The 72,089-nt window shown below is 35.7% G+C and overlaps 3 protein-coding genes and 1 non-coding gene across 4 annotated transcripts; 3 read left to right on the forward strand and 1 right to left on the reverse strand.

Annotated features, from left to right (window-relative positions):
• Positions 1-2,112: 2,112 nt before the first annotated feature.
• Positions 2,113-28,150, forward strand: LOC142616087 (uncharacterized). Its single transcript, XM_075788973.1, has 3 exons — positions 2,113-2,454; positions 25,511-27,187; positions 27,353-28,150. Exons 1-3 carry the CDS (start codon positions 2,113-2,115, stop codon positions 28,148-28,150), a joined length of 2,817 nt encoding a protein of 938 aa, XP_075645088.1.
• A 2,408-nt stretch (positions 28,151-30,558) lies between these two features.
• LOC142616088 (uncharacterized) lies at positions 30,559-31,305 on the forward strand. Its single transcript, XM_075788975.1, has one exon. It carries the CDS (start codon positions 30,559-30,561, stop codon positions 31,303-31,305), a length of 747 nt encoding a protein of 248 aa, XP_075645090.1.
• Positions 31,306-37,013: 5,708 nt separating this feature from the next.
• LOC142616089 (uncharacterized) lies at positions 37,014-37,941 on the forward strand. Its single transcript, XM_075788976.1, has 3 exons — positions 37,014-37,334; positions 37,453-37,638; positions 37,741-37,941. The coding sequence occupies exons 1-3, from the start codon at positions 37,014-37,016 to the stop codon at positions 37,939-37,941; spliced, it is 708 nt and encodes a 235-aa protein (XP_075645091.1).
• Positions 37,942-55,203: 17,262 nt separating this feature from the next.
• Positions 55,204-55,291, reverse strand: LOC142618153 (small nucleolar RNA snoR53Y). Its single transcript, XR_012841201.1, has one exon. It is a non-coding gene; the product is annotated as a small nucleolar RNA snoR53Y (small nucleolar RNA).
• Positions 55,292-72,089: the final 16,798 nt, after the last annotated feature.

Below are 72,089 nucleotides of genomic sequence, written 5' to 3' on the forward strand. Positions count from 1 at the left end.
GGATGTTCAAGCGTACATAATTGGGTATTTTTTCCTCTCTTATATGCTCATGCATGATATGCTTAAAAGAAAAAAAAATGCAAATATTAAAAGCAAAAAGAATCAAAATATTTTTAATATGGTTGCAAGCGTGTTTTTAGGAGATGTGATAGTCCCCATCTAATAGTTATGATTTTGTGTGAATGTACTTGATCCTCCTATATCATTACCTTTCATATAATGATGTTCTTATGTTCTCTTGCAAAAGTTTCACACACAACACACATACTCTTTGCTACTTTTGATACTATTATACAAGTACAACATGATTTGGTCATCATAAGGAATACATGTGGTAGTATATGCTCTCTAAACTGTCTAAAACTTTTTTGAAATAAAATTTGGTTAGATTGGTCTAGTGTGTTTTGATCTAGGAATGCTTTGTATCTGGAGTTGAGTTTGTGTTTTTTTTTATTTATTTATTTGTTTTTTTTAACATGCTCTTTGAATGCTTGCTTTGATGGTTATCATGATTGCATTCATCTTGTGTTATTTCTCCTCCTTGAAAACTCTTTTTTAGGTATCTTGATAGATAGATCAATACCGCATCGATACCTGCTCTACACCTCCTTGATACAAGCCTCTTATTTTGAGATTTCTAGGTTTCTTATCGATACCTCTCAATAGATAACCTGATCCATCGAGCCAAATTCTTTAGGGTCTTTGTTTGCTCGATATCTTCTCGATACCTTCCTCGATCTATCGAGAACTTTTGCCATTGACACCTCTTCGATACCTCTCGATCTATCGAGATTTTGTTCTCGATACCTCCTCGATCTATCGAGCTGCATTTTTCTATATGTACCTGAGGTTCAATCCACATCTTTTCTATTTCAAATATCTCGATACCTCACTCTTCTCTCTCAACCTTAATCGTTTCCTTTCAACAAAAATCATCTTCCCTCCTCATTTTCGGCCTTATCCAAGCATTAATTTGTTGGTAAGTCTCTCTAATCTCTCCTTTTCTTCATCTTTCATGCATTCATGCATTTTTTTGACCTAGGTTTTAATTTTTGGGAAAATTTGGGGTTTTTTTTTTGTTTTTGTCAAAATTTTTGGGATGGGTTATGTTATTTTGAACTCATATGATCATGCATTGCATTCTATGTTATTATAACAATGTTTCATGCATTCAAGGATTGTGTGACTATTTATACAATGTGAGTGTTGTTAGGTTGGGTTGGGTTTCAACCCATCATGCATTGCATGTTTCTTTTCTTTCCTTTCCTATACCTTCCTTCTGTTATGACTCTCTCTCTCTCTCTCTCTCTCTCTCTCTCTCTCTCGTTTAGCCTTCTTATCATGGCACCTAAAAAGTATGTTCCGTCTAAAAACCGATTCGTCGTGGTTCTTCTTCTTCTTCTTCTTCTTCTTTCCCTTTGATTCTCTTCGGTTCCATGATGAGAAGGCATAAGATGACTTCTTTGATCGGGCAATTCATTCAAAATGCCAAGTCATTCTGCCTGATTTCCTAGACACTTCTCTACCCAATGCGTTTAGCTCTCTGGGATGGGCTTCTCTATGTGAGAAACCCTCGAGGTGTCCCTACATGTCCATCCAGGAGTTTTACTTTAACATGCATGCCATCGATACCTTTGTACCTCGGTTTACTACGGTATTCTATGGTACACGTACTGTAGTTACCCCAGAACTCATTTCTGAGGTACTACATGTCTTTAGGATAGATCATCTGGATTACCCTAGTCATCGTCGTCTCTCTTCCATCTCTAGAGATGACCTAGCCTCACTCTTCTATAAGAAGGCCATGCTTGGGGGAGGTACCCTAAATTTCTCCACAACTGAGTTTGCTAAGGGTCTACGAATCCTTAATAAGGTAATGACCTTTGTACTCACTCCGCAGTCTCATTATTAGACTATCATCGAGCCTCGTGCTCATTTCTTCTTTCCCTTATGGAAGGTCTTTCTATAGACTTTCCATCACACATGGTAGAATCTATTATAGATTGCAATCCAGACATGACTACACGTGATAAGCCCATCTTTCCTTCGGCCATCACACGCATCCTCACACACATACATGTCACTATTCCTCCCTCACCTCTCTTTTATGTCATGGGTGCCATAAGTAAAGAGTCTATTCGGAGGAGTGTAGCACAGCTTGCTATAAAGCAGCCGCGTGTGGAGCCTATGGATGCAGCCCCTGCAGCTTCTTCGTCTTTACCCTCTTCCTCCTCTATCCCTTCTTCCTCATCTAGGGTAGCTGTCACCCTTGCTAACATCATGGAGCAACTTCAGCATATGCATGCTGATTTTGGTAGTTGTCATGACCATCTATCTGATGAGATGTGTCCGTTGAACACCAAAATCATTCGCATCACTCGTTGCCAATCTTGCCTTGGTGGTTTGCACCCTTACCTTCACTTGAGCATGCTGAGAAGTCCTCTTCTTTCGATGGTAGAGATAATGATGATGATGATGCTTTTGGGTTTGAGTCGGATGATGAGATGACGACCTTTTAGTGATACACCCTTTGTCACCTGTGACAAGAAGGGGGAATGGTTTTGTATAGATGAGAATAGTTTTATTGTTAGGGTGAGAGCTAGTATAGGATACACTAGATAGGGGAAGAGTGTTTAAAGTGTTTTGAGGGATGTAGTGACGTTTTGATGCCTTGATGAGTCTTGTTTAAGTGTTTCAGATAAGACAGGTTGCAATTATATCATGCTATGATCTCTCTTTCTACAAAGTTTTCAAGAGTTCGTTGTAGGGTTAGACTTATGTACTGTTGTAAATTATGGGACAGTTATGTTAGACTTCTCTCACAATTATTGTTTGAGGTTTTGTCACGAATTGCCAAAGAGGGAGATTGTTAGGGTTATATTTTATTGTAATTGGCTAATCCTTTGACAAAATGCACTTTACTAGTAATTGGGTAGATCTAAGATGGGTTTAGTACTTCAAGAAACATGTTGTTCAAGTCAAGTATTAAATACATGCAGATTAATCCAAGAAAGAAGTGAAGAAAAGTAGCTCATTAAGTCTCGACAAATAACTCGACAGATGCCTGCTATTAAGACTTAATGTGAAGCTCGATAGATAGCTTGACAATAGCTCGATCTATTAAGAATTTCAATTTCATAATTTCTAGATCTGAAATTCGGCCCAAGCTTTTTTATTTGTTTAGAGTTTCTTTTCTCACAGCTGTAGACATATATAGGGCTTATTTTATGAGCCGTCACACACGGATACAGAGACCAAAACACTTATTTTCTCTATGTGAAGCTATTGCATTTGTACGCCATAAGGTTTTGTAACTAAGTGCTTCTTGATCTTCATTGTTGATGAAGTGAAGAACTTTGCAGCCAACAACATTTGTACAAGTTGCTGGAGTTAGTCATGTACTAGGGTCCGCGCAAAAGATTAGTCACAAATTAGAGGTTTGTGCATCAAAGGAAAGAAGGCTACTGCAAGATCAAGTCCAATTGGGTATTGGAGCAAAGGTTCAACTATTTGTTGGCATTTTGGGATAGGTCAGGGTAGTTGGTAAGATTCCTTATACTTGTAAATGCTTGATTGTTGCTTTGTGAATTCTTGGGAGTGGTGACCTTAAAATCACCTGGTAAGGTTTTTGTCTTGCGAGGTTTTCCACATTTGTCAACAAATCACTGTGTCTAATTTATTTTCTGCTACACTTAGTATTTTTTGTGATTTGTTGGTGCCTTCACATTTTCCATGCAATTAATCTTAATTAATCAACTTGGATAGTTAAATAATTAACCGGGGTCAAGCTATTTTAACCCAACAATAAACACGGGATGAATGTAATATATTTTGTAGGTTTTGAAACATGATATTTTACATTCTCACTTTAGAGGGGCAAAAACATTCTTACCTTTTTGTGTTGTGTGTGCAGTACGTTAACTCTATTTATAAAGTGATTGTAAAAATCAATTCTATTTTTCAATGAATTATTTAACAAGTCATGTTTTTTATTCAAATTATTTATAAAGTTTGGTCACTTAATACACTTTTTTTATTTATGAAATTATTTACTCAACTAGAAGTCTTCACTTCTATGACTAATATAAATCATCTTAGTTAATGTATTATAGTCATTACAAATGAAAACCCCAATTTCATCAATGACTTTCAACAAGGGTTTTGAGTTTACAAAAAACTTGTGATTTAGATCTTAATTTCACATGAAAATCTTATTCTTGTGTCTAAATCACATACAATATATCTTATATTGACTATAAATCTATAAAATAATGTTCAAATATTCATGCTACAAACTTTCATTATATTATACAAAGATAATGCCATACAATTGGATTGTAGGCATTATCCAATTGTACGGAGTTATGTTTGATGGGGAAAGATAATGCTTACAATTTGATGGGGAAAGAGAAAAGATAGTATTTACATCCATGTCTAAGCATGGAATTATGGTTGATGCCAATGAATGCCTGACTCCGCTGAGTACAAAGAGAGGCTTTGCATGTTAACCATTCCTACAATACTCTTCTTTTTCGCAACCTCTACCGTAGGGGTTAGCAGGTTGCACTACAAAAAGTTAGGGCTATCTCAATTTTTTTAAACCGCCGGGATAGTCCCAAAAAGTACCGATATAGACCAAAAATGCCTATCCTAACACTTTTTTTCTCAGTGCTTTGTATTGCTGTGCAATAAATGTGGCAATAGGTCCGCCTGACCAACACTGGTGCTTTTATCTCTATTCAAAACATTGCCAAAGAAACAATAATAAAACAATCAACCTACCAGCCAACCAACGTTTGATATTTTAATTATTTAAAAAATATATATATATATATATATATATATATATATATATATATATATATATATAAACAACAACACATGTTTAACAAATCTCCCACCGCAAAACAAAAACTTCCCACTAACATAGCCAATAACTACATGTGGATAACCTACTACTTCTAGCAAAATACAACTACTACTAACCTCATAACACGTGCTTCACGCATGCGATATGTTTTTTTTTTTTTTCTTTTTTTTGTGTGTGGAGCAATTAGAGAAATAGGGATAAAGAGAAAGACAAAGGGAAAGATAGAGTAATATAATGAAATTTATTAAAAACAAATGGTATGTTCATACCTTTCTAATTAAGTTTTGTGTGATTGTCTTCCTTTGAAATTAGTTAGAATTTAGGAATAGATGTGCAGGAGTGGATTTGTTTTTTATAATATGAAGAAGATAAAGAAAGTGATAAAGAGGGAGAGACATGTAGATTCATAGAATGAAGAACAAAGAAAAAAAATGGTACTTATAACTGTAGTAGTGTTTTAGTGTTTCATAATGCGTTTTGGTAGAATTTTAAATTGGATAACTGTTTTTTATTTTTTGGATAACTACTTAGTAATGGGATAAGTTAAATTGTCTCTATTTACTACGATTATTTATACTATTATTTAAGGGGATTCCCCTATTTGGACATGATTTTTTTTTTGTTCCAAAATACCCCCAACGCTCTATAGTTTAAGTGGAGACAAAATTAAAGGATAGTCAAGCAAAAATACATATTTAATTTGCACTAAAATATTGCCTAAAAATTAGAAATACTCTCTATTAAGGTATTTGAAATTCTTCAACTACATAAACTCAAGTTTAAAAAAAAATCACTTTTTTTTTTACCGCTAATAAGTCTTAACCATTTCACATAAATAAATAAATAAAAGTCCTAACAATTAAAAAAAAAAATTATTATGATGAATGAAAATTATTAACTTACCCAGACTGTCAGATTTATTCCTTAAAACTTTTTTGAGTCATTTGATTTTGTGTGTTGTGTAGTTACTTTAGTTTTCTCTGAAAGAATCTCATATTTTTTTCTCTGTGACCAAAAATAGAAAGAATAAAAAAAAAAATTCTGAAAAAGAAGAGACACCCAACAGCCATAGAGCCATAGCCATGGAAGACCCAGTCAAGGAACAAACCCAGACTCCACTTCCTAGTATTCAACAACACCCTCTCTCTTTCACTTTATTTTTTTGTTTTTTAGGTACTAAGGTTGTGATGTTGTATGTTTGTTTGAGGATACATTGTAGGATCGGGGAAACCAAAGCTTCAACGTTACCCATTGTGCTCAGGGACTTAACTCAAGGAAGGAAAGCCACTGGCCCCTGAATTATCAAACCCTTCTTCTACTTTTGTATCTAAGCCATTGTACGATTTACTTACTATTACTCTCTTTCTTCATTTTTTGATGCTGTTTGGTATTGGATTTTTTTCTATATGACTTAGAATATATGTATGTACACACACACACACTAGCCTCAGAGCACTAGCGTGAGCGTGTGCTCAGAGGCTCTTCTATTTTTTGGGTAAAGGTTAATTTAGAGCATTTATTATAATTTGGGATTGCTATATTTTCCAATCACAAAAAAAACCTAGGGGTGTGATAAGTATTATGTGTGGTGAAATAATTTTTCATCACACCCCTCGGTCTTTTTTATGAATGAAAAATGTAGTAATTCCAAATTATAATAAATACTCTAAATTAACCCTTACCTAAAATATAGAAGAGCCTCTAAACACGTGCATGAACGCATGCTTAGAGGCTCGTAGTGGGTTATTTAATTAAAAAAAGTGAATAGTAGACTAGTCTGAGCGCATGCTCAGAGGCTTTTCTATTTTTGAGTAAAGGTTAATAATTTGTATTCATTATAATTTGAGATTGCTACATTTTCTAATCATAAAATACCTAAGAGTATGATGAAAAAAAATACCTAAGGGTGTGATTAGTGTTGTGTTTGTGGATGAAATATTTTTTTCATCACACTCCTATGTTTTTTATGATTAGAAAATGTAGCAATTCCAAATTATAGTGAATACAAATTATTAACCTTTACCTGAGAGCCTCTAAGCATACGCGTGAGTGCGTGCTTAAAGGCTAGTTACTTCTAATTTTCCCTTAATGTTTAACGTTGGAAAGAGAGGTTATCAAAAAATAAAAATAAAAACATGAGAGTAAAAAAATGCTATTAAGGAGTATATTTTTTAAACATGGATGAGGTAGAAAGTCGTTAGGAAAAAATTCTTTTTAAAAATTTAGCTAAAATTATGAGTTAAAAAGGAAAATATGTAAGAGAGAACGAGAGAGAAAAAAAGAAAAAAAGAAAAAGAAGAAGCTGAAACGTGGACTAGGCAGAAAGGTTGTTAGGGAAACTGTTTTTCTTTTTCTTTTTTTATAGCTAAAATTTAGGAATTTTTAAATTAACAATTTTACATTTCTAACCCTACTATTTAAACTTGCTAAGAAAATGAATTTAAGGGTACGCTACTAGTTTTCTGTGTGTAAGGGTAATCAAGAGATAACTAGACTTGTCTCACTAATGACATGTATCCCAATGGTGTCACGCCCCAAACCCAAAAAAGTATGAAGCCTGAAGAAAAAAAAAACTGTAGGGGATTTTTTATTATTATTATTATTATTATTTTTGTTAATGGTTTGGGGTGTTACATTTGAATATTTTGCATGGAAAAGAAATGCATCTTCAAACTCCCTTGATAATTAACTGTTATGACCCAAACCCAAAAGAATCCAAAAGCGTGAAAAAGAACCATCATGAGAAACTGTAGGAGATTTTTTCTAATGATTTGGGGTGTTACAAAGGGTGTCATCAAAAGAAAATTATTACTGGCTTCCCATGTGTAAAGAGACTCAAAAGAAAGGTTTTATAATTATTTAGTTTTAATAATTGGAAGGAGCCATTTGGTCTGAGTGTTGAGAGAAGTTTTGGTGTTTATGGGAAGCATTGGAAGGATTGATTCATACTTGATACCCACATACAACACACAAGTCTAATGTTCAATTAATATCTATTTCATTTGTGTTATTATACATGTTCAAATGTGATGTATGTATGCTCAATTGCATGATGATCAAACCCAAAATGTCGTTTGAGTATTTTATTTGTTTCTGGAAGTGATTTTTTTCCACTTTGGTCTTGAAAGTTTTCCTCAAAATGTCAAATTCTTTGGGTTGAAAAACTTTTTTTTTGGCCATTTCATGACTGCTTTCGCAAGTGGTCCTAAGTCGCAAAATTCTTAAAAAATTCCATGCAAAGAGTTTCGTGAGTCCTTTGCAAGTGGTTCGCAACTCAGACTTGACATGCAAAAATCTGCCCTGTCATTTGCACATTTCATGAGTAGGCTTGTGACTAGTTCGTGAGTCATTGACTCACGAAATGCAGAAAAAGACAGTTTTTAAAGGCACAAAATTTCAGTTCTCAAAATACTTTGTCTTTTTGCACTCCGTGACTCCCACCCTCCAAAACTCAAATTTTCTTCCAAAACTTAGCAAAATCCTTTTGGATTTCTACTCTAAGACTTCTCCAAGGTATTTCTAATCTCTTTTAATCTTTCAATTCCTTAATTTTGTCTTAGGTTTCTTAAAACCTAGGGTTGGGGTTTATTTTTGTGTTGGGTTAGGAAAACTTCATTTCTTGCAAATTTTTTCAATTTTTTGTTAGGATTAGTGCCCTTAAATCCTATTGTATGATGCTATGTATGACATTATGTATGACTTAATGTTGTGATTAATAAAGTTGTTTTATTATTATCTAAAATAATGGTAACATGAATATTCAGACATTATCATATATAGTCCATGAAATGCATAGTATGTTATTTTTGTGAAAAGTCACAGAAGATATAAATCACAAGTTCTTTGTAAACTCAGAATTTTAGTTTGTAGTCGGTGATAAAATTGGGCATTTCATCTGCGAAGACTATAACATATCAACTAAGATGATTTGTCTTCATCATGGAACTGGAGATTTCTAGTTTATATGTAGATATGTTTTAAGAGTTAAGACATATTGAACTGGACCGCTGTGAGATTTATTATTCTCCTAACGACTGTCAAATAAATAATAAACTCATAACTTATATTTACATGAACTCTTAATCCTAAGAGGATAATAGACCTGATTATGAACTGTAGGTTGTTTTGATATATCAGGAGTGAGGTCTAAAGTTATGGTCAAAACCTCAATATGTTGGGCAACCACATTTAATGTTGATGGAACATATATTCTCAAGATGGAATTCATAGTCTCTTAACGGAGATATAAAATATTCCTTGGAGATATAAAATATTCCATTGAGATAAGTTTAATGAGTTTGGTTATTCAGAGAGTTAGGCCTAACTGCTTTAGTAAGAAGTTACTAAAGTATATATTTATGAAATTAGATTTCATAAATATATGATGAATAACTTAAAGGATTAAACCAGGTAATCAAGGAATTAAAATGTAATAATATACAAAGTAGCAGTCTACATTCATGACTTTGTATTATTACGAATATTTTATGAAGGGGTTGCATGTACAATAAAGTTTTGGGATATAATTTATAAATAAGGCCTAGAGTGCAATTATATTTATATAGTGGTATTAAATATAATTAATAGTAACTTTGGACTTGTCAAGAGTTGACAGAAAAGCCTAAGGCCCATTGGAGCCAGTGTCTTATTGGTCCATTTTGGTCTCACTCCAAGCCACACACTTAAGCCCAATTGGAAAGGCTCAAAAGGCTAGCCTAATTAGATAATCAATTAGATACAAAGGGAAAAACATACAAGATTTTTTATGTGTGAAAAAGTAAGAATACTATTGTGAAATGATGTGTAAGAAGTGTTAGACACTTTGACATTTTTCCCTTTGAAAACTGATTGAGAGACCACACATCTTGGGTATTAGTGGAATTGGAGTGAAAATTGGAAGTGTTCCCAAGTGCTTATGATCTTCGGTTTTGAAATTCACCGCTCCAAGGTACACTCTATTATTCTCAAATTCTAAAACTTACATAGTACGTGTTAACATTTATGAATGAAGTAGATCTGTTATTTTTCCGTAGCGTATGTCTTGTATGCGATACAAACATGTTATTTTCCATCATTTTGTTGATTGTGCTTTGTCCCATTTTGTTTGTTGTTGATTGTGTTGGCCCCTTGTGGCATTTGAACATGTATTTAAGGCATATTTTATCATGTTCATGCATTTTTTGTCATATTGGGTTAGTTCAAGCATGCTAAGTGTTTGATAAAATGCTCCTTAGACATTTTTGCACTTATTTGGACTCTGATGAGTACCAAACTTTATGGATTCCCATGTTTACTTGATTGTAACATGTTTCTTTTATTGGTTGTGTATTTTACACACCTTGCCCCACATGTGCATTGTCATGCCTTGTTCATGCATTGCACATAGTCACCTCATACACACACCGTTGCTACCCTTACCATGCCTTGGTCCATATCTTGTTTCCTTATTCTTAGCATGTCATGTTTACCTTATGCTTTGTAGCATCTTGTTTTGTATTTTGTTTGAGCTTCATTTTATCATTCAGTTTGTACCCCTCATGCATCTTTTTCCTTATTCATATATTCTTTTTTTTCCTTCATTCTTCTTGGTCCCTTTGTCTATTCGTGTCAAAAAGGAGGAGAGTATGCTAGAGAGTATACCAGAGAGTATTGTCATTTCTATATGACTCTTGTGCACATTCTTAGGAGGAGAAATTCTATTTCTTGTGCACATTCTTAGGGGGGGAAATTCTTAGGGGAGATGCATATACCAAGGGGAGAAGACATTTAATATCAAGAAAAACATGTTTTGTTTGTTTTCTTGTTTTCTTTATAGTGCTTTGAGTAATATTTAGTATCTATGCTTTGTTGTTCTCATCGCATTGTGTTTATATGTTAGATATGCATACATTTTTTATGCCTTGTGCCTTATTGATTGCATGTTTGGATGATCATTAGCTTTGCTATGTGATCATTGTAGTCATTTCCATATGATTTTTTGGTGTTTGATCAAGTTGCTCTTATATGTTTCATATCATGTTTACTTGATCGCATTTTACTTGTTACATAATACTTGTCATTTTATTACTTAATTTACCTTGAGGGTCTAATGTGTTTTGTGCAAGCGTTTCAAGATACATGTGTATATAGTTCAAGTGCTTCACCGGTTTTAGATTTAGGTGTGAGTGATTTTTGCCTCTGTTCCCATATTCATGTTTTAAGTCTAGAGTTTGTTTAAGGATTTTGTTGCGGAATAGCCAAAGGAGGAGATTGTAAAGTTATGATTTACAACTATTTTTTATGTTGGCTTTAATTTCGTGTCAAATTTGATTGTAATTTTGTTCAATCATTTCATTGTATTTTTGTGAGATTTAATGCAAAGGCTGTGTGTGTGAGTTGGTGAAGAATTTGTGAAGATGAGGATTTTGCGACTAGCTCGCGACTGTTGACATGCAAAATAGGCCACGTGAGAAGCACATGCTGGAATTTGAAGAGTCTTTGACAGGTTGAATTTCGCAAGTCATTCGCGACTCAAGCCAAGTTACGAGTGACCTGCGAAACTCTTTGCCTGATTTCTTTTGAGTGTGCCTTTTCTCATTCCTTTACCAACACTATATAAACCCTCATTACCCATGAAATATAAGAAGCAAAAGGAGTATTCACAAGAAACTTTTGAGAGGGAAAACCCTGGCCAAACACCTGAGAGTTAGAGATTGTTTACCCACAATTCTCTACATCATTGTTCTAGAGTTTTCATTTACACCTACCTCTCCATCTACACATCCTTGAGAGGTTCTTAACCCAAACACTTATTTCACCCATTCTGAGTGTTGAGAGAAGTTTTTGTGCTTATGGAAAGCATTGGGAAGGAGCCATTGAGTGGCAGATGCAATCGAGCGGAATTGCGAGATCCAGTTATCAAATGAAGACAAGACTTTGAAAAGTCCATTGGTAGCAAGAGCTTAGAGGGCTCAAGTACATTGGATAGATTAGGCTTGGAGGGTCTTTTTGATATTCGTGTACTCCAACTTATTCACTAGTGGATCACTTTCCGCTTAGAGGACCGTGGAGAGGTTTTTCACTAAGTACTTCAATTTCCTCTTCAAAACATGTCTTGGTGTTCTGTTTGCATCTCTCAGATAAATTAGAGTAAAAGCAATTAAGTCGTAATTTAAAATCGGGGGTCGAAACAAGCATGTTTTCACACTAATTGAGTTTTCAATTAAAAAAAAAAATCATCAAGATCATTTTTGATGGGTTGGATTATTGGATGAGGAAGGGTTTGGGAGAAAGTTTCGGTTTCTAGTTTTGTTTTTTATGGATAGTTTACAAAGAGTTGGCTTTTTGGTGGGGTAAGGGAGCAATTGCCTTCCTCAATCCTCTGGCTCCGACTTTCGTTTTTTCTTGTGATTTGAGCAATTTTGGTGTTCTTGCTACATAACAACACGAGAAAGAATTATAAATAGAGAATGAAGGGATAATTAACTTGGTCTATTTAAAGTTATCAAAACAGTTATAAATTATATTTTAATCTTCAAAAATTACTAAAACAAACTAAATTTATCGAATTAAGTAAAACTATTAATTTCATATTTTGATGCGTAGTCATATACTAAAACTATCAATGGACCCAACAAGAAATGGACAAAATTATATAGGAAAGGCAAAACTATCATTGCATAGTTTATACTCAAGTTAAGGTTGAATTAGCTAAAATTACCAAATTCAAAACTTTTTCTCTCTTTGTCGATTTTCTTGGCAACCAAATATCAAGCTACGGTAAAAGATCGTAGGAGTATCTCAATCTATTTTGAACCATCTAACAATCTAAAAATTGATTGGTTGCTCAAAAAATGCAGGGACAAAAAATAGCATCGAAATCTCAAATTTCAGACTTAAAAGCATCGTGAACTATAAAATGAAAAGTTTTGGTTTTCTTTTTTCTATTTTCCCACCCGTTCTTTGCAACTAGACAGAGAGGGAAAGAATGAAATTTAGGGTTGCTAGGGTTCGAAGATCATAGATGAGAGGTTACCGTTAGTAAATTGGGGGTCACTAGGAGCGAATAGGCTATGAAACATTGTCGTCGAATCTAACCCATTGGTCCTATTCTTTGTTCAAATTCTGAAAATATTTTTTTTCTTTAAAAAACATGTAGTTCTCTTAATAATATAAGTATATTACTATAAATAAAATAAAATAAGTATATATTTTATAAATTTTGAATCACATTAATAGCAATCAGATTAGATGGTGCAAACAAATTTGCTTGTTTTAATATAAGAAGATATTCCTTTCTATTTTACATAACCACTTTTCAAAAATATCTGCACTAGATGATCTATTCTATACTCTATTTTATTAAAATGTCAATTTTTTTCTCTTTATTCACACACAACAACCATCATCCACTCTCTTCCTTCGTCCTCCGGATACGTAAGTACACAATAAAAAAACTAAATGCAAAAGAAATAGGAAGCAAGAACATGGTAGGAAAAGCAATAAAAGAATTTTATTAAGCTAGGAAAAAGCTATAAAGAGAAAAGGGTGTGGATTGTAGCTAACAAGCGACACCCACACCCCTAAACCTCAAATCCAAGGTATGGAACCAAGGAGCAGAATATTGGGTGCAAGAACACTACCTTGATGATTGTAGAGAGCATAGGAAAATATAAGGTGTTTGAAGGTGTTTGGATGTGTTTGGGAGAGAAATTCAAGAGAGAGGAGAGAGAGAATCTACCCAGAAACTACCTAAAACTTTTTTTTTTGGGTCAAAGGTTTGGGGGTATTTATACTGGAAAGGTGACCCTTCAACTGCTAGTGCACCTAGTAGGGCTGCTAGTAGAGGTGGAGCTAGGGCGGTAGAGGGGGGGGGGGAATTGACCCCCTGACTCCTCTAAAAGTTTCTCCACTCTACCTGTATCATGCCAAAAGTTCGCTTCTTTGCCCCACCTGCAATAGAAAAGAACAAAACACACTCCACGTCCACACTAAGAACTACAAACTATCACTGGAAAATAAAAAGCAACGAAACGCTCATTGACACTATTGATATCATATCTCTTTAATTTTTATTTTGACCCATTTACCTTTATACCCTTCTCACGAAGTAAAATTGTTTTATTTTGTTCTTTATACTAAATAAATTTTCAAATTAATTGCATTTTTAATACTGTCTTTTTTTTTTGCCCCCCCAGAACTTAAATTTTGAATCCGCCACTGGCCACCAGCCACCCTGCTGACATCAGTAGTTTCAACCTTTTCTTTTCCCATTTCGGATGCATATTTGAAGGTCTTCCTAGATTCGGATTGAGCTAATCTTGGTGTCCCAGGAAAGCTCTAGATGTTTAGTTTTCAGAACACTAAACAAATTGAAAATCAGACGGTCGGATAAAAAATTATGGCCTCTAGAAGCATGCTAACATGCTTTTAACAGTTTTCTGGATATCTCAACCATTTTAACTCCAATTTTGATCCATGAATAGTCTTTGAAAAGGGAATTTGATAATATTCACAATAGTGTTGGTCCTAACCCGTTTTGATAGTCAAATCAATATAAGGAATTTTGGTGCCCACGAGTGTTAACCTTGGGTCAAATTTGGTCAAAGTTGACGAAAATCACCAAATAGCTCGGGTTTGATGAAGAAACATAGAAAAATGTTATTTTGGGATGATTTTGACCGAATTTGACTCTTGGTCAACCATTGGTTGACCAGGGGCAATTTGGTCAATTTGGCCTGAAATGGCACTTCGAGTGCTCTGACGCCTGAACGAGTTCCGACACATCAATCTAGATGCTTTTTCGGCTCCATGGAGAGAAGATGATATTTTTGAAATTTTCAAGGTCTGACACGCAAATCGAGGGCAGACAAAATACGATATCTACAGTGTTCATTCTTAAATATACACACACACAATTAATAACATAATTCCCCTGCTTGGGTTTAATCATTTTGCGTACCAAAATATACTCATAAAAATTCTAAAATTACCAACCCTTTAGCTAAACTTTATTCCCACCAAAAGACAAAAAAAGGTTAAAAGAGTCATTTACCATTCTTCAAACTTACCTAAAATTTTGCTGCTGATAAAAAAAGCCACTACTGACATACGTTTCATTCTATTTGAATTCAAATACTTCAACACCCCACTTTTATAAATAAATATAAAAAAATCTATTTTTTATCTGTATATTAGGAGGATTCAAAAAGTTAGTTACATGTTAGTTATCTCTATATATTAGAAAGATTCAAACGTTAGTTACCTATTAATTATCTGATGTCTAAATTTTATAAATAACCCCCAATCTTTACAAAACACTACTTTAGACAAATAAATAACTTAGGGTATATAAGTATATTAAATTTAATAATTCAATGATATAATTTTTTTAATTGCTCCCTCCTTCTTGCTCATGTTCGGCTCCTTGCCCTTCATAATGGGCCACAACTATCTGTAATGCCAAAACTAAAGATCAAATTTTTAAATCCACTTAAAACTCATAACACAGAATTATCTCTATTTGCGAAAAAAAAATGCTCCAATTTATTTGCCAACCGACATTCCTTCTATTCTTCTTCTTCAAAATAATAATAATAATAATAATAATAAAAAAAAATAAATAAATAAAACTCTCTTAAAATTCAAAACTTTGCCAAAAAAATAATACAACAGTCAATCTACCAGCCAACCAACGTTTGATATGTTAATTACTAATTTTTTTTAAAAGAAAATTTAAAACAACAACACACGTTTGTTAAGTCTCCCACTGCAAAACAAAAACTTCAAACTAACATAGCCAAGAACTACATGTGGATAACCTCCTACTTCTAGCCAAATACAATAACTGCTAAGCTCATCATTGGTGCTCCGCACGTGCGATAAGTTTTTTTTCTGGTGTGTGTGGAGCAATTAGAGAAATAGAGATAAAGAGAAAGACAACAGGAAAGAGAAAGTAATATAATGAAATTTATTAAAAATAATTGGTATGTTCTTACCTTTCTAATTAAGTTTTGTATGATTGTCTTCCTTTGAAATTAGTTAGAATTTGGGAATAGATGTGCAGGAGTGGATTTTTTTTTATAATTTGAAGAAGAGAGTGAAAGTGATAAAGAGGGAGAGACATGTAGATTCATAGAATGAAGAACAAAGAAAAAAAAAATGGTACTTATAACTGTAGTAGTGTTTTAGTGTTTCATAATGGGTTTTGGTAGAATTTTAAATTTGGACTAGCCTCTGACCACGTGCTCACGCATGTGCTCAGAGGCTCTTCTATTTTTTGGATAAGGATTAATTTAAAACATTAATTATAATTTGGGAGTATTACATTTTCCAATCACAAAAAAAACCTAGGGGTATGATGAATATTAAAAACTGGAAAACAAAAAAGATTTCCCACATTGCTAAGTTTTACGCATTTTGTAATTGTTTTATGCGTGCTCAGAGGCTCTTCTATTTTTTGGATAAAGATTAATTATTTTATCACACATAATACTCAACTCACAAAATCTCTAAATTAAAACCCATACCTCCAAACACTCAACTCACCAATTAACCCTCTCGGCTGGAACTCAAGTTCTGCTCTCATAATTGTACAATGGTGTAAAATCCCGAAGCAGCCTCGATTAAAGGGTTACTATGAACACAAGACGTGTTGTAGATTTTTAACTTCCTTCACTTTTTATAGTAGTAGTTGTTAGAGATGTGGGTTTTTTATTTTAATAAGAATCTCAATTTCAAAATATATACATGTGTTACATTTTTTTTAACTTCCTTCAGTTATTTTAGTTGTAGTTATCTGAAACTCTTGTAAAAAAAAACATGTGTTTTTTTTTTTTTTTTGATAGGGCTGAACGTGGGTTGGGTTAGGATGTGGTATCCGAAACTCTTGTCAAAGATAACATTTTTTTTTTTTTTTGGTAAGAATCTAAATGTGGGTTGGGTTTTGACGTGGTATTTAAAAGTTTTTGGAATTTTTTTTTTTTTTTTTTTACTTTCAGTTTTTTTAGCAGCGTAGTTATCCGAAACTTTTGTTATAGAATTGAAAGTGGTTTTTTTTTTTTTTTTTTCTAAAAAAAAAAAATTGAACATGGGGTTTTTTTTAGGGAAAATTTGACCGTGGTATTTATTTTTATCCTAAACTTTTTATTTTTATGGGAGTTATCTGAAAATTTTGTTATAGAATTGAAAGTGGTTTTTTAAAAAAAAAAAAATTGAACGTGGTTTTTATTTTTTATCCGAAACTTTTTATTTTTATTTTTATGGGAGTTATCTGAAACTTTTGTTATAGAATTAAAGTGGTTTAATAAAAAAACAAAAACAAAATTGAAAGTGGTTTTTTTTTTTTTGAGAAACATTTGAACGTGGGTTTGAATGTGGTTTTTTTTTTTTCACATTTCTAACCCTATCATTTAAGTTTTACAAATTGATAAATTTGAGTGTATTTTGGACATCAAAATTGAGGACTCTTTAAAATCTAATCATGGACTCTTTAAAAAAAAAAGTGAGGAAATAGAAGATAAAGATTTTTTAGAATTTAACTCTGTCATGGACTTTTTAAAATCTAATCATCACATCATCAACTATTTAAATAAATAACTAAATAAAAAAAATTTAACGCCAAAAACATATACAATGATAGTAATAAAAAAAAAAAACTAAAAAACTTTAACGCCAAAAACATATACAATGATGGTAAAAAAAAAAGAAAAGAAAAAGAAGTGAGGAAATAGAAGGAAATCATTTATATTTTGATCATTAATAAGGGAGTATTGTAGTAACTATTTTTATTTAAATTCAAAATTTCAAATTACATTTAAAAAAAAAAAAAAAAAGTTAACGTGATACACATAAAAAAGAAAAAGAAAAAGAAAGCAGAACTCAAAGAAAGTCAATCATAAACCAAAGAAAAGAAAATAAAGAGGAATTTGTAAAAGATAGAACCTGAAAATTTGTTAGTTGAGTGCTTCTTTTGTAGCATAAGGCAGCCCTATCTTTGGATCACAATACCTACAACATGAAATGACAATTCATTAAGAAGTACAGTGGTAAAGTATATGAAGGAACCATTCATTTCAAAATTACATTTACAAGAAAAAAGAAATAAAAAGAGAGTTACTTGATACATAAAAAAAGAAAAAAAGAAAAAAGTAAAGCTCAAAGAAAGTCAATCATAAACCAAAGAAAAGAAAACAAAGAGGAACTTGTAAAAGATAGAACCTGGAAATTTGTTGAAACCTCTATCAATAAATGTCTTTAATCTGAAGAAAAAGAAAGGAGGATGTAGAACTAAACTAAATATCTTCAATCTGAAGAAGAATGAGAGATACAAAGTGAGATAGAAACTGCAAAGCTACGTGAGTTTGTGGGTTTTAAAGTGTAGGAGTTTTAATTTACTTATTTATCCTCGATAGTTGAAAACTTGTAAGTGGATATGATGAGGGTACTTTAGACATCCAAAATGTGGAATCCAAACAAGGGAAGCCCATTAAATAATAGTAAAAAAAATGAAAACTTGTAAGTAGATATGATGAGGGTACTTTAGGCATAAAAAATGTGGAATCCAAACAGGGGAAGCCCCTTAAATAGTACTAGCCTCATCACACGCGCTTCGCGTGTGCGATGAGGCTTTTTATTTTTTAAGTGGCCCTATTTTGCAGAAAAAAAAACTATATTTTTTTTTAATTATATATATATAATTTTTATTTTAAAAATCTAATTTAAAAGTGAATGAATCAATTTAAAAATTAATAAGAGAGTTGTCCTATTTTTTAGGCAATGTTTTAGTGGGAGTTAGAGTTGCATTTTTACCGAATTATCCTTTAGTTTTGTCTCTACTTTAATATAGGGACGTAGGGACATTTTTAAACTAAAAAATGTGGAATCCAAACAGGAGAAACTCCTTAAATAATAGTATAGATTTTTAGGCAATGTTTTAGTGGGAGTTAGAGTTGCATTTTTACCGAATTATCCTTTAGTTTTGTCTCTACTTTAATATAGGGACGTAGGGACATTTTTAAACTAAAAAATGTGGAATCCAAACAGGAGATGCTCCTTAAATAATAGTATAGATTATAGATTATAGATTATAGATAGATAACTGTTTTTTATTTTTTGGATAACTACTTGGTAATGGGATAAGTTAAACTGTCTCTATTTACTACGATTATTATTTATTTTTATTTCTAATTTTCCCTTGATATGTCTAACATTGGAGAGAGGGGTTATCAAGGGAAAAAAAAAAAAAAAAAAGACAACATGAGAGAGAAAAAAAAAATGCTTTTATGGAGTATATATTTTTTAAACGTGGAAGAGGCAGAAAGTTGTTAAGAAAAACTTCTTTTTAAAAATTTAGCAAAATTTATGAGTTAAAAAAGAAAATACATAAGAGAGAATGAGGGGAAAAAAAAAAAAAAACTGAAACGTGGAGTGGGCAAAAAGGTTGTTAGGGAAACTTTTTTTTTAGCTAAAATTTAAGAATATTTAAATTAGCAGTTTTACATGTGTAACGCTGCTATTTAAACTTGCTAAGTAAATAAATTTGAGGGTACACTACTAGTTTTTTGTTTGTATGGGTAATTAAGAAATAAATAGAGTTGTCTCACTAATGACATGTATCTCAATGGTGTCATGCCCCAAACCCAAAAGAGTCTGAAGCTTGAAAAAGAACCATCAAGAGAAATTGTAGGGGATTTTTATTTATTTATTATTTTTGTTAATGGTCTGTGGCGTTACATTCAAATATTTGACATGGAAAAGAAAGACATCTTTGAACTCCCTTGATAATTAACTGTGACAACCCAAACCCAAAAGAATCCAAAAGCGTGAAGGAGAACCATCACGAGAAACTGTAGGAGATTTTTTCTAATGATTTGGGAAGTTACAAAGGGTGTCATCAAAAGAAAGTTATTACTAGTTTCCCAAGTGTAAAAAAAAAAAAAAAAAAACGTTTTCTGAGCACCTCCCTTGTCCATTATTATTCAGTTAGCACCTAGCCTAGATTCTATTTAAAAAATAAGTATAATTATTAAGTTTTAAAATATAATACTCTAGGTTATTTATAAAATTTTTTCTCTCTCATCTTTTTCTTTTTTGCACGTGTTTAACTCTATCAAAAATATGCTCAAGTAGATATAATCGCAACAACAACAACAAAAATAAAAAAAGTTAGAAAGTGTAAGGAGAGGTGATGCCTAATTTTATGGGATATAGAGAAATGTAGTGAAAAAAAGGTTTTTTTTTTTATATTTTTTTTTAGTTTTCTTGAAATATATAAGTTTTATTTAGAGTCCTCGGCTTAAATGGATTGGTAGCCCCTTAAAGAATAGTATTGATAGACAACTTACATTTTCTCCACTACTGTCATTTATATTTTTACCTTTGTACCATTTTTCTTGTGAAAATAATGAGAAAAGTTTCTGAAGTAGTAAGGTTTGACTCGTTTTCAAGAAAAAGTTACTCAAGAAAATAAGTTTTTGGATATACTACAAGAAAATTCACCAAAGCAAGTTGAGAGGCCATGTTAGCCAAATTGTTTCTCTTCTCTCTACTTGCATGACGCTCACCACTTTGAAAACAACAGTTTTTGAAGAAAAAAGATTTTGGAAAAGAGGTGGTTTGGAGAGAATGATTCTCTTGGGTTTTCTTTTAAAGAAAGGAGCTTAGATCCAAAAATCTCATGGCTTTTATTGAAAAAGTTGTGAGGTGACAAAGTTTGTGCTAAAAACCTTTTTGTGAAAGCAACAATTGTTGAAGAAGATTTTGGAAGAGAGAAAAATAATTCCCATGCATTTTTCTTTAAAAGAAAGGATTTTGGATAAAAGAAATCCTATGGGTTTTGTTTAGATGACAAGAGTTTTGAGAAAAAAGATTTGTATTAAAAACATCTTTGTGAAAGCACCAATCTTGAAAAAAACAAAAGAAATGATTTAAAGATAATTAAAGTTTCCATGGATTTTTATTTTAAAGAAAGATGTTTGGAGCCTAAAATCCCATAGTTTTAATTGAGATGATAATTTTTTTATGAAAAACAAGTGATGTTTTTAAAACTCCTTTTGTAAAAGCATCAATTTTGAAGACCTTTTATAGTAAATGTTATCGAAACAGCCATAATTTAAATTTAAATTTTCAAAAATCGCTAAAAAAATAAACTAAATTTCTCAAACTTTGTAAAACTTTTAATTTCAGATTTGGATGCATAGCCATATACTAAAACTATCAATAGACCCAACAAGAAATAGACAAAATTATATAGGGAATGAAAAACTATCAATTCATAGTCAATACTCAGGTTAAGGTTGAATTAGCCAAAATTACCAAATTTAAAACCTTTTCTCCCTTTCTCGATTTTCTTGGCAAACAAACATCAAGCTATGGTAAAAGATTGTAGGAGTATCTCAATCTATTTTGAACCATCTAAAATTCAAAAAATCGATTGGTTTCTCAGAAATTGCAAGAACAGATGATATCATAGAAATCTCAAATTTCATACTCAAAAGCATCATGAACCATAAAATTGAAAATTTGTGGTTTTCTTTTTTCTATTTTCCCACCCTTTATCTGCAGCCAAACAAAGAGGGAAAGAATGAAATTTAGGGTTGCTAGGGTCTGAAGATCGTAGATGAGGGTCACTATATATGAAGCAATAGGGCTACTAAACATTGTCGTCAAATCTAACCTATTGGTCCTATTGTTTGCTCCATTTTAGAAATTCTCAAAATATTTTTTTCTTAAAAAAAAAACACATGTAGTTCTCTTAATAATATAAGTATATTCCTATAAATAAAATAATATTTATAAATTTTGAATCACATTAATAGAAATCAAATTAGGTGGTATAAAAATTTTTGTTTGTTTTAACATAAGAATATATTTCTTTTTATTTTACATAGCCACTTTTCAAAACATCCATACTAGATTATCTATTGGAGATTCTAGCCTTTTGCCCTTATTGAGCAAAATATTTGGCAATATGCCCCTGTTTTAAAACTATTTAGGTTCGTGCCCCTGTTTTGAAACCCGATTTTAATTAAATCGAGTTTCAATAAAAAAAACTCGATTACATGGAACTTGAGTTATGCCAAATGAAACTTAAAAAAAAAAAAAAAAAAAAAAAATTTGCATGGAACTCGAGTTCAAGGAGCTTGAGTTCCATAAAAAACGCCGCTATAGACTCCTTGAATGCAGCTATATGTATACTTAAAAAATAAAAATAAAAAAACTTGCAAGGAACTCGAGTTCAAGGACCTCGAGTTCCATAAAAAATGCCGCTATAGACTCCCTGAATGCAACTATATGTATGGGGTGATCAAACTTAAAAAAAAAAAAAAAAAATACACTACTTGCATGGAACTCGAGTTCAAGGAGCTCGAGTTCCATAAAAAAGGCTGCTATAGCACTAAAAAACGCCATTATAGGTATGGAACTTGAGCTCTATGAACTTGAGTTCCATGCAATCTTTTTTTTTTTTTTTTTTTTTTTTTTTTTTTTAAGTTTCATTTGGCATAACTCGATTTTAAGCCAATCAGGTTTTTGATTAAAACTTGATTTTGTTAAAATCGATTTTCAAAACAGGGGCAAGGACCTAAATAGTTTCAAAGCAGGGGCATATTGCCAAATATTTTGCTCAATAGGGGCAAAATGCCAGAATCTCCATTATCTATTGGCAAAATGCAAAAATGACCCTCTAACTTTTAGTCTTTTTCATTTTAGTCCTCTAACTTTCAGTCTTTGTCATTTCAGTCCTCTAACTTTCAATTGTTATCAATTTGGTACTCCGTTAAACCCCAGTTATGTCTTGCCGTTAATTGAGTCAAAACGACGTCGTTTTGGATTTTTTTTTTTTTAAATAAATTTCAGAATTAAAACAAAATTTAAAAAAAAAACTGATGTTAAAAAAAAAAAAAAAATTTACTCGGTCAAAATTGAGGAATCATCCCACACCCAAATCCCTAACTTAGAGTAATTGGCAAAACGATTACACTAGGACTCACCTTTTTCATTTCTCTCATTCCCAAACAAAGCTCTTTCTTCTTCTTCTTCTTCTTCTTCTTCTTCTTCTTCTTCTTCTTCTTTACTATTTCAAAACTTTTAATAATTATTTAATCAATCTGAACACCACCGAGGAGGTCGAAACGCCATCGTCGGGCTCGTTTTCAACATCTTCATCGTCATTCTATGTAGCCGGGTTAAATACTAGTGGTGGGTCAGGTTCGAATTTGGTGGTGGGTGCATCAGCTTCAGCTTCGTCTTCGGTGTGTTTGGAACTATAGAACTTGAATCGGCGACGAAACGAAATGGAAAAATAATCGAGGTGATTATTACGACGGCAATAAAAACCCTAGTGTTTTTTTGGGGATGAACGCAATCGATGGTGGATAATGAAGTTTTAGTTTTGCTTTTGGTATTGAATTCTTGCAGAAAATGCAAAAAAAGAGATGGAGAGATTTTTGGGTTTTTTTCTCTGGTCAAAATTCAATCCGAGTGCTGTCGATCGTGCTGTCAAGGAGAGAGAGAGAGAGAGAGAGAGAGAAATATAATAAAAGAAATCTTTTTAATATCAATTTTTTTAAATTCCGAAATTTATTTTTTAAAAAAGTGCCAAAACGACGTCGTTTTAGGTCAATTAATGGTAGGACATAACTGGAGTTTAACAGAGTGCCAAATTGACAACAATTGAAAGTTAGATGACTGAAATGACAAATACTGAAAGTTAGAGGGTCAGTTTTGCATTTTTGCCTTATCTATTTTATACTTAATTTTATTATAATATCAATTTTTTTCTCTTTCTTCACACACAACCATCATCCACTCTCTTCCTTTGATCTCAGGATACGTAAAAAATAATTAAACAAATAAATGCAAAATAATAGTGTCAACATATGTTTACATAATTTTGTAGCTATTGATTGATTTTAGTATTTTATACAATTATATATATGGACTAATGTAGAAGGTTTTGGTAGTTAGTAGGGAAAATGTGGATTTTTTCTTTCTTTCTATTTTACAAAAACTAATGTACGTAAATGCTCTTCAAAAGTTATATTTATAAGCACAGGACGAATGTAATATATTTTGTAGGTTTTGAAACATGATACTTTACATTTTCTCACTTTAGAGGGGAAAAAACATTCTTACTATTTTGGGGTTGTGTGCGTAGTACGTTAACTCTATTTATAAAGTGATTGTAAATATCAATTCTCTTTTTTCAATCAATTATTTAACGAGTCATTTTTTTATTCAAATTATTTATTAAGTTTGGTGGTTTAATAGAATTTTTATTTATTAAATTATTAATTCAACTAGAAGTCCTCACTTCCATGACCAATATAAATCCCATTTAATTAATGCATTATAGTCATTACAAATGAAAACTCCAATTTTATCAATGACTTTCAATAAGGATTTTGAGTTTACAAAGAACTTGTAATTTAGATCTTAATTTCACATGCATATCTTATTCTCGTATTTAAATCACATACAACACATCTTGTTGATTATAAGTCTATAAAATAATGTTCAAATATTCATTCTACAATAATGTCTAAAAAAAGAAACTTTTATTATATTATACAAAGATAATGAAATACAATTGGATTGTAGGCATTATCTTTGATGAAGATAGATAATGCTTACGATTTGATGGGGAAAGAGAAAACTTAAAATTAGTGTCTAGATTGTCTTATTGACATTTGACCCTTTCAATTTAATTTGTGGTATTGAATGTTGACAGAAAGTGTCAAATGTCAATAAGACAATCTAGACAATCTATACTATTAATAACAAAATTCTCTTATTTGGGTTTAATCATACTTGTTAATTATCTCTATAAATTAGGACGATTCAGAAAGTTAGTAATCTATTAGTTATTTGATATCTAAATTTTCTAAATAACCTCTAATCTTTACAAAACACTACCTTAAACAAATAAATAACTTAGGGTATATAAGTATATTAAATTTAATAATTCAATGGTATAATTTTTTTTTAATTACTCTCTCCTCCCTGCTCACGTTTAGCTCTTTGACCTTCAAAATAGGCCACAACTATTTGTAATGCTAAAAGATCCAATTTTTAAGTCCTCTTAAAATTTACTACCTTAATCTCAATTTGTTTGTCTATGACAATATTTTGGGACATTTCAAAATGGAATAGAGGACAAACAAACTAGTACGGAGAGAGTATAACATAGTACTAGCCTCATCACACGTGCTTCGCCCGTGCGATGAGTCTTTTCTTGGGTTTAGTGTCATAATTTTTCATTCATCTTAATTTGAAATGTTTATTCCTTTTATCCAATTAAACCCCACGCATAGTGATTCTTATTTTGGACATAGAAAATACGTTCATTAAAATGAAAAAAAAAAAAAAGGCAGTACAAACAGATGTGAAGAAAAAACAATTCAAACACCAACATAAATAAATAAATAAATCATTCAAAAGAAAAAAAAAAGTACATTAAAAATAACTTTTTTTTTTTGTAATTCAAAAATAAAGAAGAGATTAGCTGGAAAAAAATAAGTTTCGCTTTCTTCTCACGTAAGGTGAGTTTTTTTCTCTACATATGAGTCTCCTTCTCACTTTCTTTGTGAGTCATACTTGTGTGCTTTATTTTTTCTCTGGTTGTTTTGTTTTATCAGACTTCTTTCAGTTTACGTTTTTCAGACTTCTTTCAGTTTACGTTTTTCAGACTTCTTTCAGTTTACGTTTTTAAGTATGGATTCGGATTTTGTTCAAAAACTTAAAAATATTACTTTGACGGAAGAGGAAGGAGAGGTTATTAGGGTTGGGACAGTGCATAGAGATAGGATGTTGGAAGAATGCTCTCTCAGTCTATTGGGGAAATTTCTCACAAATAGGTCCTTTAATCAACATGCTGCCAAGGGCTTATTGCGTTCTGTGTGGAAGATGGGCTCAGATGTTCGTATTATTGATGTTGGAGATGGTGTTTTCCAATTTAAATTCTCCATGGAGAGCCAATTGAAGTGGGTTCTATCAAATGGTCCTTGGAGTTTTGAAGACCATCCATTGGTGCTGTGTAGATGGGAGAGGGGTATGACTGTTAATTCTATCAGGTTTACTTCAATATCGATGTGGTTTCAAGTGTGGAGGCTTCCTTTTGATCTGTTGTCCGAGGAGGTAGGGAGAGATATTGGTAATGGATTGGGTACGGTTGTGGAGGTCGACTTGAAAGCTTTTTCATCTGTTCAAGCCCGGTTTCTGCGAGTTCGGGTAGAATTACCTTTGGAGAAATCGTTACGCCGTGGTTGTGTTATTGCAAGTCCTGAAGGGGATAACATCTGTGTTGGTTTCAAATATGAAAGACTAGTTGGACTCTGTTTTAAGTGTGGGAGGATCGGTCATGAAGCCAGAGTTTGTTCCTTTCAAGTTGATCATCAGCAAAGTCTCCCCTACGGTGAGTGGTTGAAGGCAGGTTTCCGTAAATCTTATTCGACTGCAAATACTGGTAGTAGTGCTGAGAGGAGGACGGTTGACATGCAAGAACGTTCAAACCATGGAGTTTCACCTAAGCAATTTAACAGGGGTACTGTGAACCCGGCGATAACTGATATTAGTGCGGGTTTAGTGCAAGATCGTCGCCAAGATGAGGGTGGATATTGTGTTGATGCGCCGGTGAAGGGTGGGGCTGAAAGTGGTTTGGCGGCACAGGTTAGTCCGATTGCATTAATTGCTGGAAAATATCCTCCTGATTTTGAGGAGTTAATTTCTGAACTTGATCAAGCTATCCAATCAGAGCCGGTTATTTTGAATTCAAAATCTATCCAAGTGGAGCAGTTGAAGGGTAAGAGTGTCATCTCTTCTGACTTGGTTGACATTATGGTAATGGAAGAAGATTTAACTTCTTGCCAACGTGGTTCAAAAGGCAGGGAAGTGGAGCAAAGAAACCTTACGGGTCTTAAGGAGGCTGATTTCAGTTTTGAAATTGGTAAGGGGAGTGGGAAAGTATATAACAATTCGGCCGAAGGTAGGCCCAAGCGAAGTGGAACAAAAAACAATAGTGAGCTGCTATCTTTACAAAGCCCACTTTCTCTTGGCTCAAAAGATGCTTCATCTAAACAGCCCATTTCTATGGAAAGTATTTCAACGGCTGGTGCAGAGATTGGGCTCACGAAAAAGACTTGGAAAAGGAATCAAAATAGGCCACGAAATCCTTCTAATTTGGCTCTTCCTAATTTACTTGGCCCGAAGAGGAGTAATAGTGTGATCTCAAGTGAAGCTGAGAAGGCAGAGGAGACAGAATTGGCAAAGAAGAAAAATAAGGTGAGTAACAGTGATGTTTTAATTGCTCTTTCTACTGTTGATCAGAATTTATCGGCGGAGGTTGCTATGCAACCCCGTCGGGCATTATGAATCTATTGAGTTGGAACTGTTGAGGGCTTGGGATCCAGCGGACAGTTCGTGCCTTGGAAAAGGTAATCAATAAACAAGATCTTAACATTGTCTTTTTAATGGAGACAAAATCTGATTTTGGATTGGATGCTTAAGGTCCATGATTGGTGTAAATACAAAAATGGGTTTATTGTGCCTAGTAGAGGAAGTAGTGGTGGGTTAGCTTTATTTTGGAAAAAAGAGATCAGGCTTGATATTCAGACTTATTCTCACTCACATATAGATGCATGGGTAGATGGTGGAGATGGTATTGGTTGGTGGCATCTCACTGGATTTTATGGTGAACCTAATACAGCTAAAAGAGGGGAGTCATGGCAAAAACTAAAACACTTGCGTGGGACATCCTCCTTGCCGTGGTTAGCAATTGGAGATTTTAATGAAATAACTAGTATGGCAAAAAAGGAAGGGGGAAGTACAAGAACAAGACAGCAAATGAAATATTTTGTTGACACTATTAATTGTTGTGGTCTTAAAGAAGTTTGGTTTGTGGGACCAGTGTTTACTTGGTTGTATCAAAAAGTGGATGGGTCCCAAATTAGGGAGAGGTTGGATAGAGCTTTGGCTACGGTGGAGTGGTTTTATTTATTTCCAATGGCTAGGCTTACTCATCTTTCCTCCTCAATTTCGGATCATTCTCCTCTCATTCTTCAGTTGTTTGCAAAACCAAGAAAAAAGAGGATGGGTAAGGTTTTCCATTTTGAATCAATGTGGTTAAAAGACCTTAGATGTGAGGCTATTGTGGAGGAAGCTTGGGAAGAAGGCTTGTATGGAGGGTCGGGTAATGTCCTTAATAGATGCTTAGAGAGTTGTCAAGCTAGACTTAAGGTGTGGAATGGCAATGTATTTTGTAATGTGGGAAAAACAATGGTAGAACTTCATAAAAGAATAGAATGATTAGAGCTTCAACCTTCAACACCGGATATGATTCGATCTTTGAAGAACACTAGAATTGAATTGAATTGTTGGATGGATAAGGAAGATGATATGTAGAGGCAAAGATCAAGAATTAGTTGGCTACAATCAGGGAATAGGAATACTAGGTTTTTCCATGAAAAAGCTTTTGCAAGGTACAAAAAGAATTTCATTGAGGGTTTGTTGGATGAGAAGGGTAGGTGATGAGCATGTGGAAGAGTTGACGGTGCAGTATTATGAGAGGCTTTTTACTACTAGTAATCCTACGGAGTTTGAAGAAATTTTAGATGCAGTCCAACATAAAGTCGCCCCAAGGATGAATCAACTACTTGTAAGGGAGTTTACAAAAGTTGAAGTGAAGAATGCCATAAAGCAAATGTACCCTTTAAAGTCCCCTAGTCCGGATGGTATGCCTTCATTGTTTTATCAACACTTTTGGTCCAAGATTGGTGGTGTGGTGACTTCAACCGTTTTGGCATTCCTCAACTCAGGTATCATTCCCCCGAATTTTAATCATACACATATAGCCCTTATTCCAAAATATAAGGAGCCAAAATATGTGACTAATTTTAGACCCATTAGTCTTTGTAATGTGGTTTATAAAATTGCATTAAAAGCCATTACTAATAGATTGAAAAAAGGTTCTTCCTTCTATTATTAGTGAGACGCAAAGTGTATTTGTGCATGGTAGGTTAATCACTGATAACGTTCTTGTGGCATACGAAATGATGCATCATATTAGTCAAAAGAAAAGTGGAAAAGTGGGTGATTTGGCTTTGAAACTAGATATGAGTAAGGCATATGATCGGGTAGAGTGGATATGGTTGGAAAAAATTATACATAAGTTGGGGTTCGATGACAAATGGTGTGCTTTGATTATGAAATGTGTTACTACTGTTTCTTATTCGGTGAAGATTAATGGTAAGCCTAAAGGGCATATTGTTCCAAGTAGGGGAATTCGTCAAGGTGATCCTATATCCCCATATTCTTTTTATTTTATTTTATTATTATTATTATGTGCGGAAGGACTTTCTGCTCTTATAAAGAAAGAAGTGGTGAATGGAAGTTTGGAAGGGGTTGCAGTTTGTCGTAGGGGTCCTAAGATATCCCATCTCTTCTTCGCTGATGATAGTGTGATTTTTTGTACAGCTTCTTTGGAGGAGTGTGATGCTTTTCAAAGGGTGTTGAGGGTGCTTTGGGGCAGCAGTTAAATCGTGCTAAAACATCCTTGTTTTTTAGTAGTAATACTCCTATGGATATTCAAGAAATCATCAAGGCTAGGTTTGGGGCCCAAGTGATTAAGCATCATGAAAAATATTTTGGTTTGCCATCATTAGTGGGAAGGAATAAGAAAAACACTTTCAATTTTATTAAGGATAAATTAAGTAGAAGCTTACTGGTTGCAAAGAGAAATTATTGTCTAAGGCGGGGAAAGAAGTGTTGATAAAAGCTGTGGCACAAGCAATTCCGACGTACACCATGAGTGTTTTCAAATTGCCAGATTCTCTATGTAAGGATTTGACGAGTATGATTCACAATTTTTGGTGGGGTCAAAAGAATGAAGAGAGGAAGTTAGCTTGGTTGAGTTGGAAAAAATTATGTACTCCAAAGTCTTGCGGAGGGATGGGTTTTAAAAAATTGAAAGAGTTCAATATGGCTTTATTGGCAAAGCAAGGGTGGAGACTTCAACAAGGACATGACTCTTTGGTGTATAAGGTGTTGAAGGCAAGGTATTTCCCTACTTGCGAATTTTCACAGGCTGTTTTGTGTAATAATCCGTCATTTACTTGGAGGAGTATTATGTTTGCTCAACCCCTTGTTAAATATGGTTTAAGGTGGAGAGTTGGGAATGGTGAGAAAATTAAGATTTGGGGTGATAAATGGCTGCCCAAACCTTCTACATTTATGGTTTCATCTCCCAGGTTGTTCATGCCAGCAGATATGCAGATTGGAGAATTGATTAACAAGGAAGAGGCTTCTTGGAAAACTGATGCCGTGGATGCTCTGTTTTTGCCGTTTGAAGCAGAGGCTATAAAAGCTGTCCCCATAAGCAATCAACTGCCAGAAGATAAATTGGTATGGGCTTGGAGCACCAACAAAATTTTTTCTGTAAAAAGTGCATACTGGATAGCAACCCAGATGTCATCTTTCTTAGCCACGGATTCAAGTTCTGATGGCAGCCAAGAAATGAGCTTTTGGAAACGTTTATGGCAGATTAATGTGCCTCATAAAATAAGGCATTTCTCTTGGAGGGCTTGCCGAGACATACTCCCTTTGAAAACTAACCATGTCAAAAGAAATGTTTTGTAGAGAGTTCAATCCAATTCTTTTGGAAGTGCTCCCATGCAAAAGAGCTATGGTCTTCATCGAAATTGGTTTTTCCCAACGTGATGGACCAGCTACATTCCTTTAAGGAGATGCTGTGGTGTCTAATGATGGGTGAGAAGATTTCCCCAGAAAACATTGAATTGATTCTGACTTGTGCGTGGGCGATGTGGGGTAATAGGAATGATGTTCGTCATGGAGGAAAACGAAAAGATGGGAGAACGCTGTTTCAATGGGCTGTGCAATATTTAGAGGAGTGCCGGGCTGCTGTGGAGTTTTCACCGACTGCTCAGGAATCAAATCAGCTTGCTCAAAGATGGATTCCACCACCAATATCAGTTTTTAAACTCAATGTTGATGGTGCCGTGTTTGCAAAGATGAATTCTGTTGGAGTAGGAGTCATAGTGCGGGACTGGAATGGACAATTTGTAGTAGTTATATGCAGGAAATTACATGCACCGCTGGGACCTCTTGAAGTGGAAGCGAAGGCTGTTGAAGTTGGTCTACAATTTGCAAAGCAGCTTGGGAGTACAGATTTCATAATTGAGGGAGACTCGCTAACCGTCTCTAGAGCATTGAATCATTCTTCCTCAGTTCCAGTGTCGATTGATGCAGTGATTATGGGTATTGGTGAAGTTTCAATGGAATTCCATAATGTTGTTTTTACTCATGTTAAGCGAAATGCAAATGCCTCTGCACATTTGCTAGCAAAGTATGCCGAGGGCATAGTTAATCAGTGTATGTGGTTGGGGAATTGTCCTAGTTTCTTAGAATTAGCAGTTCTTCATGACGTAGACACTATTGTTGTTTGATTAATATTATGCTGTGTGATTTCCTATCAAAAATAATAATAATAATAATAAAATAAAGAAGAGATTTGAAAAAAAGAAAAGAAAAAAAAAGAAAAAAACATCATATTAGAATTTAGAAGAAAGGAAACTGAAGAGAGAGAGAGAGAGAGAGAGAGAGAAATCTTGATAAAGGCGAAAAAAGAAGAAGAAAAAAAGTGAAAATGTTGGGTTTAGTGGTACTATTTGTAGAAAAAAATTGTCTTTAGTTTTTATATATAATTTTATTTTGAGAATCTAATTTATAAGTGAATAAAGCAATTTGAAAATTAATAAGAGAGTGATCCTATTTTTTAGACAATATTTTTGTGGGAGTTAGAGTTGTATTTCTACCAAATCGTCCTTTAGTTTTATCTCTACTTAAATATAGTAGTATATGAGCATTTTTTAACCAAAAAATAAGGATTCCAAATAATGGAGACCCCTCAAATAGTAGCATAGATTATCTATACTAGTGAAAAAAAAAAAAAACACCAAATATGAACCATTTTATCTACCAACCCAAATTCCATCTATTCTTTAAAAGTAAAAAAATAAAAACTCCCTTATTCAAAACATTACTAAAAATAGTAAAACAGTCAATCTACCAGCCAACCAACATTTGATATTCAAGAAATTGTGACTCCTCAAGTGGAATCAAAACGCTAGTCAAAAGTTTCTTTAAAATAAAAAACGGTTATCAAAAAGTAATAAAAGTAAAGAAACGCATACTTAATATTATTTTTACTTACTCTTTCTTTTTCTTTTTTTTTCTTTTTTTTTTTGTATTCGATTGTTCTCTTAAGTGCATGATCTTTCCTTCCATACACACTAGGTAAGAGATTTTAACCTCATCTACATCAAAAATCAATTGGTATTTTGCTTAATAATAACAATCAATTATCAAAATATGAAAATTTTATTTTGCGTAACCTAATGTAAGAGAGATGTCATATACCCCATTCCACCAAATAACATTTCCAAAATATCAAATAAAAAAAAACACCATAATATGATGGTAAATGATTATTAATTAGGTCATTAGTAACCTTGGAACGATTTATTTTGTAATTTTTCTTAGATTGAAAATTAATTAAGAAAAATGCTAAAACTACTACAAACTAATATGGTAAGAATTGAGACTCTATTATTACTTAATAATATAATAAATAATTGTTTGAATCACTTGTTTCTAATTGATGACATGTTCCTTCTCAAAAAAATAAAAATAAAATTGATGACATGTTAGTTTGTAAGATTTATATACTAAAATTTGTAATATCCTTAACCTCATTAATTAATTAATTACTTACCATGTAACCATCTGAATGTTGGTTTGAGAATAATTTATCTAATTTTTGCACAAAAGTACTATAAATAAATGATAAAAGGTAAATGAAATAAGTAGAGTGTAAAGGACTCACGTGAAACTTGCAAATAGTAAAAAAAAAAAAAAATACAGAAAACCATAAAGAAAAAGAAAACAATAAACTAGCTTATAAAATGCCTAGTGAATACGCAGAACATTCATCCTCGAATGGCTTTGCTTACAATGTTCACAACTATTATTCTTCATCTTCTTCTGCTTACTCCCTTTTGAGAAAGGATTCCCTCCAATCTTTAGCAGGATGGGCTACATTTGATATTTATTTAATTATCAAATGCCGTGCGTCGTACATGTGAAAATTGGAGGGATTTAGAGGATTCAATTGGCCTGGATATATGTATAAAATTTGAACCTAGGACATTTGCAAGTTGCAACATTATAAGCAAGATATCAATTGATCCTTTTGTTATCGGTGGGGGTTCAAACATAGGTCTCTTATTTCAATTGAACAAAATGGAACCGATCCACTTAAAAGTTCCTGCTAGTCATAAATCAGTTGATTAAAAAGGCAAAATATTCTCAAACAATGTGTCATCATTATAAGTTAGTGATGAAGACAAAATGTTATCATACAATGCGCATTTTTAAGCATGGATGTCACGCTAACTTTCATTAAAAGTAAATAATATAATAAGAAAGAAAACAGAAATGATTTAAGGCAAGGAAGTGATAAGGAAAGATAAGGAATATGAGAAAATATCCAATTTGGGGTGAAGTTCAAGTTACACTCATTAGTCATAACTCTTTTCAATGTTACACAACTTCATAAATTTTATTAACAAGTATTTTGATAAATCAACCATTAGATTACATTGCCTATACCTTTAATATTAGCAAATGATTAGATATCATAATTATCTAAAATGTTTATATTTGAATTATTTTTAACTTTAATTAGACACAAACATGAACTTATATCAGATAGTAAACAACATCCGAACATGAAATTTTACATGCATATTTAATATATATATATATATATATATATATATATATATATATATATATTATGTAAGCCAATTGTGAAAATTTCAAAATATTAATCTAATAAAAAATCGTAGAGTGGTGTAGAAATAACTTAATCCTAATCCACCCAATTTTACCAAGCTAATTAACCAAAGAGTGAGGAGGATTTCAAATAAACCTCATTCGTGTGATCATATTGATACATTAATGCATGCATATCGAAGGGCATGTGAATTACTAATAATTGAGGCTTTAAATCCTTTAGATTTCCTAGGATACTTTACTAATAGATATTTTTAAATCTTAACCACTCTTTAATGATTTAATGGTTTAGATTTTGTCATATTAGCATTCCCCTAATAATACAAGAGGGGCATGAACAAGGGAATAATTACTAATCAATTGCAGAAAGATTCTTTCAAGGATACAATTAAGCCAAATATCTTCAAGTAACAAACATTGAGAATTTTGTGAACCTCTCTAATGGTGTCAAATCTATAAAAATCGATTATGAAGGCTATATTTATAAACAATGAAAAATTGCCTTTGGAAAGGCACTAACGAGGAATGAAGAGCCAGTTTGGTTTGTGCAACCCTTCAAAAACATACCTTGGTTGTAACTAGCCATTAGAGACATAAAATGTATCATTTCCCTCATTTTCATACAAAAATAGCACATTCTATTACTATCTCACTTAAGTGCGACTGTCTTCGCTAGAATGAAAGTGCATGCGTTCAAGTGAGCTTTATGAACTGGCTTAAGCAAATGTAAAGTGCATTTTGAGCTAGCCTCCGCACATTGATGGACAAAAACTAAACTATCAATTTTTGGGTAGTAAACTTTGAATCCACAAGAGGTCCCTTGAATCCACAAGGTGATGAACTGGAATCCACCAGAGAAATTTTTTTGACAAAACGTCTGAATTTTATTAATAATTTGCTTTGTCCTTGATGATTACAAAACATATAAATACTGAGAAAGTAAAACCCTAGGACGTTTAGGAAATGTCTAACACCCTAATTCACACTAATTACAAGTTTAGGTGGCAAAATACCAAAAATGGCAAAACTGAGTTAAATGCAAAATCATAAACTACTAACCTCAATAGTCGTCCCAAACAAACAGGACGTTATTTTGAATTTTGAGCAAAAAGTTATTAAGGAAACAAAAATTACTATAAATGGCAAAATCACAATTTTCGAGTGAACAAAGAAATTTTCCATTTTCAGGGGGTTCCTCATGGCAAAGTGACAACTATTGTTTAGAAGACCGTTTTGCTTCAACCTACCAAATTTCATTCAATTTCGAATTTGTTGCAGATGATTTCTACTAGTGCCTTTTACCTTATGCAATGATTTCAAGCACGTGAGAGTCTAAAAAGGGCCATTGCGGTCTGTTTTACATCAACTGAAGGGGATAAAGACGGAAGGTTAGATTTTTCAAAACGATTTTGGATGGTTGCACCAGGGTGACGGATGGAAGGATAGACAGACCCTAAGAAGGACGGTGGCTCAAGCCACGTGGCTTGTTTGGTCCCTAAGGAATCTCAAATAGGAAGTAACTTATGCTCCACGATTGATCATAAGTGATAGAACCCTTACATAGAAAGGATTGCACAAAGTACGCACATTTATGAAGATCTTCTCTACAAGGAAATATTCCTCTCCTCTAAGGAACCAAGGTTGGTTCCCCACTATAAAAGGCCAAACCCTTCGGAAAATAGGTACGCATAATTCATCCCAGCTCTGGCACTTTAGAGTTGTAACAATCTCTCTGACTTGACCTTCGGAGGGTATTTGACCAGTACCACACCGATACTCTCTTAAGGTCTTTTTCTTTCTTGGTGTTGTACAGGTGTTGTCGCGTGCACGTGAAAACTGTGTGGCTCACTGATGATTCTCAGCATCATCAATTGGAGCTGTTTGTGGGAAACTTGAGTAGGTAAGTCGTGCTGCTGTTTCTCAGAAAAAAAGGTTGCATAGTGCTTACCCGTTCGATGGCAACCAACACCAACACCCAAGTAGATGAACCATGTACTATGGTTCTTGAGAAAAAGATTCAGACACTGGTAGTGGTGGTTGAACGCCTTACCAAGCAAAACAATGACATGGAGGAACAACTGCACCAAAGGGATGCCGAGCCTCGGGACCAAGAGGGGGAGCAGGAAAGGAATAGCCTTCAGCATAACGACACCAGACAAAATCGTGAAGGGCTAGAAGGCAGTAATGTTATGAGTAGGCCAACGGCCACCGACATCGCCCTGCCGAACCTAGTCGTGGACTTGCAAATGATGAGAGAACAGATGGAATTAATGATGAACGCCCTCAAAGGGCGGGTATTGAATGATCTCGATGATTTGGTGCACCAGACGGATTCACCCTTCACTGCACCTGTCACCTCATTCCCTTTACTGCTGAAGTTTTGTATGCTGTAGATAGAGGCCTACGACGGGTCGAAGGACCCATTAGACCACCTAGAGACATTCAAGACCCTCATGCATCTGCAGGGCGTAGCAGACGAAATCAAATGCAGGGCCTTTCCCACTACATTGAGGGGTCCTGTGAGGGTATGGTTTAGCAGGCTAACGCCAAACTCCATCAGTACCTTCAAAGAGTTGAGTGCCCAGTTTACCTTACACTTTATTGGGGAACACGGATACAAGAAATCAACCGCATGCCTAATGAACATCAAGCAATGAAAGGACGAGACACTGAGGTCTTAGATCACCCGTTTCAACATGGAAGCCCTCTCGATTGATGAAGCCGACGACAAGATACTTATGGCAGCATTTACCAATGGACTACGAAAGGTAAGTTTTTGTTTTCTCTTTACAAGAACTATCCAAAGACTATGCCGAATGTGCTTTACAAGGCTACCAAATACATGAATGCGGAACACACACTACTCGGGTGAGAAGAAAAGCCTAGAAATAGAGAAAGGCAGGAAGATACAAGACCGGAGAAAGGACGGAAGGCCATAAGGACAAGTGACGGGTGAGAGGATAGACGCTCTAGGACTCCCTCGGCGAGATTTGCAAGTTTTACTCCACTGAACGTTCTGATAGACCAGGTACTAATGCAGATAAAGGACGAAGGATCGTTGACATTTCCTGGTAAGCTGAAGGGTGATCCTAACAAAAGATCCAGGGACAAGTACTGCTGCTTCCATCACGACCATGACCACGATACCTCTGAATGTTACGATCTGAAGTAACAGATAGAAGCCCTGATCAGGCAAGGGAAATTGCAGAGGTTCGTAAGCAAAAAGATGGACCAGTCGTAAGAGCAGGGCCCCTGAAAGGAGAACGAGCTCCCCAAGCCACCTATTGGAGACATAAGAATGATTGTGGGGGGCACAACAACTACTTGCTCAACCAAGAGGGCTTGTAAGACCTACCTCTGGTTGGTCCCAAGGATAGCATGCGTGGATAACCCGGTGATCGGATTCACGGAAGAAGAAGATGCTCGACGACTCCATCACCCACATGACGACGCGTTTGTCATAAGTATATGGATTAGTGACTACAACACCCATAGAGTCTTAACAGACAACGGCAGCTCTACAGATATACTCTACTACCCAACATTTCAACAAATGAGGATCGGAAGAGAACGGTTAATTCCAACTAACGCACCACCTGTTGGGTTTGGAGGAACAAGGGTGTTCCCCCTGGGTGCGGTCACCTTGCCCGTCACAGTTGGCGATTACTCCCAGTAAATCACTAAGGATGTTATGTTCTAGGTATTAGATTGCTCATTTTCTTACAATGCTATTTTAGGCCGTAACCTCTACCTACCACTTGATGGTCAAGTTCTCGACTGAATACGGGGTAGCGGAGGTACGGAGTGATCAGATAACAGCACACAAGTGCTACATAGCCATGCTCGAAATGGACGACCATTTGCAAGCAATGTGTATAAAGGAATGGCGGATGACAGCGAAGCCAATAGAAGGAATCAAAGAGGTACACCTTGATGACACCAAGCCCGAATGGAAGACAAAAATAGGTACTCTTGCTAGCCTATCAGTTCGTTAGGCCTTGAAGTCATTTTTAAGAGATAACCAGGACGTCTTTGCACGGAGCCATAAGGACATGCCCGGAATCAACCCTTTCGTCATTGTTCACAAGCTGAATGTTTTGCCCTCTTTCTCTCCCATCCACCAGAAGAAGCGGGTGTTCGCTCAAGAATGGGACAGAGCCATAGCGGAAGAAGTTCACAAGTTGCAAGAAGCAAGGTTCATACGAGAAGTGTACTACCCCGACTAGCTGGCTAACGTGGTATTGGTGAAGAAAGCCAATGGAAAGTGGAGGATGTGCGTTGACTTCACAGACTTAAACAAAGCATGCCCTAAAGATAGCTACCCGCTCCCAAGGATTGATATCTTGGTAGATTCAACAGCAAGACACCAACTACTAAGCTTCATGGACGCATTTTTTGGGTACAACCAAATAAAGCTGGACGAAGCTGATCAGGAAAAGACCTTTTTTGTCACAAGCCAGGGGCTCTTCTGTTATAAGGTGATGCCATTTGGCCTCAAAAACGTGGGCGCGGCGTATCAGAGGCTTATGAACAGGATGTTTGCACACTAGATTAGGAGGAATGTCGAGGTGTATATAGACAATATGCCGATAAAAAGCGTACGGGAGGATGACCACCTCGACGACCTGAGGGAGACCTTTGAGACGCTTAGGCGCTATAACATGAAACTGAATTCAAACAAGTGTACGTTCGAGGTGACAACTGGAAAGTTCTTGGAATTCATAGTGACCCAAAGGAGTATCGAAGTTAATCTAGATAAGGTTCGTGCTATCATGGAGTTGGCACCACCAAAAACCATTAAGGAGGTACAGAGCTTGAACGGTTAGATTGCAGCTTTGAACAGGTTCGCTTCAAGAGCAACAGATAAGTGCCTCCCCTTCTTCTGCACATTAAAGAAGGCTTTTGAATGGACAACTGAATGTTAGCAGGTGTTCGAGGATCTAAAGGTGTACCTCTCGTCCCCACCTTTGCTAAGTCCACCCAGACCAGGAGAAGAGCTCTTCCTCAACTGTTGTCAGTGCAGCTCTATAAGGGAAGAGGATAGAGCCCAGAAGCATGTGTACTTCATGAGCCAAGCACTACGTGAGGCAGAAGTAAGGTACCTACTTATGGAAAAGCTCGCCTTCGCCTTGGTAACTGCAGCGCAAGCTCAAACCATACTTCCAAGCCCACACTATAGTCATCTTGACGGAAAAGCCGTTGCGGAGAGCAATGAGCAGTCCAGAGGTGACTGGATGAATGGCGTTATAGGCGATCGAGTTGAGTGAGTTTGATGTGCAGTATCGTCCACGTACGACCACCAAAGGGCAGGTTATCACCGATTTCATTGCTGAATTCGCCCGACCGGATGAACATGGGGCAGAAGGGAACCCCCGTGGGTAATATACATGGACGGGTCGGCGGTTAAACACGTAGGAGGAGCCGGTGTAGTATTTCTCAGCCCCGAGGGAGACGAGGTTCAGTGCATGATCAAACTCAATTTCCCCATAACAAACAACGAGGCCAAGTACAAAGCTCTAATAGCAGGACTAGATCTTGCATAAGCAGCAAGAGCCACAGATGCAATGGTATGATACAATTCCCAAGTAGTTACTAGTCAAATTACTGGTTATTATGAATGTAGAGAAGAATAGATGAAGGAGTACCTTAAACAGGTGAAGAGTAGGATGTGCAACATTAATGTAAAGTTCATCCAAATCCCAAGGGAGGAGAACGAACGAGCCGACCGACTTGCCAAGGCAGCATTAGCAGATAACATCCAGGTACTCCTTTTTGTTCAGAACTCACCCATAATAAACGTAGTCAACATGCAAGAGATAGGAATCAAGGAAAATTGGACAATGCCAATTATCTCCTACCCGAAGGATGGTTTATTGCCCGGTGACAAGGGAGCCACAAGGAAGTTGAGGGTATGCGCTGCACAGTTCATATTAATTAGAGATGTCTTATACAAGATAGGTTTCTCCCGCCCTTACCTGAGGTGCCTTGTCCCCGAAGAAGTGGACTACGTTATGAGGCAAGTCCACGAAGGAGTATACGGGGACCACTCGGGGTCACGATCCTTAGTCCATAAGCTGATTAGAGAAGGATACTATTGGCCCACTATGCTGAAGGATGCCCAAGCGTACGTTAGGAAGTGTGACAAATGTCAGAGGTTCGGTAACCTCATAAGGCAACCAACGGAAGAACTCACTCCAATGATGGCCCCATGGCCCTTTGCTTAATGGGGTCTTGACATCATGGGCCCGTTTCCTACAGCAGTCAAGCAGTTGAAATTCCTACTGGTCGGCATAGACTACTTCATTAAATGGGTAGAGGTCGAAGCCTTGGCCAACATCACGAAGAAGAATATACGTAGTTTCGTATGGAGAAACATCATTTGCAGATATGAAATACCTAGGATCCTAGTCTCAGACAACGGGAAACAGTTTGATAACGACGCATTCAGGGACTTCTGCGCACAACTTAGGATCAAGAACCATTATTCGTCTCCTACTCACCCATAGATCAACGGATAGGTTGACGTCACGAACCAGTCCTTGCTGAAAACCATCAAGACTTGGCTCGAGGGGGCAAAGGATATTTGGCCGGAAAATTTGCCTAGTGTACTATGGGCATATAGGAAGACGGCAAGGACACCTACATGAGAGACATTGTTTCAACTTGCGTGTGGCAGTGAGGCGGTCATTCCAACTGAGGTAGGTCTCACCAATTGCGGGGTAGCGAACCACAATGAGGAGAAGAATGATGAGGCGATGCGCCTACAACTTGATTTAGTAGATGAGATCAGAGCGACGGCTGAACAAAGGATGGCGCGATACCAAAGCCTCATGGCCCGACACTACAACTCCTGGGTCAAACATAGGGACTTCAAGGAAGGAGACCTCATCTTAAGGAAGGTGACGGGTGCCACCAAAGACCCCTCTCATGGGAAGTTAGGACCCACCAGCGAAGGACCATACAGGATCGCGTCATGGAATAGGAAGGGCACATACTATCTCCAGATGCTGGACAAAAAAAAGTTATAGCCTCCCTAGAACACGGAACACCTGAAGAGATACTACCAGTAGACAGAGGCGAAAACACCGGCACTCCTCATTTCCAGTTTATTTTTTCAAAAGATAGTTTTAGTTTTTATTATTCTCTATGGTACTTTTAGAGCCCAAAGGGCAATTTTCTTGTTTTTTATGAACAATATTCTACTTGCTTATCCATCATAATAAGAGGAGTTTATTCAAAATATATTGAATGTTTTCCGTTGAAATTCATTTACAAAGTCCATAAATTGGATGGATCATCCTAAGAAGGATGAGATTCATTTACTAAGTCCATAAATTGGACGGATCATCCCGGGGAGGATGAAATTCATTCAGAAAGTCCATAAATTGGATGGATCATCCTAAGAAGGATGAGATTTATTTACTAAGTCCATAAATTGGATGGATCATCCTAAGAAGGATGAGATTCATTTACTAAGTCCATAAACTAGATGGATTATCCCAGGGAGGATGAAATTCATTCACAAAGCCCATAAATTCGATGGATCATCCTAAGAAGGATGAAATTTATTTACTAAGTTCACAAATTGGACGGATCATCCTAAGAAGGATGAGATTCATTTACTACGTCCATAAACTGGACAGATCATCCCAGGGAGGATAAAATTCATTCACAAAGTCCATAAACTAGACGAATCATCCTAAGAAGGATGAGATTTATTTACTAAATCCATAAATTGGATGGATCATCCTAGGGAAGATGAAGTTCATTCACCAAGTCCAAAAACTGGATGGATCATCCTAAAAATGATGAAAGATTATTCACCAAATCCTAAAGTAGACGGACTCATAGAGAAGGATGGGTTGCAATCTCTAGAAAAAAATATAATATGGTTCATTCACTAAGTCCATAATGTGGACGGATTCAACCATTGAGCATAAAAAAGACAAGTATATGGCAGACATATATATGAACAATAACACCAGTGCATTATAAAGGTAAAACATAGTCCAACCCAAAATAGACGACAGTAAAATAAAGATTGTCTTTCAAGAAATTTTTACAAAAGTAAAGAAAATCTAAACTTAAAAAATAGTTTAATCTTCTACATCCTTGGCCTTCGAGTCATTGACGGGAGTTTTTTGTACAACAAGAGACTACCCTTCCTCGCCTTAAGGATCAGCAACGGTGTCATCGTTAAAAAGCTCGTTTGTACTCTCGGAGTAGACGGGATGGGCAGGCGTCTGGACTTGAGGATCTACAGAGACGTGACTGAGGTCCAAATCCGGATAGGACGCCTTCACCTGGCGTAAACAGTCATCACAACCGTCAGCAAATGAGCTTCCAAGCTCCGTCAGGAGAGCCTCGGAGTCACGGTACTCTTGAACGGCTTCCTCTTTAGCCCGACAGAGATAGTCTTTGGAGCTTGCAATCTCTTTCTCCTTATCCTCCAAGACCTTCCTTAGGACCTCCGTCTGCTTCTCTAATTCTCCCCTCACTTGCTCGGACAGAGCAAGCTTCTTCTCTTGAACTACCTTCCATGCCTATAGCTCCTCAGCCATCTTCTTTGCCCGTGTCCTAACCCGTTCCAAGGTCGTCTCATGAGAGAGGCAATGGTCCATTAGACCCTTCATCATCACCAAACCTTGTAGAAGGATGGAAGGGTTAAAAGGGACATGGAGATATGTTGACAAACACAAAGAAAATTTTTTTTTTACCTACATAGCGCTGAAGAATCCCGTCTCCCCTATCGCCTCCGTCACATTGTTACCTAAATCCTCGTAGTCTCCTCCCTTGATGATGGAAGACAACTACTCAAGGGCATACCAGAAGTCTTGGTAGAGAAGGATAGGTGGCTTTGGGGCATTCGGAACCTGACCCTTCATTAAGCCCTTGCCTTTTCCCGGGCCAAGGAGCATGACCATCTCCTTGGTTTCGATCTTTTTCCTGACGTTTGGCTCCATCATCTTTGGCTTCTTCAGGGGACGGTCCGATTTCCCCGACGACCTCTTCTTGGACAAAGGGGTCTGAGAGACGGGTTTAGGTTGCTGCCCACCCTCCTGCTTTTTCTTGGTTGTAGCCTGCGCCTTAATAAAGGCCCTCCATCTACCGTCTTCCATTTCTACATGGACGGAAAAAAAGAGTTAAGCAAATTTCAATTTAAAAAGTTAAGATTAAGGAAGACGGTCTTACGCTTGTGAGCTTGATCATTGTAGTGACGGGCAACTTCAGTTGGTTTAGGACTGTCACAGTACCAATAGATTGTGTCCAAAGTGACGAGCTTGGCCCAAGTCCTCCTCTTTAACTTAATCACGAAAATTCTTTCCAGAAAACTCCACTACTTCAAGGTCACTGGCGGACAGTCACATGCTGCAAAAAAGCATGGACGGTTAGACAGAGATGGCAAAAAAACAAATGAAATTTAGTGGGGATGGACCCTTACCAAACGGAGGCATTATGCCCTAAGTTTTGTCCACGGGCATAAACTCCTGATCATCGGGGTGACACATCTAGTTGTCGCCCAGCATAAAGAAGTAATGACTCTTCTAATTCCTGTTGGAATCTGGAGTGTCGTATACCAACCTAAGTACAGGCTGTCTTAGTAGGAAGCTGTACAAACCCCTGGACTAGAAAATTTTAGACAGACGATAACAGTGAAAGAATTCCTCCACTGTCAACCTCCACTCCTCGTCACTCAAAACTCTGTAGAGAACTTCAGTGCCTATAAAGACCCTCTAAGGATTTGGGGAAATTTGGGTGACGGCTAGCCCAAGGTACTGGAGAAGGCAACGGTGTAGAGTACTAAGAGGGAACTGGAGTCCGGCCTTAAAAATTTGCTCATATACACCAACATCTCAGACCCCGTCATAGAAACATTTCTCGGGCTTTCGAGGTAGACGGATGGGGATGTTAGCTGGGATATGATACCTATCCCTAAGGGTTTCAAAATGCCTCTCCTTGACGGACGAGTTAAAATCGTTCACCGTCCATAAAGGGAGGATAATGAACTCCCTGAGGCCGTCTGGGCCCATCATAGATTGGACGGGAGGATCAATGTAGATAACATTAGAACTGGTTGAACCTTCACCTGAACCTCCCTTTAAACCGACCACATCTGCATCTTTATCCCCTTCCGTAGGAGAATTGGCAGATAGATCCCTTTCCTCATAAGAAGTGCTAGGGTCGTCATGACTAGAAAGGTACACTTCATCATAGCCCGCTCCATTGCGGACCTATGATTGATCACTCAATGGACTAGACATCAGTCATCTACAAGTAACGGGTAAACCCTAAAACTCCCTACGGGTAAATGAAGACGACGAGCCAACAACATTTAAAATTAAAAAGCAAAAAGTAAAAAATAATAAAAGGCAACAGGTGTTTACCTGTTGAAGATGGAAGAGATAGATGCCGTATAGTCAACGGATAAAGCTGGCAGATGATCTCTAAGCGACGGATGGAGCACAAGCAGACGGTAATGCTCTCACACTCAAAATTTTACAGAAAGTAAAAATGAGGAGGGTAATCCTCAGGTATATATAGAGGGAATGGCACGGAAGACGAAGGGACGCATTGATACAAGCAATTGACCAATAGGAACGTGCCATGTACCTCTACTTCATTAAATGCACCAGCCTAGCCTGTCCAATCAAGACGTGTCCCCCAAAAATCTGTTAGGAACCGTCACTCTAAGGGCCCATCTCCATTGAGGCATAGAGACGGACCCATAGACTAAGAGGGCAGCTAAAGGGGATTAAGACAGACAGTTAGATTTTTCAAAAAGATTTTGGACAATTGCCCCAGGGTGATGGGTGGGAAGATAGACGAACCCTCAGGAGGATGGTGGCTTAAGCCATGTGGCACCCACGTGGCTTGTTTGGTCCCTAAGGAATCTCAAGTAGGAAGTAACTTGTGCCCCACAATTGATCATAAGCGATAGAACCCTTACATAGAAAGGATTGCACAAAGTACGCACATTTATAAAGATCTTCTCTACAAGGAAATATTCCCTTCCTCCAAGGAACCAACGTTGGTTCCCGACTATAAAACGGCCAAACCCTTCAGAAAATAGGTACGCATAATTCATCCCAGCTCTGGCACTTTAGAGTTGTAACAATCTCTCTAACTTGACCTTCGGATGGTATTTGGCTGGTACCACACCGGTACTCTCTTAAGGTCTTTTTCTTTCTTGGTGTTGTGCAAGTGTTGTTGCGAGCACGTGAGAATTGTGCGGCTTACTGACGATTCTCAACATCATCAGCATCATCAGCATCATCATCAACAATGAAATTTGGAATCCAATTGTTTAATATATATTAAAAAAAAGCAAAGGATTGGGTAAGGGGGTAATGCTTGTTTAATATATATACACACACACACATAACTTTATGTAGCTTCATCCAGAATAGGATGTTTAAGCTACATGGAGTTCTAATCTAATTCTACTCTATGCTTAAAATCTCAACCATTCAAGTTCAAACAAATGGTTTTATATTATGCCACGCCCTTTACATTTTAATACATACTAATTAATTTTTACGATAAATGGTTGAAATATTAAGACCTATGTAATTGAGTTACATACAAACTCTAGAGAATCTTTAATCCTCCAATGCCTTACAAATATATTGTTGCAAAATTTTCTTAATGATTGGTTTTTGGAGAGCTTTATAAAAACAAAAAAACAGCTTCAAACTCTTTTATATTCTTGCGTGTGAATGCATTGTTGAGTTTACGCCCATGAATTTATCAAAGAAAGTTACACCCACGATGAAATACAACGTAGGGAGCAAAGTTGAGGTATTGAACAATAGGGTGTTAAGAGCTAGATTAGAGAAGGAAGTAATGGTTGAAATAGAGAGATGGGAAAGAAGAGATCTTGGTCAAATTGTTAAGAGCTAGATTACGGAAGGAAGTATTGGCAGAAATAGAGAGATGGGGAAAAGAGATATTGGTCACTTCGTGGGGACCACCTCCAAACAGAGTAGGAACAAGAAAAGAATAGTAACTGAGTTAATACCAAGCTTATCCTCATTATTCCAAAAGTGGGGCTTATATACAATTACAATCAATTACAATCTCAGTAACTAACAAGTGTAACTATCTCTAACAGTTTCCTAACTAACTCTCACTAACTGATCACTTAATTGCACATGCCTTTGTATAGCACCAGCACACATACCCATCATCACCACAACAGGCACACCTCATCACACTATCAGGCACATCACACACACTACTAAGCTAGCTGTTAGGCACATCACACGCACTACTAAGCTAGCACACCCGGTATCTTAACAACTCCTCTCTCCTTAAAATAGCTTGCCCACAAGATGAGGGAATCGTTGTTGAAGTACAAGCAAATCCTCCCAAGTAGCATCATTTGCAGTTCCCCCTTTCCACTAAATCAAGTGTTGAGTGATAAGTCTATTTCTAAGCTTGTGAGACCTGGTTTGGAGAACAGCAATAAGTTCAGGTGTAAGAATGCCATTAGAGTTCACTGATGGAAGCAAGGCAACAGCCACATGATTATGTCCAAGTTTAGCTTTCAAGCAAGAGACATGAAATACTTGATGTATGGCAGCATTAGTTGGTAAGTCCAACCTATAGGCAACCTCTCCAATTTTCTCCAACACTTGGAAGGGACCAAAGAACCTGGGGGAGAGCTTATGATAAGCTCTATGAGCCACTAACTGCTGCTTGTAAGGTTGTAGCCTTAAGTAGACCCAGTCACCCACATTGAAAGCTCTCTAAGACCTATGAAGGTCACATTGTTGCTTCATACGAGCTTGGGCATCTACTAAATTCTGTCTGAGTAAGGTCAAGATATACTGCCTAGAATGAAGAAGAGAATCCACAGCTGCCACTTAAGTTGTTCTAGGAATGTAATCCAACAAACGAGGAAGGGGAAACCCATACACAGCTTCATGTGGAGTCACTTTGGTAGCTGAATGGTAATTAGTGTTAAACCAATACTCAGCTAAGTAAAGCCAATCAGACCATTTAGTAGATCTATCTTCAGAAAAAGATCTCAAGTATTGCTCTAAGCATTTATTCACCACCTCTGTCTGGCCATCAGTTTGTGGATGATATGCTGAGGACATAGCAAGTTTAACCATTTGTAATTTGAATAGCTCAGCCCAAAAATTAGCAGTGAACACTGGATCCCTGTCAGAAACAATGGAGGTTGGCATACCATGCAATGTGAAGACATTTTGAGCAAACAAGGTAGCCACCTTAGTTGTAGAATAAGGATGAGACAATCCAATGAAGTGGACATATTTAGTAAGCCTATCCACAATCACCATTACCGTGTCCAACCTTTGAGAAAGAGGTAGGCCACTGACAAAATCCATACTAACAGTAGTCCAAGGCTTATGAGGATTGGAAAGGGGCTATAACAACCCAGTTGGCTTGCAAGTTTCATGCTTCATTTTTTGACAAACCTTACATTCTTTGATATGGAGTTTTAAGTCTGATTTCATTCCCACCCAAAAAAAATCTTGTTTTAATCTATGGAAAGATTTGAGAAAGCCAGAATGGCCACCTAAAGGACTGTCACGGACCAAGTGAAGCACCTTGGACTTCAAACTGCTCGGTGGATCCAAATAGCCTTCCCTTTGTACAGAATCAATCCATTATGCAAAGAAAAGAACTTAGGACAGGTTGAACCAGATTGTAGCTGTTGTAGCAGCTATTGCATCACAATGGAGGATTGATAGGTAGCCTTCAATTTCTTCAATCCAAGAAGGACTTGGAAAGGAAATTAAACAAAAACATGGAGAGACCACAGAAGTGTTGGAAACATCAGAATCCTCAAAACCAGAATCTTACCTCCTAGACAAGGCATCAGCTACTTTGTTCTAACATCCTTGTTTATATTCCACCATAAACAAATATCCCAACAATTTAGCCAGCCATTTCTGTTAAGCAGGAGTAGCAATTATCTCCTCTAAAATATATTTCAAGCTTTGTTGGTCATTTTTTATAATGAAGGGCCGGCCTAAGAGATATGGTCTCCATTTATGCACTGCTGTGACCAATACCAATAACTCCTTTTCATTAGTAGACAATTGCAGTGCTTTGCCTTTAAGTACTTGACTATGAAAAGCAATTGGTCTATGATTCTACATCAAAACAGCCCCTAAACCACTACCTGATGCATCACACTCAATAATGAAAGTTTGATTAAAATCAGGCAGTGCTAGGACAGGGGGTTTACTTACAACTGCTTTGAGTTGGTTAAAAGCTGTATCAGCTTCAACAGACCAGGTAAAGGAATTTTTTCTAAGCAAGGCATTCAGGGGGGCAGCAATCTGTCCATAGTTCTTGATGAATTTCCTGTAATATCCAGTCAAGCCCAAAACCCCTTCAAAGCCTTGAAAGAAGTAGGAATTGGCCAAGCCTCCATTGCTGCAATCTTCCTTGGATTTGTGCTTACACCTTGGCCAAAAATGATATGCCCAAGATATTACACTTTTGAGCACCAAAAGGCACATTTACTCTTCTTAGCATACAACTGATGTTGCTGCAACAATTCCAACACTAATCTAAGATGATGAAGGTGAAGCTCCAAGGTAGGACTAAAAACAAGAATGTCATCAAAGAATACCAACACAAACCTTCTCAAATAAGGCCTAAAAACATCATTCATGAGTGACTGGAAGGTAGAGGGAGCATTAGTTAAACCAAATGGCATAACCAAGAACTCATAATGCCCATCATAGGTCCTAAAGGTAGTCTTAGAGATATCCTCCTCCTTCATACGGATTTGATGGTACCCAATCTCAAATCCAACTTGGAGAAGATGGTAGCACCAACAAGCTCATCCAATAACTCATCAATTACAACTATGGGAAACTTATTCTTGATGGTAGCTTGATTCAGAGCCTTGTAGTCAATGCACATCCTCTAAGAGCCATCTGCCTTCCTTACCAACAAAACTAGAGAAGAGAATGGACTTTGGCTAGGCCTAATAGAACCAGCTTCCAACAAGTCAGCAATGAGGCCATTGACAGATTGGGGCGGTACCATCCTTTAAAAGAATTTTGTGTTCATGCCCTCTAGAAGGAGGCAATCCAGTAGGTGTATCAAAAACTGATGCAAACTTTAGCAACAACTTCTCAATCAAAGGATCACAATTTGGCTAAGATGGGGAAGCTCCTACACCCAAAGAGACTATCTGTAGAAAAATTCCCTTCCTGGCAAGCTTCCTAAAGAAGTGATCACCTTCTTAGAGAGTGGAATTAGTAGGGTGCAATAGAAACAATGTAACAGGTCTGCCAAGATGCATGAATTGCGTTGACAATGCCAAAAAAATCCCACTGTATCAGACCCAAAGATCTGAGCCATTGAGTTCCTAAGACCAACTCACAGTCCCCTAAGGGTAAGACATTCAAGTCCACAGAAAAGACATGACCTTGCATAGCCATTTTAACATCTAAACAAACACCCTTAGTCTTAATTGTTTTCCCATATGCTACCTTAACCTTAAATGAAACAGTTGGGTCCAAATGTAGTTGTAACTTGGAAAGAATGGTAGCATCAAGAAAGTCATGAGTGCTGCCAGTGTCAATCAAAATGATAACCCAATTACCATTAATTGTGCCCTTAATTCTCATGGTACCAGGTGAGGGGCTACCTAAAAGGGCATATAGTGTAATCTCTGGTTCAAGCACATTATGTTCAGGCTCAACAGATGCAAGATGAGGTACATCAGAATTATAAGCCAATGCACAATCACCCTCATTAAGCTCTACCAACTGTACACTAGAGCTAGGCCCTTGAAAGGGGAAAAGACCTTCCAGCAAAAAGAGTTCAGCAGATTTACAATGGTGGCTAGGTTGAAATTTCTCATCAAAATTAAAGCAGAGTCCTTTCTTCCCTCTCTCTTCCATCTGTGCTGGTGACAACTTCTGCAGGGGCAACTTGAACTTGGAATCCAATCTGGTATCAGGTCTTGGTCCAAGAATTGAAGGTTTAGTCACTTCCAGTGAAAATGATTTTAGAAATTTCTTACTACTCATCACATATTCTTCTTGAATTTTAGCTAAACCAAAAGCCTCATTGAGAGTTTTTGGATTAAGCATTTTTACAGGCAATCTAATTTCACCTCTAAGGCCACTGAGGAAATAGCTCAATTTGTGATTTTCTGACAAATCCGTAATTCTGTTAGAGAGAGCTTCAAATTGGCCTTTGTGACTAATCACATTACTGATTTGTCTCAACCTTGTCAAAGCCTCCATAGGATCTTCATAGGCAAACGAACCAAACCTTATTAACAAAGCCTCCACAAAACTCTCCCAAGCCACAAATACCCCAGATGCTTCACAATCTTGGAACCATACTAGAGCCTCACCATACATATGAAAAGAAGCCATCAAAAGCCTCTCACTCAGTGGGGTGTGATAGAAATTGAAATACTGGTTAGCCTTGTATACCCAAGTTGCTGGATCATCTCCTCTGAATCTTGGAAATTCAAGTCTCACACTTTTAGCCAAACTCTGTAATGGCAAGGATACAACTTGGGACGATGGTGTTTTAGGAGATGATGGTTGTTGTCTCTTCTCTTCAGCATCCTTTAACTTCTGTAATGCCACGCTAATGGCATTCAATTGCTTCATGATTTCTTGAAGAGAGTGGGCATGGTGGTCTGTGGTAGTACATAGGGATGCAATGGATCCATTGATGTAGGCTATAGAAAAGGTTTCAGTCATGGTTGCAGGAAAGAGGGCTTTGATACCAATTGTTAAGAGCTAGATTAGAGAAGGAAGTAATGACTGAAATAGAGAGATAGGAAAGAAGAGATCTTGGTCAAATTGATAAGAGCTAGATTACGGAAGGAAGTAATGGCAGAAGAAAGTAGGAACAAGAAAAAAATAGTAACTAAGTTAATTCCAAGCTTATCCTCATTATTCCAAAACTGGGGCTTATATACAATTACAATCAATTACAATCTCAGTAACTAACAAGTGTAACTATCTCTAACAGTTTCCTAACTAACTCTCACTAACTGATCACTTAACTACACATGCCTCTGTATAGCACCAGTACACGCACCCATCATCACCACAACAGGCACACCTCATCACACTGTCAGGCACATCACACACACTACTAAGCCAGCTGTTAGGCACATCACACACACTACTAAACTAGCACACCCAGTATCAGAACATATGGTGGCTAAGCCACTTTGTGCATGGTGTCATGCTGAAATAACAAAGGTAGAAGATGAAAAAGGGCATCGGTTTACTGTCAAATACAGTAGTGGAAAGATGGAGAGCCACATCATTATAATTTTATAATTTTTTTTAGTCTTATCTTCTTCTCCTATAAACTCAAATGATATAATCCATACAGGCTAAGATCAATAAAATCTACACACCCAAATTCTGCCATCCATTCTAGCATTACTCAATGTGTAGGCCAATGTTTTTCTGTCTTTTTTTGCCAACCATATATACTCTTTTTTTTTTTTAATAATATTTTGCCAACCATTCACATTTTACACTTAAAACTCAAACGATATTTTCTTATGTAAAGAATTATTGTAGTTCTTAGCCTGTATGGATCATATCGTTTGAGTTTTGTGTTTGCCTTTGATAGGCCAAAAATGTATTGGCCCTTTTGGTAACTTAATCAATTAATTTAGACAAGTGAAATTAATTATATTCAATTACATGCAATAAGTGTGATAGCACAAAAAAATCACCAAATAACTAAATTCAACGGAAATTAAATTTGACACGAGTGATTTGTTTACGAATAGGGAAAACCACCAAGGCAAAACCCCACCAGGTGAATTTAAAGTCACCACTCCTGAGAATCCAGTATTATCAAAACAAGCGGTTACAAGTAAAAGGAATCCCAGTACCTAATATCAACCAACAGTTGAACTCTTACTCCAATAACCAACTGGACTTGTGATGTAGTGACAATCTCTCCTTTCAATGCATGGCTTCCAGTACGTGATTAACCAATCGATGCACAGATCCAAGCACGTGACTAACATACCAACTTGAGGAAGATGTTGGTTGCAAAGTTCTTAAGTTCATCCAAACGATAAAGATCAAGAAGCTCCTTGGTTACAAAACCCTTGGAGCAAAGACACAACAGCTTCTACAAAGAATATGATGAACTAGGGTAAATTCTGTCTCCAGTCACAATTTTCATGCACAATCAATTTGCATTGAGTTGCATTACTTTGCATCACCTTTTAAGGCCCTTAAAATAGTCCTTATATATGTCTAGAGTGTAAGAAAAGAAACCCTACACAAATACACTTGGATATGCATGAAAACAGATCTAGAAATCTGAATTTCGTAATTCTCGACAGATACAACTTCAGTTGAGTAGCTGTTGAGCATCAGTTATTAAACCTTGATAGATATGAATCTGTCGAGCTTTAATGAACATCACTTCTTCACTTGTTTCTTGAATGGATTTGCATGGCTTCAATACTAGTCTTGAACTCTTGTTCCTTAAAGTACTAAACTCATCCTAGATCTACCCAATTACAAATAAAGTGCATTTTCTCAAAGGATTAGCCAATTTTTAATTTTGTACACTTGCATGCAATGAATATATGAACAAGTTGGCTTCAATTAGTTTGCCAAACAATGTCTTTAAACTCTTTTTCACATTGCTTCATTGAATTAACATCTCTTGCTAGATGGTGTATGATAATTTGCAATGCTATAAGATGTTGAAATATAAGAAATTCTAGGATCTTTTGCTTTTGGTTTTGCATAGTAAGAGCATGCAACTACAAAAGGCAGAACCCATACACACTCCAAAAGTACTACCTTAAATCAGATGTAGGGTGAGTTAGGTCGCTAAGATTTTTCTTCTCCAAAAAGGAAAAAGGGTGCTGAGGTTTTGGGATAATGTGATTTTTATTTACTCAAAATCATTAGCAGAAACTTTTTCACTTAAAAATGTTCATATGCAAGTTTAAAGAAAAGAGATGAGACTATAGGAGGATGCTTGGGTGAAGATATATTGAATATATTCATGCAATGAGGTTAATTAATATGTAATAATTTATAATAGAGAAATGCAGTTAAGTTATATGTAATATGAAGTTGTATAGATTTGTTGATGCAAAAATGAATGTAGATTTTGCATAATGTTGTCCCATTGTCTTGAATTGTCTTTTAAAAATAATTACCATCTTTATTTTTATATTCTACTCTCTTTTTTCTTTTAGTTTATTCTTGCTAGGCTAATAAGGCTAGTATTGAAATTTGATTTCCTTTAAGCTCAGGTTCTATGTTAACTAGTTGCTAACCTGTGCTATGCAAGAGAACTTACCTATTTGTGAGGTAAATTAAAATAATTTTATAAAATCTTAAATTGATTAAGAAACTACACCATTGCTTGATTTGCTCTTGTATAATTTCAATTTATGTTACAAATTGATGAAGAAGCCATTGCTTGAACATGCAATGGCTTACAAAAAAATTGTCAGGCAATTTCAAATACTGCAAAAAAATAACTCAAAAATTCAGATATTAAAACTTCTGAAAGACCAAAAAATATTAAAGAAAAATTATCAACGTTTGAGTTTGAGTTTAAGTTGGACTTGTTAGAGAGATAAAGTTTCACTTCTTGTTAAGTTTGGATTAAACAAAAATAATTTTGTTTAAAACAAATGATTAGTTTGAGTTTAAGTTGGACTTTTAAGATAGAGTTTCACTCCTTGTTAAGTTTGAACTAAACAAAAATAATTTTGTTTAAAAAAATAATGAGTTTGAGTTTAAGTTGGACTTGTTAGAGAGATAGAGTTTCACCCCTTGTTAAGTTTGGATTAAACAAAAATAATTTTATTTAAATAAAATGATAATTTTATTTAAATATTGTGCTAACATGGAAAATTGTGAAGGCTTCAGAGACTTTGATTTAGAGAGATGGAGTTTCACTCCTCATTAATTTTGGATTAAACAAAAATAATTTTGTTTTAAAAAAATGACGAGCTTGAGTTTAAGTTGGACTTGTCGGAGAGATAGAATTTTACTCATTGTTAAGTTTGGACTAACCAAAAATAATTTTGTTTAAAAAATATGATGAGTTTGAGTTTACGTTGGACTTGTTAGATAAATAGAGTTTCCACTCCTTTTTAAGTTTGGACTAAACAAAAATAATTTTATTTAAATAAAATGACAATTTTATTTAAATATGGTACAAGCGTGGAAAATTGTGGGAGCTTCAGAGGCTTTGGTTATATATATATATATATATAGACTATCATATTTTCTAGAATAAGAGTCGCAATATCTATGTGTTTTATTATTGAATTTTAATTGTTTAGTACTTGATAATTGATATCCAAACCTCAAGAATAAATAACAAAGAAGCAATTGAAAAATACAAATTTGTGAATCCATCCAAATCAAAAAAACAAAAGATATATAAATCAAATTACCATATACATAATAATTGATGACTTGCCATCACATACTCAATCTCTTCTCAAATTTTCTCTTCTATTTTCTACTTCAGATGACGCTTTTTTATCTGAAGCATTGATGCAACATATTTATAGGTTTGAATTTAGATGCAATATAGACTATAGAGTTTTATTTGATCCAAACCTCTCTAATCAGTGTGTAGCATTTGTTTTGAGTCAAACTTCTCTAACCAAGAAAACAAACCAAATGGTATTTTATCAAGAACTTTAAATGTGCTTATCTCTTTTTTTCTTTTTCAAGATAGAAAACATGCTTATCCTTTATATCGTGCAGCAAAACAATAGAGTTTGAGTGAAGAGGAAAGGATGTGTGTTTAAAATAAATGATAATGATGAGTTTGAGTTTAAGTTATACTTGTTAGAGAGATAGAATTTCATTCATTGTTAAGTTTGAGCTAAACAAAAATAATTTTATTTAAAAAAATGATAATGATTTATTTTTCATTTTTTAAATATTATGCTGATGTGGAAAACTGTAAGTGTTTCAGAGGTTTTAGTTCTTTGTATATATATATATATATATATATATATAGATTAGAATTTAGAGGTGCATGTTTAAAAAGTAGCCACACATTTGTTTTATTTATGTTACTATAAATACATGTGATTTTAAATTTAACTATCCGTGCACCGCACTGGTTAGCAACTAGTGGTCTATTATTGTGGAGTCCCAAGTCAAAATTAACACCAAATTGTTGTAACAGCTGTTAAGGCTGTTGACGCACAACTACTGTTGCTCAGGTAGCGTTTGTTTAGGAGGAACAGGGGCAGGATGTAAGAGTTTAGCATTTGCTAGCCAGCCAACAAGGAAGACTCAGACTTTATTAGCTTGTCTATTTTCCATGGATGATTTCTCATTGGTCTGCACATTACACAAAAAGTCTCACTGTGGGTTCACAACAACAGAAGAACAATGGCATTCAGGCTTTGCAGCTTCCCAAAATGTTAAAGCAACGCATTTGCACTAGAAGTTCAATATGGTTCTAAAAATTCTTCGATTTGTTTCAGTTTATATTCTCATTCCCTCAGCAAATAGATGAAACAAGGATCAATCGCAGACTGATCAGCATTAGCATGGTTTCATACTGAAGCATCATATAGGGAAACACTATTCTGTGACTGAATGGCATAGAGAGCTAGAAAAATAACTAGTTCCTTTGCAAGAACAAGAACAATCAATACCCAGAAACACTGAAATTTCAGCAAAAATATACATTTGGTTCTTAAAATTTGGGTCAATTTTTATTTATCCCTGAAAATTATAAAATTGATTTTAGTCCTCAGAAAAGTTAAAACAAACCAAATTAGTCCTCCTGTTCATTCCCTGTTATAATTCTTGCTTAGGTCGCTAACATAGCGTTGAGTGGCATTTGACAAAAGCAAGGCAAACAATGTGGCTTGCCGAGTGTTTTCCTCCAATTTATCGAGAGAAAAAAAAAAAGGTCTCCATTCCTGCCCTCAAAAAGTATTTTGTATTAAATGATACCATGTCATCTATATTAAAACCCAATAAATGAGAACATGTGTATAAAAATAACTACCCACTAACATATGTCTTTCATTTGTTAGTGGGGTAATTGTTATTTTTTACTAACATGTTTCACACTTTTTAAATTTTGATATCGTTAACATGGTATCATTTTAAATCCGCTAACATGGTCTTAATCAAAAGAAATCCGCTAATCATATATAGTTGATTCCAAAAATTTATGAATAAACAAATAAATCAATGCGAGGAAGAACATTTTTGAAGAATTGGTGGGGCTTACAATGATGTCAATGAGAAGATCACTGGGGTCTGGTGCCTTCGACCAAAGGGCAGCGGAATGGGTTTGGTGGCTTCAGTCAAGGGGCAATGGGGATGACAAGTTGTGGGTCTAGTTTGGCTGGGCCAGTGCCCAGTGGTAGAGCGAGGAATTTAGCTCAAGAGGGAGAAGACCAAAATCAAAGGTTTTAAACAAAATTCATCCCAAAAGTGTTAGCCAATATAAATAATAATAAAAAATCAATTAAAGAAAAAAAAATTGACTCATACAAAATATACTATAATCTAACGTATTCATTATTATGCTTACGTTTCTCAACAAGCATAGGTTACCACAAATATATATTTCATACAAGTAAAATATATAAATAAAAAACCATAACTATCTAGTTACGATTCATGAATAGATGAACTTGAAAGATTAATCTTAATATAAGAAATTCAAATAGGTGATTTGAATATTTCAGAGTATAATTAACTTGAAAGTATGACAATATACTACAAAAATTTTAAAAATATTTATATATGTCTTGATTTTGCTTTTAGGAAATCGTATCACATTTAATCAAGAGCCATATAAGTTAGGACATAGTCTATTCAAAGGTGGGTTTATTGTAATAATATTTTTATAAAAATAAAAAACGAAAACCTTAAAAAGGATATTATTGCATTTTGGGTTTTGAAGTTTGCCATTATATATAAGAAGAATCTTTAAAAAAAAACAAAAATCTTGACTACAAGAACATTTTAATAGGTTGTGTAAGATTACAATTTACACCTAAGCCTAATAGTAGAAAGGGTACAGGTTAGGCCCAAAGAGCCCAATACAATAAATTTGTAGAACAATATTGTTCTACAATGGTAATAACTCAAGATCTCAAAACAATATTGATGGACAAGTTTATATGATGAAAATCTATCCTCGGATTCAAGCCGATGAGCTAGTTCTAATACTTCTTTCTTCTTAAAGAAAAATTACAAAAATATTCAGTCTACAGTGTTTTCTTTCTTTCTCTCCGATCCCCTTTCCTGAATGTCTCCTCCTCTTTTTATATCATCTTTCTTCCTCCCTACATCCTCCACCTATGGATCAAATTACTGGTTTGGATACTTGTCCCATTGGCCTCTTCTTGAAATCTTTGGAGGTAGTTGTAAGGCTGAACCCTGATGCTCAGGCATCACCTCCTCATTAATGCGGCCAGAGAGTTAGCTGCAAAGCATTCAATGTGGTGACATCATCTTTTTCCTTAGATATTTCACAGCCCATCCTTGTCCTATACTCTTATCATGTACATCCTTATCTACAGGACCTCATAGAAGGTTGCTTCTAGTAGACAGGCCATCCCTCTCAACCTCGGCTTTACTCTGCCGAGGAAATATTCCACCTCAAATGGCCTTCTTGGACGACCTTAGTCAGACTTTATCCTTTTACTTTCCAACCCGGACCCTTAAGAGTATATTTTCCCGTTTTCGGACTTCCTAATGTCTTCGGATTGGGCTATTAGCCCAATACATACATAGACATATACTCTGGGGCCCATTGACCCTACAGGTTGGATTATTGGATGAGAGAGGGAGTGGGAGAAAGTTTCGGTTTCTTGTTTTGTTTTTTTATGGATAGTTTACAAAGGGTTGGCTTTTTGGTGTGGTAATTAAGTGAGCAATTGCCTTCCTCGACCCCTTGGCTCCGGCTTTGGTTTTTCCTGTGATTTGAGCAATTTTGGTGTTCTTGCTACATAACAACACGAGAAAGAATTATAAATAGAGAAAGAAGGGATAATTAACTTGGTCTATTTAAAGTTATCAATAAAACTATAATTTATATTTTAATCTTCAAAAATTTCTAAAATAAGCTAAAATTTTCAAATTATCTAAAACTATGAATTTCAAATTTCGATGCATAGTCATATACTAAAACTATCACTGGACCCAACAAGAAATGGAAATTATTATACAGGGTAGGCAAAACTATCATTGCATAGTTTATACTCAAGTTAAGGTTGAATTAGCCAAAATTACCAAATTCAAAACTTTTTCTCTCTTTGTCAATTTTTTTGGCAACCAAATATCAAGCTACGATAAAAGATTGTAGGAGTATCTCAATCTATTTTGAACCATCTAACATTCTAAAAATTGATTGGTTGCTCATAAAATGCAGGAACAAAAAATAGCATAGAAATATCAAATTTTAGACTCAAAAGCATCGTGAACTATAAAATTGAAAAGTTTTTGTTTTCTTTTTTCTATTTTCCCGCCCTTTCTCTGCAACCAGACAGAGAGGGAAAGAATGAAATTTAGGGTTGCTAGGGTTCGAAGATCGTAGATGAGAGGTTACCGTTAGTAAATTGGGGGTCACTATGAGGCTACAAAATGTTGTCGTCGAATCTAACCCATTGGTCCTATTCTTTGTTCAAATTCTCAAAATATATATTTTTTCTTTAAAAAAAACATGTAGTTCTCTTAATAATATAAGTATATTACTATAAATAAAATAACATAAGTATATATTTTATAAATTTTGAATCACATTAATAGCAATCAGATTAGATGGTGCAAAAAAAAATTATTTTTTTTAATATAAGAACCTATTCCTTTCTATTTTACATAATCACTTTTCAAAAATATCCACACTAGATGATCTATTATATACACTATTTCATTAAAATATCAATGTTGGGAAATTTAGACCCCGGTTGATAGAATTAACAAGTTTTAAACCCAAGTTGTTAATTCGATTTATTATGACTAAAACTTGTTAAAATAAACAAACATCAATATCATGTCAAAATCATATGCAGTGAAAAAGTAAATAAGACAAGATATGATGACTCAGGAAAACCAATGAAACCAACCAGTTTCACAGTAAAAAACCTGGGTAGAAACCTTCCCGAAAAGCAATTCACTATAGTAAAGAGAAGTTTCAGATCTAGTACAAAACATTTGTCCCTAGACTCTACCATCCCCGTAGATGAACTCACAGCAAAAACCTTCTACCGCTTCAGAACCTCTGAACTCTTCAATATATGAACACCACCCTTTTGATGCACGAATCTCAGTACGTGACTAACCAATTGTGCGGATCCTAGTACGTGACTTACTCACCAACTTGAGAAGAAGATGTTGGCTGCAAAGTTCTTCACTTCATCAACAATGAAGATCAAGAAGCACTTGGTTACAAAACTCGAAGGCACAAAAACGCAGTAGCTTCTTTTTTAGAGAATAAGGTTTTAGTCACATTTTTCATATGTTCTCCTTATATTCTCTTATGTGACGGCCTCTAAAATAAGCCTTATATATGCCTAGGGTTGTGAAAAAAGAAACCCTACACAAATATATAAACATGGGTCGAAAATCAGATCTAGAAATCTGAATTCCCGTAACCTCGATAGATACCTCAATCGATCAAGAAGCTGTCAAGCTTCATTAAACCTCAATAGATAGAGGTGTCAAACAGCTGTCGAGCAGCTGTCCGCATGTGTCCAGCTACCTGTCTGCAGGTGTCCAGCTATTTGTCCAGCTTTAGTGACACTTTTTCTTCACTTGTTTCTTGGTCCAATCTTCATGGCTTTAATACTAGACTTGAACAACATGTTTTTTGAAGTATTAAGCACATCCTAGATCTACCCAAATACAAGTAAAGTGCGTTTTGTCAAAGGATTAGCCAACTACATAAAATATGTCCTTAACAATAAATTTTCTTTTCTTTTTGTCACACACAACAACCATCATCCACTCTCTTCCTTCGTCCCCAAGATACGTTAATACATAATAAAAAAACTAAGCAAAATAAATATTGTCAATGTAAGTTTATATGATTCTGTAACTATTGATGGATTTTAATATTTTACACATTTATACATAGACTAATGTAGAAGGTTTTGGCGGTTAATTGGGAAAATGTGGAGTTTTTTTTATTTAACAAAAACTTATATAAATTCTCTTCAAAAGGTAGATTTATAAACACAAGACGAATGTAATATATTTTGTAGGTTTTGAAACATGATATTTTACATTCTCACTTTAAAGGGAGGGGGGGGGGGGGGGGACATTCTTACCTTTCTGGGTTGTGTGCACAGTACCTAACTCTATTTATAAAGTTGACTATAAAAATCAATTCTATTTTTCAATGAATTATTTTACAAGTCATTTTTTTTCAAATTATTTATTATGTTTTGTGATTTAATACACTTTTTTATTTATTAAATTATTTATTTAACTAGAGGTCTTCACTTCCATGACCAATATGACACGTTATAGTCTTGACAAATAAAAACCCAAATTTTTTCACTGAATTTCAACAAAAGTTTTGAGTTTACAAAGAACTTACGATTTAGATCTTAATTTCGCATGCAAATCTTATTCTCGTGTCTAAATCACATACAACACATCTTATTGACTATAATTCTATAAAATAATGTTCAAATATTCATTATATTATAGAAAGATAATGCCATACAATAGAAAGATAGCATTTACATCCATGTCTAAGCATGGAATTATGGTTAGATGCCATTGTATGCCTGATTCAAATTGAGTACACAGAGAGGCTTTGCATTTTAACCATTCCTACAACGCTCTTCTTTTTCGCAACCTCTACCATAGGGGTTAGCAGGTTGGGTTTCTTTACAATTGTTTAGACTGGCATTACTCCTTTTGCTGCAGAGAATAGGGTCCCCATTTCCAATAGCTCCATAACCAATTGCTCTAGCATCTGTATAGCTAGTGAGAAGCCCAACAAACATAAACATGCAAAGGCAAAGAATCACTCCTTTGGATATAGCCATTGTGGTAGGGGGAAGTGATTGTCTCAAAATGCCTATTGTTTGTTTTAATTGATAGCGTGGGGCCCTGGAGTTTTTCAAAATCGAAACGTTGAATTTTATAAGGAAACTTTTCCTAAATTAGGCTTGCATTACTGAACCATTCTTGTCTGAGAGAACCTAAAATTAATTAGTGTCTAGATTGTCATATTGACATTTGACCCTTTCAATTTTGTGGTGTTTAATGTTAACAGAAAATGTGTGAATAAATAAGGAGATTTATTTTTTTTTATTCTTTTTAGGGAATTTTAATCTATGATGCCTACTCTTGATATTTGCTCTTAATTATCAGATCAAGACACTTAATTGGTTTTTGGGATAAATTAAGAGATTTAAGAAGGGAATTGTTTTACACTTTGTGATGTTTTCTTTTCACTGATTAAGGCTTGAATAAAGTGTTCATTTCTTATATATATATATATATATATATAATATTATAACAGAATTCCCCTCTTCGGGTTTAATCATTTTGAATATCAAAATATCCTGATACAAATTCTAAAATTAGATACCTTTTAGCTTAATTTTATTTCCAACAAAAGACAGAAAATGTTAAAACTGTCATTTAGCTTTCTTCAAATTGACCGAAATTTTTGCTGTCAATAACAAAAGCCACTACTCACATACGTTTCATTTTATTTGAAAACAAATACTTCAATAGACCACTTTTTTTAATAAGAAAAAAAATCTATTTTTTTTATCTATATATTAAAAGGATTAAAAAAGTTAGTTACATGCTAGTTATCTCTATATATTAGAAGGATTCAAAAAGTTAGTTACCTGTTAGTTATTTGATGTCTAAATTTTCTAAATAACCCCTAATATTTACAAAACACTACTTTAGACAAATAAATAACTTAGGGTATATAAGTATATTAAATTTAATAATTCAATGATATAATTTTTTTTAATTGCTCCCTCCCTGCTCACATTCGGCTCCTTGCCCTTCAAAATAGGCCACAACTATCTGTAATGCCAAAAGATCCAATTTTTAAATCCATTTAAAATCCATAACACAGTACTAGCCTCATTACATGCGTTTCGCGTGTGCGATGGGGCTTTTTTCTTAAGGTGATATGAGTATTCTTTTTTCTTTTCTTTTTTTGTTAGGATGTTTTTTTTGTTTTTGTGTTTTTGATATAACGTGGGAATGGGTAGTTTTTGTTTTTTGATAGAAACGGTGGATAGTTTTTATTTTTATTTTTAAGTTGTAAGAACGTGGGTAGTGGAAGTAGGAAGAAACTTTTTAATAGGACTTTATATATATATATCTATATATATATATAGGAGTCAGGGATGTGGGGTAGTTTTTCTTTTATAGGAATAGTTTTAACTTTTTGTCGATTTACTATTTTAATCCCATGGAATAATGATAAGTTACTTAAATTAGGAGTATTTTTTACAGTGAAAAATACAATAACTAACATTCTAAATCCTCTAAATATATAGAGATTATCTCTACTGGTGGAAAGAAAAAAAAAAACACCAAATATGCTCCAATTTATCTCCCAACCCACACATTCCTTTTATTCTTTAAAAAAAATCTCACTTAAAATTCAAAACATTGCCGAAAAGTAATAAAACAGTCAATTTACCGGCCAACCAACGTTTGATATTTTAATTATTTAAAAAAATAAAAAATGAAAACAACTGCACACACATGTTTGATAAGTCTCCTACCGCAAAACAAAAATTTCCCACTAACATAACCAAGAACTACATGTGGATAACCTCCTACTTCTAGCCAAATATAATAACTATTAACCTAGTCACACATGCTTCGCGCATGCAATAAGCTCTTTTTTTTTTTCTTTTTCTTTTTTTTGGGGAGCAATTAGAGAAATCTATATATATATAATAATAGGTTAAGTTGAGAGAAACTCAAATTAGAATTCCAAATTAAAGTTTCAATTTTGCGTCATGTGTTCTAAATTATTTATTCTTAAAAACTTTTATTTATTAATTTTAGAATCAAATGTGGGACCACATCATAAATATTCATCCAAATGAGTTATTAGGTACTATAGGGTCACGATTTAGTACCTAGGCCCAATAGAAGGAAGGGAAATAGGCCTAAAAAGCCCAATATAATAAATTTATAGAGAGTGGGTTAGAATGGAGTAGTTTGTATAGTGAAAATTGATCACAATATGATTTAAGCTCTCACACTCAACCCTTACATTAAATCCCACAAACATACAAGGAAAAGATTGAACAAATACAATCAAATTTGATATAGAATTAAAGCAAAAAAAAACATAGTTATAAATCACAACTTTACATAAACTAATGTAGAATGTTTTGGCAGCTAGTTGGGAAAATGTAGATTTTTTTCTATTTTACAAAAACTAATGTAAATGCTCTTCAAAAGTTAGATTTATAAATGTTAGGGTCATATTTTATTTTAATTAGCTAATCCTTTGACAAAATACACTTTACTTATAATTGGATAAATCTAAGATGGGTTTAGTACTTCAAGAAACATGTTGTTCAAGTCAAGTATTAGAGACATGAAGATTGGTCTAAGAAACAAGTGGAGAAAAGCAGTTCATTAAGTCTCGACAGATGCCTACTATTGAGACTTAATGTGAAGTTTGATAGATAACTCAAAAGCAGCTTGATCTATCGAGAATTACGATTTCATAATTTCCAAATCTGAAATTCGGTCCAAAATTTTGTATCTGTGTATGGTTTCTTTTCTCACAACCCTATACATATGTAAGGCTTATTTTAAGAGCCGTCATACACAGATACAGAAACTAAGAGGCTTATTTTCTATGTGTAAAACTACTATGTTTGTACACCATAGGGTTTTGTAACTAAGTGTTTCCTGATCGTCATTGTTGACGAAGTGAAGAATTTTGTAGCCAACAACATCTATTCAAGAGTTAGTCACGTACTGGGATCCGTATCAAGGGTTAGTCACAAATTAGAGGTTTGTGCATCAAAGGAAAGAAGGCTACTACAAGATAAAGTCCAATTGAGTATTGGACCAAACGTTCAACTGTAGGTTGGTATTTCGGTATAGGCCAGGATAGTTGGTAAGATTCCTTATACTTGTAACCGTTTGATTGTTGCTTAGTGGATTTTTGGGAGTGGTGACCTTAAAATCATCCGATAGGGTTTTTGCCTTGTAAGGCTTTTCCCATTTGTCATCAAATCACCGCGTCTAATTTATTTTCCGCTGCACTTAGAATTTTTGGTGATTTGTTGGTGCCTTCACATTTTGCATGCAATTAATCTTAATTAATCAATTTTGGTAATTGAATAATTAACTGAGGCCAGGCTATCTTAACCCAACAATAAACACGGGACGAATGTAATATATTTTGTAGGTTTTGAAACATGATATTTTACATTCTCACTTTAGAGGCAAAAAAACATTCTTACCTTTGGGTTGTGTGCGTAGTACGTTAACTTTATTTATAAAGTGAGTGAAAAAATCCATTCTATTTTTTCAATGAATTATTTAACAAGTCATGTTTTTTATTCAAATTATTTATAAGTTCGGCGATTTAATACACTTTTTTTTTATATATGAAATTATTTATTCAACTAGAAGTCTTTACTTCCATGACCAATATAAATCATCTTAGTTAATGTGTTATAGTCATTACAAATGAAAATCCCAATTTTATCAATTACTTTCAACAAGGGTTTTGATTTTCCAAAGAACTTGTGATTTAAATCTTAATTTCATATGCAAATCTTATTCTTGTGTCTAAATCACATACAATACATCTTATATTGACTACAAAACTATAAAATAATGTTCAAATATTCATTCTACAATAATTTCTAAAAATAAAAAATAAAAACTTTTATTATATTATACAAAGATAATGACATACAACTGGATTGTAGGCATTATCTTTGATGAAGATAGATAATGCTTACGATTTGGTGGGGAAAGAGAAAAGGTAGTATTTTACACCCTTGTCTATGCATGGAATTATGGTTAGATTCCATTGAATGCCTAACACAAACTGAGCTCAAAGAGAGGCTTTGCATGTTAACCATGCCTATATTGCTTTCCTGGTTCGCAACCTCAACCGTAGGGGTTAGAAGGTTGGGTTGATTGACAATTTGATTGACAGGTTGCGTCCCCATTTCCAATAGCTCCATAACCAATTTCTTCGGCATCTGTATAGCTAGTGAGAAGCCCAGAAAGCATAAGCATGCAAAGGTAGAGAATTATTGCTTTGGACGCCAGGGGCAGAGGCAAGGGGGGGGGGGTGGCGAGAGGGGGCAAGTGCCCCTTTTAACCTCCTAAAACAAATCTTGAGTAGCAACCTAAATATTACATTCCACGCCTAGAGACTAGAGAAGAAAGCAATATTAGGTGCAAATCTTCATAACATTATTTTGTCTTTTTCCAAACAAAACACCCACACTTTTTTTCCTTGCCACATGTTCTCAAGCACTGGAAATATTTTTTTCCTGGAGTGCTTTTCTTAGGGCAATTTGTTCTTCGAATAAGGTATTCCCACATAATCATAATAAAAATATATATATTTAGGTCCTTGTATATCAAACTAAAACCTTAGCGTTCCCTAATCTTTTTCTCTTCTACTATAACTTTTTTCATAATTTCAATTTTGAAACACTTTATTTTTACTATAGAACCAATTTTAACTACTTACTACTTAAAGAATAGAGTAAAAAATACAGAATTTTGCATAAATGAAAATACACTTTATAATTCTTTTATATTGATTATTTTCTCAATTTATGTTAAGGAATCAAATTACATGTTTAAATTCTATATATTTAGAATAATCTCTTAATTTGATTGTTATTAACTATGATTTTTATTTATCTATTTTAATAATATGAAATATATACTTATAATCAATTGAGATTATGGAGAAGCCAAATTATAATAATGATTTAGATTCAAATTCTAAACAAACTCATATCGAGAGGCATTTTACTAATCTTCCAATTGAACAAATTAAATTATGTATAAAAAGATAAAATTAGAGCTTATATTATATTAGATTTTGTACGACAATTGCATTAATAGTTTATAATTCTATATCTATTTTGTTATTAACATCGATTAATGATATTTAGATTAATTTTACTTTTAATCTTGTCTTTTAGTTTTGCCCCTCCTAAACTGAAATCCTGGCTCCATCACTGGTAGCCATTGTGGGAGAAGGAAGTGATCGTCTCGAAATGGCTATAGTTTGCTTGAATTGATGCCCCAGGACTTGGAGTTTTTCCAAATTGGGAAGTTGAACTATATAAGGAAAGTTTTCCTAAATTAGGCTTGTTCGAGGCAACCTAAAATTAGTGTCTAGATTGTCTTATTGACATTTGACCCTTTAAATTTTAATTTATGGTATTGAATGTTAATAGAAAATGTGTGAATAAATACAAAGATTTACATTTTATTTATTATTTTAGGGAATTTCAACCAATGACGTCCGCTTCCAATATTTGCTCTTAATTATCAGACCATGACACTTAATTGGTTTTTGGAATAAATAAAGAGATTTATAAAAGGGGATTGTATTACACTTTGTGAATATTTTCTTTTCATTGATTAAGGCTTGAATAACGTGTTCATTTCTTTTATATATATATATATAAACATAATCTATACAATTAATGACAGAATTCCCCTATTTGGGTTTAATCATTTTACATACTAAAATATCCTTACACAAATTCTAAAATTAGCTACCCTTTAGCTTAATTTTATTTCTTACAAAAGACAAAAATGGTTAGAAAAGTCTTTTAGCTTTCTTCAAACTTACAGAAAATTTTGCAACCAATAACAAAAGCCACTACCCACATACCTTTCATTCTATTTGAATTCAAATACTTCAGCACTCCACTTCTTAAAAAAAATATTTTTTTTTTTATCTATATGTTAGGAGGATTCAAAAGTTATTACATGTTAATTATCTCTATAAATTAGAAGGTTTCAAAAAGTTAGTAACCTGTTAGTTATCTAATGTCTAAATTTTCTAAATAACCTCTAATCTTTACAAAACACTACTTTAAACAAATAAATAACTTAGGGTATATAAGTGTATTAAATTTAATAATTCAATGATAATTTTTTTAATTACTCTCTCACTCTTGCTCACATTCAGCTCTTTGACCTTCAAAATGGACCACAACTATTTGTAATGCTAAAAGATCCAATTTTTAAATCCACTTAAATTTTACTCCCTCCGTCCCAATTTGTTTGTCTAGTTTGAAAAGTCAAATTTTTTAAAGGAATATCATTTATTTTCTTGTTTGCCTTATAAAAATGTATAAGTTTATAAAACTTGTGGGGGGGCAAAAAGATCCTGATGGGAACGTGGGCCTTTTGGGCCGTGTTAAGGAAGGCCGACCTGACCCTGGGTTTGGAAGTTGTTAGTGCTATGGGTCGGCCCATACGCCGAGGATACGAGGATCCAGCCGAGGGTGAACTTACCCTCGGATGAGCACCAAAGAACTCGGGATTTCATAGTAAAGGTTAGGGGATGACACAGTTAAGGCCAATGGTTAAAAGGGGTGAACCCTAGAACGCCCCAGAAGCACCGGTGTTGAAGAAATGTCAAAGATAAAGGCTGCTACCTCCACATTAAAGACCCTGCACCTACCACCCTGGCCGCATTTATGGGGAAGTGGCACCTGAACAGTGGAAGAGAAACTTCTGGTTACTATTCAAAGGCACTGAGAAAAGAAATATCTAGGCTAAGGGGGAGGTGAGGCAACACGTGTACAAAGCATTCAAAAGAGTAGTATATAAAGAGCAATTTAAGACAGAAAGAAGGAGGACTTTTTGTAACCTAAAATGAGAGAAAAGACTAAGAAAAGGATATAATATAAGAACAGCTCTCGGTTTACGTCCGAGGAGGCCAATTTACAATATTCCTTATTGTTTCCAAGTATTCGAAATCCTTAGTTTGTCATTTAATCCCCGCATACTTCTAACCTGGGTTTCAAGCCCACACTCTACAAATTCATATTGTTTAAGGCTCATTGGGCCTGGGCCCGTAACTGTTCTTGGGGCCAGGTGCAATTGTGCACTTACAATTGGCGCCGTCTGTGGGAATCTAGTCTAGAAGAGGTAGGGATATTATGGCAGGCTTAGGCTCTCACCATGCAGAGTCACAAGGATCACAACCGGAAGATCATTTCCAACGTCTTGAACATCGTAGGGATCGTGAGGGAAGTGTCCATACAGAATACCCAGGGGCTAGCCATACTTATGGAGGGGGTAGCACTACCCATGATGAGGGTTCTAAATCCATGCAGAGGGAAATCAATCGTTTGAAGAGGAAGTTACGCCGCGCGAAGCGTAAGGTTTCCCCGTCCTCGTATAGTTCTTCCTCAGAGAAGGATAGGGGAGTTGGGTACAGTTCAAGGTCATGTTCCCCCACCAGCGCAACATCCTCCGGTGAGGAGGACGACCGGCCAACCCGCAGACGTAAGAAGCTTCGTTCTAGGAGCTTAGGCAACGATACCATGAGTAGGGCGTTGCACCAACTCTCTAAATCTCCGTTTTCACGGAGGATTGAGAGGGGGAGGCTTCCCAGGAGGTTCACCCAGCCCACCTTTACCATCTATAATGGCCGGACTGATCCGGTGGAGCATGTGAGTCACTTTAACCAAAGGATGGCAGTGCACTCTCACAACGAGACTTTGATGTGTAAAGTCTTCCCCTCCAGCTTGGGACCTGTGGCTATGAGATGGTTTAACGGTCTCAAATCGGGATCTGTAGGGTCATTTGGGGAGCTAACTAGGGCATTTGCTTCGCGGTTCATTACGTGTAGCGAGTCCCTCGGCCACCGGACTCGTTGCTATCCATGGTCATGAAGGAAGGGGAGACACCGAAAGCATACTCCGACGTATACCGGGAGATGTTTAATGAAATAGACGGCGACTTTGATGAGGTGGCGCTTAATACCTTTAAGGTAGGCCTCCCTACCGATCACGACCCGAGAAAGTCTTTGACGAAAAAGCCCGTCCGCAAGGTACGCCGTCTTATGGATCGTATTGATGAATATAAGAGGGTAGAGGAAGACCAAGCAGGGGAAAGGAAAGGAGAAGGTTATCCCGCAGAGAGAAGGGATTTCGGGTCGGACAGATATCACAACAAGCCGAGGAGGGATTACTTCGGACAATCCGGCTCGGCGGCACCCCAGCCGTAAATACCGTGTTCCGAGAACCAAGGCATCGCTTATTAGAAAAAGTTCGTAAAGAGCCCTTCTTCGCATGGCCGGCAAGATGGCAGGGGACCCTGCTAGAAGAAATCAAAACCTTTTCTGTCAGTACCATCAGGATGTGGGCCACATTACCGAGAACTGTCGGACCCTGTGGAACCATCTAGAGCAGCTCGTCGGTGAGGGAAAGTTAAAGCAGCACTTGTGTCAGCCCACCGAGCAGGTCAGTCAAGTTGGTTCAAACAATCAGAGAAACGGTTCATCTCGGCCAGCATTGGGAACAATTAATGTTATCTTCGCTGCACCTGGTAGGACCGGCTCAGGTCCCACTAGGGTTATGGCGGTTTCCCATCCGCAGGCCGAGGATGTGGGTAGCAGGCCGAAGAGATTAAAGAGCACTTTACCTATCTTGGGTTTCTCCGAGGAGGATAAGGTAGGGACTATCCAGCCCCATGACGATGCTCTCGTAGTTACCCTCAGAATAGGGAACTATGATGTGAGAAGGGTGATGATAGATCAGGGCAGCGGTGCAGATATCATGTACCCTGATCTATTTAAAGGGCTAAGATTGGAGTTGGAAGATTTAACCCCTTATGACTCCCCACTTATAAGCTTCGAAGGAAGGGCCGTTATGCCGAAGGGACAAATCCGTTTACCCGTTCAATCCGGCACCGAAACGGTTGAGGTAGATTTCATTGTGGTTGACGCGTACTCTCCATATACAGCCATCCTCGCCAGGCCATGGTTGCACGCCTTGGGAGCTGTCTCCTCTACCTTACATGTTAAGGTGAAATTCCCCTCGGGGGAGCATGTTGAGGAAATCCTCGGCAGCCAGGTAGTGGCTAGGCAATGCATATCCGCTGCGGTGCTTCGTCAGTCAGAAATTGAGTCATCAACCTTGCCCATCCAGGAGTCATAGCAATTAACAGCTCCGGAGGCACCTGGAGCGATGACAGGAGACGAGGCTATTTGTGAAGAGTTAGAGAAGTTTGTAATAACAGATGATCCAGAGAGGTTTTTCCAAGTTGGCATACTTTTGCCACACCAAGAGAAGATGGAGTTGTTGAAATTTCTGAAAGATAATTTAGATGTTTTTGCGTGGGACCCCTATGAGGCTCCAGGCGTAGATCCGAACTTTATTTGTCATCGTTTAAACGTCAATCCTGCCATTGTTCCGAGGAGGCAGCCACCTTGGCGATCTTCCCGAGAACATTTTGAAGCTGTGAAGGAAGAGGTTCTTAAACTCAAAAGGGCGGGGGCTATCAAAGAGGTTTTCTACCCTGAATGGTTGGCTCATACTGTTGTTGTTAAGAAGAAGAACGGCAAGTGGAGAGTATGTGTGGACTTTACTGATCTGAACAAGGCCTGTCCTAAAGATTCGTTCCCAATGCCACAGATTGATCAACTGGTAGATGCTACTGTTGGACATCCTTAGATGAGTTTCTTGGACGCCTTCCAGGGTTACCACCAAATTCCCTTGGTGTTAGAGGATCAGGAGAAGACTGCTTTCATTACTCCAACCGGGAACTATCATTATAAGGTCATGCCATTTGGATTAAAAAATGCTGGGGCTACTTATCAAAGAATGATGACCCGAATGTTTGAACAACAACTGGGGAAAACCATCGAAGTGTACGTGGATGATATGGTGGTGAAGAGTAAGACAGTACCTTCACACATGACAGATCTGGCCGACACCTTCCAGATGCTAAGGAAGTATAAATTGCGCCTTAACGCCTCCAAGTGTTCTTTTGGCGTGGGATCTGGGAAGTTCTTGGGATTTATGATTACTCATAGGGGCATAGAGGTAAACCCAGTGCAAGTTAAGGCTATTCAGAATTTGCAGCCGCCTAGGAACCCAAAGGAGATTCAGAAATTGACTGGAATGATTGCTGCGTTGAATAGATTTATTTCTCGGTCAGCTGATCGGTGTCGTCCTTTCTTTCAGTTGTTGCACAAGTGGAAAGGGTTTCAATGGACCGAGGACTGCGAATTAGCTTTCCAATAGCTTAAGCAATATCTTTCTCGGCCACCTATTTTATCTCGCCCTGAAGTGGACAAGGTTTTATTCGCTTATCTGGCCGTGGCTATTCACGCGGTGAGCTTAGTCCTTATAAGGAATGAAAGCGGGGTACAGAGACCGATCTACTACGTTAGTAAGTCCTTGAATGAGGCCGAGGTGCGCTATCTGCCCTTGGAAAAAGCACTTCTGGCTGTAGTCCACGCCACGCGCAAACTTCCTCATTATTTCCAATCTCATACTGTGGTTGTTTTGACCCAGTTGCCTCTAAAGGCTGTGTTGCGTAGTGCTGATTACTCTGGCAGGGTGGCAAAATGGGGAACCATTTTGGGAGCCTTTGATGTTAAATACAGGCCTCGCACATCGGTAAAGGGACAGGTCCTCGCTGATTTGGTGGCAGAGTTTACTGAACCATTGTTAGAAGAAACTTCAAAAGAAGCACACATTGGTGAAAAATCAGTTGGTGTGATCACAGACGTATCGCCCTCGGTTTGGAGAGTTTATGTGGATGGGGCTGCTAATCAAAAAGGGTCTGGTGTTGGACTTGTTCTAATGTCCCCTGAAGGAATTGTCTTCGAAAAATCTTTGAGATTGGCCTTCTCGGCTACTAACAACGAGGCCGAGTATGAAGCAGTCTTGGTAGGCATGCAAATGGTACATAAGATGGGTGGCAAGGAAATCCACGTGTTCTCGGACTCTCAGTTAGTGGTCGGCCAGGTCATGGGAACCATGGAGGCTAGAGACCCCAGAATGCAGGAATATTTGGCCCATGTCAAACGCCAGCAGGCTGAATTTGACTCCTTTGCCTTAGCTCACGTTTCTAGGAATGGAAACACTCATGCAGATTCCTTGGCTACGTTGGCAACATCCTCGGCTCAAGGTTTACCAAGGGTTATTCTCGTTCAGATTTGGTAGAACCTTCTCTTGTAATCGCTAACGCACCTCGCATCCATCTAATAAGGCCCTGGTCCTAGTTGGATGGATTCGATCATATCTTTTCTTAAAAATGACATTCTTCCCGAAGCCAAGGCCGAAGCGAAAAGTTACGTCGAAAGGCGCCGCGTTTCGGTTGTCCGAGGACCACAAGCTATACAAACGATCCTTTTCAGACCGTACTTGTTGTGTGTA

The sequence above is a fragment of the Castanea sativa genome, chromosome 11, assembly GCF_040712315.1.
Source record: "Castanea sativa cultivar Marrone di Chiusa Pesio chromosome 11, ASM4071231v1".
Classification (NCBI taxonomy): domain Eukaryota; kingdom Viridiplantae; phylum Streptophyta; class Magnoliopsida; order Fagales; family Fagaceae; genus Castanea; species Castanea sativa.

Coding starts and splice junctions, on each gene's coding strand:
- LOC142616087 (XM_075788973.1), top strand. CDS start 2,113: ATGGGTGCCATAAGTAAAGAGTCTATTCGGAGGAGTGTAGCACAGCTT. Junction 2,455..25,510: donor GAAGTCCTCTTCTTTCGATG/GTAGAGATAATG, acceptor TACGTTTTTCAG/ACTTCTTTCAGTTTACGTTT. Junction 27,188..27,352: donor ATCAGAATTTATCGGCGGAG/GTTGCTATGCAA, acceptor TGGATGCTTAAG/GTCCATGATTGGTGTAAATA.
- LOC142616088 (XM_075788975.1), top strand. CDS start 30,559: ATGGACCAGCTACATTCCTTTAAGGAGATGCTGTGGTGTCTAATGATG.
- LOC142616089 (XM_075788976.1), top strand. CDS start 37,014: ATGATTGTGGGGGGCACAACAACTACTTGCTCAACCAAGAGGGCTTGT. Junction 37,335..37,452: donor TTGGGTTTGGAGGAACAAGG/GTGTTCCCCCTG, acceptor ATGCTATTTTAG/GCCGTAACCTCTACCTACCA. Junction 37,639..37,740: donor CAATAGAAGGAATCAAAGAG/GTACACCTTGAT, acceptor AGAGATAACCAG/GACGTCTTTGCACGGAGCCA.